Genomic DNA, 72,089 nt, shown 5'->3' with positions numbered 1-72,089 from the left:
ATGGTGCTTTGGTAACTGTTTTTATATTGTATTTATGTGTTTTATAAATAAAAGAGAAAAAAAAGTAGTTCAACCGCTTGTACGACTAGGTAGTCATGTCAAGGCTATCCAAGCCATTGTTGTAGATCAAATACCTTTTGATCTAAATATTAAGGGTCTGGGGTACACAGCCCACTTCCTGCAGGAACGTGAAATTAATTTGGCTGACAACAAGTTAACGTCTGACCGCCTTAACAATGTAAATGTACTAGTAGGAGCAGACTACTATTACCAGTTCATAACTGGACATGTTGAACGATTGGGCATGAATATGCTCCAATCTGCAGGTGGCTACTTACTTACCGGTAAAGTTCTGAATGTGAACAAGCCTAGGCCTGCCAACAATAATAAATTAGTCAGCAGTAAATCAATTTTCCAGCAGCAAGCTAAAATGAGAAACACAGCTGAGTAATAAACTCAGATTGAATGTAGTACAATTAGTATTCGCCAAGATGTTTCATAGCTCTCAGTGGAAACCCAGTGGTCCGTACCTAAACAAGTACAAGTCACAGTGACCAAGCCATTGAATCCACTGCAGATCTAGAATTATTCTCGACAAGTAATAATTGACCACAGTCAGTCTCCCTAGGTAATTGATAATGTTAGGCTAGAGAATCTAGCACTCCCTAGGTAATTAATAATATTAGGCTAGAGAATCTAGCACTCAATGCATCTAGCATTTCCTGAATTTAGCAATACTATGAAGTCATCAAGCAACTTCTATAATTATAAATTCACTGGGACCACGGTCCAAATTACTTGCGCTTAAGGTTTGCCAAGAAAACCTTATTAATACAATGTTTTCTGCACTAAGAGTTAGTGAAAAATACTTGCATCAATTTTTGTTTGAGCTGTTTTCTTTCGTTTCTGCTTAATTATTGTAGGAACGCAGCACGAACAAACTTGCAAACTTACCAATACGTAAGTGAGTCTACAGAGAACTAATAACCCGTGAAACGTTTAGGTTGGGAAAATGTTACAAATTATCTTTGAATAGGATTAATCGTGGCAGTAATTAAATTTCCAGCAACCTTAGGTTTCCCTTTGTTTAATGCATTATCATTAAACCATCAGCATTGTTACTTAACATGCTTAATGAGATCAATATAGCTCACTTTTGAGTTAACGTAATATTTAAGCAATTTAATGTTCCCCATGCCAATACGAGCACTGCTCGCCATGATAATTGAATGCGAGGTGGAGCATTGATACAATGCTCCACCTCGTTAATTCGAGTTCAATATAACTCACCCTGATTTAGCGTAACAATTGAGCCCTTTAATGTTCCTCCATGCTAATACGAGCACTGCTCGTAATGATAATTGAACGCTACAATGCTCCCCACGCTAATTCGAGCACTGCTCACCAGAGAATCTGCCTAGATTCCGTGCTTAGCTATTCTTCAACAAGGATCTTACACTAATAACCCGAGTTGATCTTACAGCTCACCTATAAATTAACGTAATAATTGAGTGCCTTATTGTTCCCCATGCGTATTTGAGCTCAATATTGCTTGCCATGATAATTGAACGCTACAATACTCCACCTCGTTAGTTCGAGCTCAATATAGCTCACCCTGTTAACTGTTAACGAGCTCAATATAGCTCACTCTGTTAACGAGCTTAATATAGCTCACCCTGTTAGTTCGAGCTCAATATAGCTCACTCTGTTAGTTCGAGCTCAATATAGCTCACTCTGTTAACTGTTCACGAGCTCAATACAGCTCCCAGTGTTAAATTGAGTACATTACTGCTCACAATTTAGCTAGAGTGACTTCACTAAGAATTAGTGAGTTATCACAATTAGCTTAGTCCTCTACTTAGGTAGGTTAGAAATTTAAACCATTTATTTAGGTAGGTTTAGGGACTTTAGTTAGTGTCAACTGAGTACTAGCCTAGTCTGTACTCACAATTAATTACAGTTGACTATACTTAAAGAGACTGATTTAATAAACTCAATTTTCATTTAAAGGTTGAGGATGTATTAATGAGTTTATAGTGTCAAGCCTATGAGCTGCAATTCAATTAGCTTATGAGTCAGAATGACTAGGCTACTAATCTCCCTGTCGACTCAGAATCTTCCTTGATTTAATGAATAAACCTTTTCAGTTCTTTAATATTACACTATTTTAGCTAGTTAGCAACTTAGTTATACCATCAGTCAGAATGACTACTGCACGGCAGTGCACATTAAATTAAATTTCCTCATTTGATTTTGGGGTGATCATGATGCTCCGTGATGTTATTGTCTAGTAACTCAATAGTTACAAGTCACAGTGACCTTACTGTAGTGTCAGAGTCTCCTTGATCTTGAATGACCCAATAATACTTTACTGTATAATAATGTAGAACACAATTTATACAATGATGTTATCAGTTCATGGGAACTTTTTCTGAGTTTACCTACAATTCAGTAACTACATAATACACCATTACATGTCACTGTGACCCTAGTTGTTGAGTTTATTGTAAGCTTTAGAGAGTTCTTGATTACAGATAACTTCATCATCTAATATTTCAATGTTTATTCCATGTTTCATTCAACAAGAGTTCCTTTACAAGACTTAAAATTCTTGTATGTCCTTGACAATTACGGGACATCTGTTATGTGTGTACTAACGTACTAACATTAATACTAACTTCGGGATAGGTACGTCAGTACTCAACATTGCACTGCAACTCGAGTTTTCTCCCCCCCGGAGTTATGTTGGAAATTTCCAACACTAATAAACTACTATTGTATTATAATACATCATCATTATTATATACTAATTACAGTAGCTACTAATTTCACTAACGGTAGTGTCAACATAAATTAAACCATTTCATCTGCGTATTAGTGCTAGAATTCTCATGAAATTGAGTAGCAACATTGCGTCAGATAATGTCCAGTTAGACACGTTTATTACCAATGTGTTAGAGAATTGAATGTGGTTCTCTAAAATTATCAGTATTCCATGTAATAATTACTTACAGACAATATGACTCCCGATAATCTAAAACCGAGAGTTATTAACTAAAATTGTTATCAAGTAGTAGTTTTATCTGTTACGTGCGAATGCCATGGAGAAAATAAAATCTCTATTTTTCGTTTGACACCATAAAATGAGAATATGATACTATTTAAATCCCTATAATTGCAACCCAGTTCTCATTAACGTATTACATCCATAATTGCACGGAAAAGAATTATTCGTGATTAATAATTTTGGTGGTGAATGCGAGAGACGGGTTGAGGAAGTGCCTTCAACCATTGTGCTTTCTCTCGCACAATGGCGACGCCATTGTGCGAGAGAAGGCATCCCTGGTAAGAAGGGTGGCGAGACACGTGGTAGTGGCTGGGGAATTTATTGGCAAGAATTACGCTGATACTCGGTCAACAGTTAATAATTACTTATCCATGTGTTCTATAGTGCCCAGCCAGTTAATAACGCGTCAACAATTGAAGCTACGACCTGTAATTACACGTACACAGCAGTGGACGCCTGGGACTGGCTGACGCGGTTTCGGCAGACCTCAGTATTCAATACGCTCACGATAAGTATATGTTTCTCGTTTGATGAATCATCCTAGATTATATATTTGTGAGTAGTTTGTCGTCATATAGCGAGGATACCCAATACACAACCACAACATTAGTAAAAGTTCGATGATTTCCTCCATTTTCATGAATATTAAAAATAAAACGTTGCCTATTCAAATGCTACTTAAATTTATCTGATTTCAGCGTGTATGCGAGGAGTCATCAAGTTATTCCTCATCATTCGTGATATTCACCTCGAGTTCTTTCTTTGTGGAGATCCTGTGACCACGAGGACAAATGACGAAATGATGTTACAGAAATCGTCTTAAAGCTAAGACATATTTCGTACAAATTTATTTAATATGAATTTTGATTCTTATAATTCCTGTAGAATCTTTGCATTGAATAGATTATTACCAGAAATGATGATTGGTAATTAATGTGTTTGCTCTGACTGTTGCTCAGTAATTCATGATCTTTAATATTCACAATTTGAGTTCTCATATTTGAATCTATAGTAGTTTAGATTTATTATATCTTTACTCAACAATGAACTTGTGACGAACCACACTGGTTCCTAGATATATATGAATTTCTAGAAATACCCCCCAATGTAGGTCTCTGAGGTTCTGACTTTAATTAATTAATAATACAGTCCATTAATTATTTCAAGTGATTATCCTTTTAATAATTATCCATAGACACTGGTTCTTTAGTGTTATTCTAATGATCACTTTTATTAGTTTCCCTCTTTTCTCAAAAGTGGGTGGTCCTTCGATTTATTAAATCAAATAAGTAAATAATTGAATATATGAGTCAAGCCCCAGATATCCCACAAGTGGTGCTTGCAGGAGTTGAGCTCTGCTCTTTTGGCCCACCTCTCAACTGTCAATCAATCAACTGTTACTAACTATTCACAATTTTTTTCCTTATGCACACACACACCCCCCATGAAGAAGCCCGTTACAGCTGTCTAACTCCCCGGTACCTATTTACTGCTAGGTAACAGGGGCATCACGGTGAAAGAAACTTTGCCCATTTTGTTTCTTGCCGGAGCCGGGAATTGAACTCTGGTCCACAGGATTACATGTCCAGCGAGTTATTCACACAGCCACCAGGGCCTGTGTGTTTGTTTACTCACCTATTTGTGTCTGTAGGATCGATCATTGACTCTTGGATCCCGCCTTTCGAGTCATTGGTTGTGCACAGCAATGACCCCGGTCCTATTTCCCTATCATACCTAGTTTTAAAATTATTATTAGAATTTGCTTCCACAACCTGCTCCTTAAGTGCATTCCATTTTCCCACTACTCTCACGCTAAAAGAAAACTTCCTAACATCTCTGTGACTCATCTGTGTTTCCAGCTTCCACCCATTTCCCTTCGTTGTTATTATTCCATGTAAACATTTCGTCTATGTCCACTTTGTAGTCCCCCTGAGTATTTTATGCGATCCTCTCATATCCCCCCCCCCCCTCTCCCTTCTTTCTAGTGTCGTAAGCCATAGTTCCTGCAGGCGCTCTTCATATCCCATCCCTCGTAACTTTGGGATGAGTCTCGTTGCAAACTTCTGAACTTTTTCCAGTTTCCTTAAGTGCTTCTTCAGATGGGGACTTCATGATGAGGCGGCATACTCAAAGACTGGCCTCACGTCGGCAGTGTAAAGTGCCCTAAATGCCTCCATACTTAGGTTTCTGAATGATGTTCTAACTTTTGCCAGTGTAGAGTACGCTGCTGTTGTTATCCTATTTATATGTGCCTCAGGAGATAGATTAGGTGTTACGTCCACGACCAGGTCTCTTTCTCGTGTCGTCACAGGTAGGCAGTTCGTCTTCATTGTGTACTGTCCTTTTCGTCTCCTATCACCTAGTCCCATTTCTATAACTTTACATTTGAACTCTGGTAGCCATTTCTCTGACCATCTCTGCAACCTGTTCAAGTCCTCCAGGAGGATCCTACAATCCTCATCCAGAGGACTGATGATTGTGGGGATTTATGAGGAGTCATCATAAATCAACTCTTCTCACCAATTTTGTGTTATCTGCGAACATCGACATGTATGACTCTACTCCAGTAAACATGTCATTAACATGTATTACAAATAGGATTGGTCCCAGCATCGATCCTTGAGGTACTCCACTCGTCACTGTTCGCCAGTCCGACTTCTCGCCCCTTACCGTAACTCTTTGGCTCTTTCCTGTTAGGTAGTTCCTTATCCATGTTAGGGCCTTTCCTCCTACCCCCGCCTGCCTCTCGAATTTGAACCAGTTTCATGTGCAGTACTTCTGGCTTTTTGGTAGTCCAGAAATATGCAGTCTGCTCAACCTTCTCTGTCCTGCCTTATCCTCGTTATTTTACCATAGAATACCAAAAGTTTTTTAGGCACGATTTCCCTTTCCAGATCCAATGTTGATGTTTGTTCACAAACCTAATGTTCTCCAGGTGTGCAACCAGTCGTAGCCTAATTATTCTTTCCAGTATTTTACAGGGGATGCTTGTCAGTGATACAGGTCTATAGGTAAGTGCCTCCTCCCTATCACCTTTCTTGAAGATCGGCACGACATTTGCCTTCTTCCAGCAACTGGGCAATTCTCCCGACATAAGTGACTCATTAAAGATCATTGCCAGAGGCACGCTGAGGGCCTGTGCTGCTTCTTATAGTATCCACGGTGATACTTTGTCTGGTCCAATTGCTTTAGTTGCATCTAGAGTTGTCAACTGTTTCATTACCTCCTCTGCTGCCACTTCTATATCTGATAGTCTTTCATCTAGGGTAACCCCTTCCAACAATGGGAGCTGCTCAGGCTCGGTAGTGAACACTCCATGGAAACTGGCATTCAGTGCCTTGCAGATTTCCTTGTCACTTTCAGTATATGCCCCCTCTGTCTTCCTTAGTCTTGTCACTTGGTCGTTCACCGACATTTTTCTTCTTATATGACTGTGTAGTAAGTTAGGTTGTTTTTTCGCTTTGATTGCAATATCGTTCTCATAGTCCCTTTCCGATGTTGGTCTTATGTTAATGTAATCGTTCCTAGCTCTGTTGTATCTGATCCTGTTGTCCTCTGTCCTTTGTCTTCTGTACTTCCTCCACACCCGCCTGCTGGCCATTTTTGCTTCCTGACACTGTCTATTAAACCATGGGTTATTATATTCCTTCTTATTTTTTCCCTTTACTGTTGGTATAAATCTCTCTTCGGCCTCCTGGCATTTCTGTATGACTTGGTCCATCATGTCTTGGACTGTTTTTCCTCTAATTTCTTCCTCCCACTGCACTTCACCCAGATAGTCCCTTATCCTCTTATAGTCCCCTTTCATGTAGTCAACTCTCCTTTCCCAGATCAATTGTCCCATGGTCATAAGTTTGAATTCCATCATGTAGTCAAAGACTAGATCACAATGGTCGCTGGCCCCTAGAGGTATTTCATGCTCTAAATTCTCGATATCTTCTACGTTCCGGGTGAAAATTAGGTCTAACAGGCTTGTGTGTGTGTGTGTGTGTGTGTACTCACCTATTTGTACTCACCTATTTGTGCTTGCGGGGGTTGAGCTTTGGCTCTTTGGTCCCGCCTCTCAACTGTCAATCAACTGGTGTACAGATTCCTGAGCCTACTGGGCTCTATCATATCTACATTTAAAACTGTGTATGAAGTCAGCCTCCACCACATCACTGCCTAATGCATTCCATCCGTTAACTACTCTGACACTGAAAAAGTTCCTTCTAACGTCTCTGTGGCTCATGTGAGTACTCAGTTTCCACCTGTGTCCCCTTGTTCGCGTCCCACCAGTGTTGAATAGTTTATCCTTGTTTACCCGGTCGATTCCTCTGAGGATTTTGTAGGTTGTGATCATGTCTCCCCTTACTCTTCTGTCTTCCAGTGTCGTAAGGTGCATTTCCCGCAGCCTTTCCTCGTAACTCATGCCTCTTAGTTCTGGGACTAGTCTAGTGGCATACCTTTGGACTTTTTCCAGCTTCGTCTTGTGCTTGACAAGGTACGGGCTCCATGCTGGGGCCGCATACTCCAGGATTGGTCTTACATATGTGGTGTACAAGATTCTGAATGATTCCTTACACAGGTTCCTGAACGCTGTTCTGATGTTAGCCAACCTCGCATATGCCGCAGACGTTATTCTTTTTATGTGGGCTTCAGGAGACAGGTTTGGTGTGATATCAACTCCTAGATCTTTCTCTCTGTTCGTTTCATTAAGTACTTCATCTCCTATTCTGTATCCTGTGTTTGGCCTCCTATTTCCACCACCTAGTTTCATTACTTTGCATTTACTCGGGTTGAACTTCAACAGCCATTTGTTGGACCATTCACTCAGTCTGTCTAGGTCATCTTGTAGCCTCCTACTATCTATCCTCTGTTTCAATCCTCCTCATAATTTTTGCATCATCGGCAAACATTGAGAGAAACGATTCTATACCCTCTGGAAGATCATTTACATATATCAGAAACAGTATAGGTCCAAGGACTGACCCCTGCGGTACTCCACTCGTAACGTCTCGCCAATCTGAGACCTCACCCCTCACACTGACTCGTTGTCTCCTGTTACTTAGGTACTCCTGTATCCAACGGAGTACCTTCCCTTTCACTCCAGCCTGCATCTCCAGTTTTTTCACTAGCCTCTTGTGTGGCACTGTGTCAAAGGCTTTCTGACAATCCAAAAATATGCAGTCTGCCCACCCTTCTCTTTCTTGCCTTATTTTTGTTGCCTGGTCGTAGAATTCAAGTAACCCTGTGAGGCAGGACCTGCCATCCCTGAATCCATGTTGATGCTGTGTTACAAAGTTCTTTCGCTCCAGATGTTCCACTGGCTTTCTTCGCACAATCTTCTCCATCAACTTGCATGGTATGCAGGTTAGGGACACTGGTCTGTAATTCAGTGCCTCCTGTCTATCCCCTTTCTTGTATATCGGGACTACGTTAGCTGCTTTCCAAATTTCTGGCAGTTCCCCTGTTGCCAGTGATTTGTTATACACCATGGAGAGCGGGAGGCACAGTTCTTCTGCTCCTTCCTTTAGTATCCAAGGGGAGATTCCATCTGGACCTATAGCCTTTGTCACATCCAATTCTAGTAAACACCTCCTTACTTCCCCGCTGGTAATCTCAAACTCTTCCAGTGGTTCCTGGTTAGCTATTCCCTCTCTTATCTCTGGGATTTCTCCTTGCTCTAAGGTGAAGACCTCCTGGAATTTCTTATTCAGTTCCTCACACACTTCCTTGTCGTTTGTAGTGAATCCTTCTGCCCCTAACCTTAATTTCATAACCTGTTCCTTTACTGTTGTTTTTCTCCTGATGTGGCTATGCAGCAATTTAGGCTTTGCCTTGCTTGCGATGTCATTTTCGTATTGTCTTTCTGCCTCTCTTCTCATCCTAACATATTCATTCCTGGCATTCTGGTATCTTTCTCTGCTCTCCAGTGTCCTGTTATTCCTATAGTTTCTCCATGCCCTTTTACTTTGCTGCTTAGCTAGCCTACATCTCTGATTAAACCATGGGTTTCTCATCTTCATTTCACTGTTTTCCTTTTGGACTGGGACAAACTTGTTTGCTGCGTCCTTGCATTTTTGCGTGATGTATTCCATCATATCTTGGGCCGTCTTTTCCCTGAGCTCTGTTTCCCATGCTATATCTGCTAGGCATTTTCTTATCTCCTCATAGTTTCCCTTTCGGTATGCTAACCTTTTGGTTTCGGTATCCCTTCTCGAGTTCAATAACCCTTCTTCAATCAGGTACTCAAACACCAATACACTGTGGTCGCTCATTCCTACTGGGTCCTCAAAACTGATTTCTCTTATGTCAGAGTCGTTCAGGGTGAAAACCAGGTCGAGTCTCGCTGGTTCGTCGTTTCCTCTCATCCTTGTGGGTTCACTGACATGCTGCGTTAAGAAGTTTCTAGTCGCCACCTCCAGTAGTTTGGCTCTCCACGTATCCTCGCCTCCATGCGGTTCCTTGTTCTCCCAATCAATCCTGTCGTGATTGAAGTCCCCCATGATGAGCAGTTGGGATCTATTTCAACAGGCAGAAGAGGCTGCCCTCTCCATTATAGTGTTAACTGCCATGTTGTTGCTTTCGTACTCTTGACTGGGTCTTCTGTCATTTGGTGGAGGATTATATATTACTGTGTATGTGTGTGTGTGTGTGTGTGTGTGCGTGCGTGCGTGCGTGCGTGCGTGTGTGTGTGTGTGTGTGTGTGTGTGTGTACTCACCTAGTTGTGTTTGCAGGGGTTGAGCTCTAGCTCTTTGGTCCCGCCTCTCAACCGTCAATCAACAGGTGTACAGATTCATGAGCCTATCAGGCTCTAACATATCTATACTTGAAACTGTGTATGAAGTCAGCCTCCACCACATCGCTTCCTAATGCATTCCATTTGTCAACCACTCTAACACTAAAAAAGTTCTTTCTAATATCTCTGTAACTCATTTGGCCACTCAGTTTCCACCTGTGTCCCCTTATGCGTGTGCCACTTGTGTTAAATAGCCTGTCTTTATCTACCCTATCAATTCCCTTCAGAATCTTGAATGTGGTGATCATGTCCCACCCTAACTCTACTGTCTTCCAGCGAAGTGAGGTTTAATTCCGGTAGTCTCTCCTCGTAGCTCACACCTTTCAGCTCGGGTACTAGTCTGGTGGCAAACCTTTGAACCTTTTCCAGTTTAGTCTTATCCTTGACTAGATATGGACTCCATGCTGGGGCTGCATACTCCAGGATTGGCCTGACATATGTGGTACACAAAGTTCTGAATGATTCTTTACACAAATTTCTGAATGCCGTTCGTATGTTGGCCAACCTGGCATATGCCGCTAATGTTATCCGCTTGATATGTGCTGCAGGAGACAGGTCTGGAATGATATCAACCCCCAAGTCTTTTTCTTTCTCTGACTCCTGAAGAATTTCCTCTCCCAGTTGATATCTAGTATCTGGCCCAGTTGAGGCCCAGTATCTGGCCTCCTGCTCCCTACACCTATCTTCATTACATTACATTTAGTTGGGTTAAACTCTAACAACCATTTGTTCGACCATTCCTTCAGCTTGTCTAGGTCTTCTTGAAGCCTCAAACAGTCCTCTTCTGTCTTAATCCTTCTCATAGTTTTGGCATCGTCAGCAAACATTGATAGAAGTGAATCTATACCCTCCGGGAGATCATTTACATATATCAGAAACAAGATAGGGCCGAGTACAGAGCCCTGTGGGACTCCACTGGTGACTTCACGCCAATCGGAGGTCTCACCACTCACCGTAACTCTCTGCTTCCTATTGCTTAGGTCTTCCTATTGCTGGTTCGGTCTTGGCTTTGTTTGCTATATCATTTTCATAACTTTTCTCTGCTTCTCTTCTCACCCTGACATACTCATTCCTGGTTCTCTGGTATCTCTCTCTCGGCTTTCTGGTGTTCTGTTATTCTGAAAGTTCCTCCACGCCCTTTTGTTCAGTTTCTTCGCTTCCATACATGCCCTATTATACCATGGATTCTTCTTTTGCTTCTCGGTTTTTTTTCTTTTGGGCCGGGATGTATCTGCTTACTGCCTCCTGACACTTTTCTGTAACATAGTCCATCATATCTTGTACAGACTTAGCTCTGAGGTCTGTGTCCCAAGGTATTTCCCTTAGGAAGCTTCTCATCTCCTCATAATTTGCCTTCTGGTATACCAGCCTTTTGTTTCCTAGTTCTTTTTTCGGGGAGATAATTCCTAGCTCTACCAGGTACTCAAAATTCAATACACTGTGATCACTCATTCCCAAGGGGGCTTCAATCTTGACTTCCCTTATATCCCTCTCATTTAGGGTAAATATCAAATCAAGCATTGCTGGTTCATCTTCTCCTCTCATTCTTGTTGGTTCCTTGATGTGATGGCTTAGAAAGTTTCTTGTTGCCACGTCCAGCAGCTTAGTTCTGCATGTTTCTGGTCCTCCATGCGGGTCTCTGTTCTCCCAATCTATCTTCCCATGGTTGAAGTCTCTCATAATTAGTAGTCCTGATCCAATCCTGCTAGCAACAGAAGCTGATCTCTATATTATGTTAATGGTGGCCATGTTGTTTCTATCATATTCCTGTTTGGGTCTTCTGACATTTGGTGGTGGATTATATATGACTACGACTATAATTTTTTGCCCTCCAGTTGTTATTGTACCTGTTATGTAGTCACTAAGACCTTCACATTCCTGAATAACCATCTCCTCAAAATCCCAGCCTTTTCTTACCAGCAGGGCTACACCACCACCACCCTTTCCTTCTCTCTCTTTCCTCATTACATAATAGTCCTGTGGGAACACTGCATTTGTTATGGTTTTCGTTAGCTTTGTTTTTGTGAGAGCTATTATGTCTGGGTTTTCCTCTAGTACCCATTCTTCAAGTTCATTTGCTTTATTTGTAATTCCATCTATGTTAGTGTACATTGCCTTGAGTTTGCCATTGCCATTGTACTTTCTTCTGTCCCTTCTCAAATCTCCTCCTTGGTGAGTGTTCTGCTGGTGGGGGAAGCTGTTCCATGGGTGTGAGGATTTGTGAGGTGGATAACTGGGTTGCAGAGGATACTGGGATGAGGGGGGGGGGTCAAGTGAAGGGGGAGGGTATGGGGTGAAAGGGGAGGAAGGACAGGAAGGGAAGGGGGGGAGGGGGAACTCGGCAGGAGGAGGGGAGGGGTACAAGGGTGGGGATTGGGTGTGGGGGAGGGAGATTTGGCTGAGTATTTGAGTGGGGGCAGGGAGGGTTTGCGGTAGGGGGTTTTCTATGCAGAGGAGGGTGGTGGGGTTGCCCTCCCCTCTGGTGTTACTGGGCAGCTGGTTGTGGGTTCCCCACAACCAGTCACACACACACACACACAAACACACACACACATACCAACACACACACACACACACAAGCAGTGGTTGTGTGTGTGTGTGTGTTTGTGTGTGTGTGTGTGTGTGTGTACTCACCTAGTTGTACTCACCTAATTGTGCTTGCGGGGGTTGAGCTCTGGCTCTTTGGTCCCGCCTCTCAACTGTCAATCAACAGGTGTCCAGGTTCCTGATCCTATTGGGCTCTATCATATCTACACTTGAAACTGTGTATGGAGTCAGCCTCCACCACATCACTTCCTAATGCATTCCATTTGTCAACCACTCTGACACTAAAAAAGTTCTTTCTAATATCTCTGTGGCTCATTTGGGCACTCAGTTTCCACCTGTGTCCCCTAGTGCGTGTGCCCCTTGTGTTAAACAACCTGTCTTTATCAACCCTGTCGATTCCCTTGAGGATCTTGAATGTGGTGATCATGTCCCCCCTAACTCTTCTGTCTTCCAACGAAGTGAGGTTTACTTCCCGTAGTCTCTCCTCGTAGCTCATACCTCTCAGCTCGGGTACTAGTCTGGTGGCAAACCTTTGAACCTTTTCCATTTTAGTCTTATGCTTGACTAGATATGGACTCCATGCTGGTGCCGCATACTCCAGGATTGGTCTGACATATGTGGTATATAACGTTCTGAAAGATTCCTTACACAAGTTTCTAAAGGCCATTCCTATGTTAGCCAACCTGGCATATGCTGCTGCTGTTATCCTCTTAATATGAGCTTCAGGGGACAGGTCTGGCGTGATATCAACCCCCCAGGTCTTTCTCTCTCTCTGACTCTTGAAGTATTTCATCTCCCAAGTGATACCTTGTATCTGGTCTCCTGCTTCCTACCCCTATCTTCATTACATTACATTTGCTTGTATTAAACTCTAACAGCCATTTGTTCGACCATTCCTGCAGCTTGTCCAGGTCTTCTTGAAGCCTCAAGCTGTCCTCCTCTGTCTTAATCCTTCTCATAATTTTGGCGTCGTCAGCAAACATTGAGAGGAATGAGTCTATACCCTCTGGGAGATCATTTACGTATATCAGAAACAGAATAGGTCCAAGTACAGAGCCCTGTGGGACTCCACTGGTGACTTCACGCCAGTCTGAGGTCTCACCCCTCACTGTAACTCTCTGCTTCCTGTTGTTTAGGTACTCCCTTATCCACTGGAGCGCCCTACCAGTTACTCCTGCCTGTTTCTCCAGCTTATGCATCAACCTTTTATGGGGTACTGTGTCAAAGGCTTTCCGACAGTCCAAAAAATGCAGTCCGCCCACCCTTCTCTTTCTTGTTTAATCTTTGTCACCTGATCGTAGAATTCTATCAATCCTGTAAGGCAAGATTTACCCTCCCTGAACCCATGTTGATGGGTTGTCATGAAGTCTCTTTTCTCCAGATGTGTTACTAGGTTTTTTCTCACAATCTTCTCCATCACCTTGCATGGTATACAAGTTAAGGACACTGGCCTGTAGTTCAGTGCCTCTTGTCTGTCACCCTTTTTGTATATTGGTACTACATTAGCAGTCTTCCATATTTCTGGTAGGTCCCCCGTTTCCAGTGACCTACTATACACTATGGAGAGTGGTAGGCAAAGTGCTCCTGCACACTCTTTCAATACCCATGGCGAGATTCCATCCTGCCCAACAGCTTTTCTCACATCCAGCTCCAATAGGTGCTTCTTGACTTCATCTCTTGTAATTTCGAGCCTATCCAAGGTCACCTGGTTTGCTGCCACCTCTTCTAGCGCCGCGACATCTCCCTGTTCTATTGTAAAGACCTCCTGGAACCTTTTGTTGAGTTCTTCACACACCTCTTTGTCATTCTCTGTGTACCTGTCCTCGCCCACCATAAGTTTCATCACGTGTTCCTTCACTGTTGTCTCCCTCCTGATGTGACTGTGTAGTAGCTTTGGTTCGGTCTTGGCTTTATTAGCTATATAATTTTCATACCTTTTCTCAGTTGCTCTTCTCACACTGACGTACTCGTTCCTGGTTCTCTGGTATCTCACTCTACTTTCTGGTGTTCTGTTATTACGGAAGTTCCTCCATGCCCTTTTGTTCAGCTCCTTTGCTTTCATACATTCCTTATTAAACCACGGATTCCTCCTTTGCTTCTCTGTTTTCTCCTGTCGGGCTGGGACAAACCTGCTTTAAGCCTCCTGACATTTTTGGGTGACATAGTCTATCATATCTTGTACGGACTTGGTTCCGAGTTCTGTGTCCCAATGTATATCTCATAGGAATTTATTCATTTCCTCATAGTTTCCCTTTCGGTACGCCAGCCCTTTGGTTCCCAGTTCTTTTTTGGGGGTGATAATTCCCAGCTCAACCAGGTACTCAAAGCTCAATACACTATGATCACTCATTCCCAAGGGGGCTTCCAACTTAACTTCCCTTATATCCGACTCATTTAGGGTAAATATCAGATCAAGCAAGGCTGGTTCATCCCCTCCTCTCATTCTTGTCGGTCCCTTGACGTGTTGACTTAGAAAGTTTCTTGTTGCCACATCCAGCAGCTTAGCTCTCCATGTGTCTGGGCCTCCATGTGGGTCTCTGTTCCCCCAATCTATCTTCCCATGGTTGAAGTCTCCCATGATTAGAAGTCTGGATCCGTTCCTGCTAGCCACAGAAGCTGCTCTCTCTATTATATTGATTGTGGCCAAGTTGTTTCTATCATATTCCTGTCTGGGTCTTCTGTCATTCGGTGGGGGGTTATATATGACTACTTTTATAATTTTCTGTCCTCCAGTTGCTATGGTGCCTGAAATGTAGTCACTGAAACCTTCACAGTTCTGAATTACCATCTCTTCGAAACTCCAACCTTCTCTTAGTAGCAGAGCTACACCACCTCCTCCTCTCCCTTCTCTCTCTTTCCTCACTACATAGTAGCCTGTGGAAACACTGCGTTTGTTATGATTTTCGTTAACTTTGTTTCTGTGAGTGCTATTATGTCTGGGTTTTCTTCTAGTGCCCATTCTCCAAGTTCACTTGTTTTATTTGAAATCCCATCTATGTTAGTGTACATCGCCTTGAAGCTCACTTTCTTCTGTTCATTTGCATGTCCCTTTCTTGGCAAGCATTCTGCTGGTGTGGGAAGCTGTTCTGTGGGTGAGAGGATCTGTGAGGTGGCTTGCAGGGTCTCAGAGGATTTTGGGGTGGGGGGTGGGGGTTTAAGGGAAGGGGTTGACAGGTAGGGTGTGGGTTAAGGAGGTAGGGGGGACATGGAGGATACGGGGTGAGGGGGGAGGAGGGATAGGGAGGGTATGGGATGAATGGGGAGGGGGGATAGGGGGAAAAAGGTGGGAGGGGGAACATGATGGGAATGGGGAAGGGGTGTCAGGGTCAGAATGGGGGGGGGGAGGGAGGGTTGGGTGGGGGCAGGTAGGGTGAGGGGAAAGGAGGGTTTCTATGCAGAGGAGGGTGGTGGTGTTGCCCCCCCCCCCCTCTCTGGTGTTGCTGGGATGCTGGTTTTGGGTTCTCCTCTTGTCTCTGGGACTGTTGTGTTGAGGGCTGTGATTTCCTGGTTTGCTCCTCTTTCCCTGCGCTTCCTCCTTGCCTCTGCTGCCCTGGCTCTCCCCTCCTTCGTCCTGTCCCTCTGCAGGAATACTTTTTTGTATCCCTCCATATGCTGCGGACGACTCTTCTTTTCGAGAATATCCTCCTTCGTGGTTTCGTTTGTAAACACCACCTTTACAAGTCGGTTTCTGTCCTTGTTGTACCAGCCCAACCTGAAAACCTTCTCTATGTTATGTACAGCCCCTTCCATCTGTAACCCCTTCAGTAGCCCATGTACTGCCTCTCTATCCTTGCAATTCCATTCTTGCCTGTTGGATCCTTCCTGTTCTTTGATGCCTACAACTACCACTGATCTTTTTCTCTCCAGCAGTTGAGTGGTGCACCTTGCTGCTTCCTGTGACGTAGCTGCTTGCATCGCTACCTCCCTCACTGTGTGTGCGTGTGTGTGTGTGTGTGTGTGTGTTTTTGTGTGTGTGTGTGTGTGCGTGTGTGTGTGTGTGTGTGTGTGTGTGTGTGTGTGTGTGTGTGTGTGTGTGTGTGTGTGTGTGTGTGTGTTTGTAGGCATTCTGCTGCACTCGGGTCTCTTAATTCCCCCCCCCCCCCCCTCTTTCCATCATTTCCCTCTCTTCTCTACTCTTCACCCCTATCTCCCCATTGACCCCTCATCACATCCCATTAATCCCTTCCCCCCGTTGTCCATTCACTCGTCCTCCCTTCTTTCCCCCCAATTTACCCCCATTCCTTTCCTTCCTCCCTCCCTTCCCCCTGCTGCTTTACCCCCACTTCCTTTTCTCTCAGAAAATTAATGATTGACAACTCTAGGGGAATGACCAAATATTTCAGACTAGATTTAATGAAATTGCACAGGTTTCTGTAATTGGTTAGATTTCCTAAATCAATTAACTTCCATCGACCCCGACCAGCCTTTGTCCGACGCGTACCCAGACCATTGCCCACGCAAAGTTGGGTGAGATTTGAACCTTCAATTTTGGTTAAACAGACAGACATTCCCTCTCATATTATAAATATTATAAATTGCCTCTGGCTACCACGTGAATAAATAGGTGTTCCCACAACATGTACACTAAGTACAGTTACTGTGACTGCGAGAGACCGAATCTTTCATGCTATCAGTCTGTTAAACTCTGTGTTCATTCTCCTTCCATGTTATGTTGCAATATTCCAGTAGACAAGGAAGATGAGTTATCACACAATAATATCATCATCCCGTGCCTTAAATCTTCTCATTGATCCAAGAGTGTTGAAAGACGCCGTTCAGAAGGTACACTAATGTTATATTCACAAGTTAGAGACGCGTTGCTAGAGACGTCAACACACCATCATCGACACCCCTCTTCACAAGAGGAAATGTGTCTGTATCTTTTCACTGAGATTTTTATGTGGTCTGGCTCACAATATTTTGAACACTTATAACTTGATAGAGACGGACAACACTTGTCAGCTTGGTGGTGACGTACTCTATTGTGCGTTGTGCACCCTCAGTGAGTCAGCATTGGTGAGTTACTTCTCAGTGGATTAGAATGGATTAGATTCTAATCTAATCTTAGATGGTAATTACCATCTTAGAATGGTAACTTACCATTCTTAGATAGTAATCTCAGTGGATTAGATTACCCTTCAAAAAGTTAGAGTGGTTGAGTTTCCTTTTGTGAACCTGTGTGTGTGTTTCACCTCACTGTGAAAGATTCACTCTTTACTGAGTTAATGTGAGTGAGTTAACCCTTAGTGAGACAGTGTGGGTGAATTACCCACCAGTGAGTCAGTGTGAGTGAGTTACATCTCACTGAGTAAGTTTGGGTGAATTACCACACAATGAGAAAGTGTTGGGGAGTTACACTTGAGTGGATAACTGCATGAATTTGATGTGAGATAATCATCAGTGGGTAAGTGTGAGTGAGTTGAATGCCTTTGTGGTCTGACACTGTCACACTGCTCATCACGTGTTAATTCCCGTGATTTACACACGAGAATTAAACGGCGAATATTGAACGGCGTGTGTGTGTGCGTGTGTGTGTGTGTGTGTGTGTGTGTGTGTGTGTGTGTGTGTGTGTGTGTGTGTGTGTGTGTGTGTGTGTGTGTGTGTGTGTGTGTGTACTCACCTAGTTGTACTCACCTAGTTGTGTTTGCGGGGGTTGAGCTCTGGCTCTTTGGTCCCGCCTCTCAACCGTCAATCAACAGGTGTACAGATTCCTGAGCCTATTGGGCTCTATCATATCTACACTTGAAACTGTGTATGGTGTCAGCCTCCACCACATCACTTCCTAATGCTTTCCATTTGTCAACCACTCTGACACTAAAAAAGTTCTTTCTAATATCTCTGTGGCTCATTTGGGCACTCGTTTCCACCTGTGTCCCCTTGTGCGTGTTCCCCTTGTATTAAATAGTGTAACACCACTCTATTGTAACACCACCCTAAAATGTACCACTATAATGGAACACCACTATAATGGAACACTAAACTATCCTGAGTAACTCCTCCCCATTGGTTGCACTTGGTAACACTGTTATGGGCTGACATATGATGGTTACACCGGGACTACAAAGTACACTGCCAACAAGGAGATGCTAACACAGGATGAAATACGCTGCCACCATCTGCCTTTGACCATTGAAACTATATCAAGCAACGAGGCAAGAAACATTGCTTGACTTGGAGAGTACTTTCTATGACTGTCATTAATTATGGGACGGTTGTCAGCCACTATATCCAAAAGGCTAAGAGGATTCAACAATTGACACAGACGGGAAATTTAACGAGTTTATTGAGACCAAAATTATGTCAATCACTACTTATAAATGCTACACTAACACTGGCAAAAAGTTAAGAAATTTGGACATGGAACAAAAACTCAGAGATCACACACATTACCTTAAGCTATCTCTCTCCCGGGCTGAGATGTTCTTCACAGCCCCGCTTTCGATCCCGGTGTACCGCCCTCTGCCCTTCCTATGTTCCTACAGGCCCTCTATATACAATCCCCCACAGGGGGGAGGGGGAGATCTGCTGTTGCTACCCACCAAAAGTGTACAAACACTCAAGAAATATTTCAAAAAGCTTGTTTGACATTCACCCTACACTCTTCAAGAGAGGAGTTATTAATTACATGTGACTGACCTCTGACCTGGCCAAAAGGGGGAGATCCAGGGATGTTTACACATAAGAATCTGGAGTCTAATTTCCTTGCATGAAATATTACATACTTGAAACTATGCTGACTAAGACTAACCTAGGAATTTTTAATCAATATACAAGATAAACCGGAGGTCATCTGGGCTGACCTCTTGGAGAAGGCTTCCCTGGGTGTGAACTCTAAGGGGGGGAGGTCCTGGGTGTTACAATAGACCATCTTTATCTACCCTATCAATTCCCTTCAGAATCTTGAATGTGGTGATCATGTCCCCTCTTACTCTTCTGTCTTCCAGCGAAGTGAGGTTTAATTCCCGTAGTCTCTCCTCGTAGCTCATACCTCTCAGCTCGGGTACTAGTCTGGTGGCACACCTTTGAACCTTTTCCAGTTTAGTCTTATCCTTGACTAGATATGGACTCCATGCTGGGGCTGCATACTCCAGGATTGGCCTGACATATGTGGTATACAAAGTTCTGAATGATTCTTTACACAAGTTTCTGAATGCCGTTCGTATGTTGGCCAACCTGGCATATGCCGCTGATGTTATCCGCTTGATATGTGCTGCAGGAGACAGGTCTGGCGTGATATCAACCCCCAAGTCTTTTTCCTTCTCTGACTCCTGAAGAATTTCCTCTCCCAGATGATACCTTGTATCTGGCCTCCTGCTCCCTACACCTATCTTCATTACATTACATTTGGTTGGGTTAAACTCTAACAACCATTTGTTCGACCATTCCTTCAGCTGGTCTAGGTCTTCTTGAAGCCTCAAACAGTCCTCTTCTGTTTTAATCCATCTCATAATTTTAGCATCGTCCGCAAACATTGAGAGAAATGAATCGATACCCTCCGGGAGATCATTTACATATATCAGAAACAAGATAGGACCGAGTACAGAGCCCTGTGGGACTCCACTGGTGACTTCACGCCAATCGGAGGTCTCACCCCTCACCGTAACTCTCTGCTTCCTATTGCTTAGATACTCCTTTATCCACTGGAGCACCTTACCACCTACATCTGCCTGTCTCTCCAGCTTATGTACCAGCCTCTTATGCGGTACTGTGGCAAAGGCTTTCCGACAATCCAAGAAAATGGAGTCCGCCCAGCCCTCTCTTTCTTGCTTAATCTTTGTCACCTGATCGTAGAATTCTATCAAGCCTGTAAGGCAAGATTTACCCTCCCTGAACCCATGTTGGTGATTTGTCACGAAGTCCCTTCTCTCCAGGTGTGTTACCAGGTTTTTTCTCACGATCTTCTCCATCACCTTTCATGGTATACAAGTCAAGGATACTGGCCTGTAGTTCAGTGCCTCTTGCCTGTCGCCCTTTTTGTATATTGGGACCACATTCGCCGTCTTCCATATTTCTGGTAGGTCTCCCGTCTCCAGTGACTTACTATACACTATGGAGAGTGGCAAGCAAAGTGCCTCTGCACACTCTTTCAGTATCCATGGTGAGATCCCATCTGGACCAACAGCCTTTCTAACATCCAGATCCAGCAGGTGTCTCTTGACCTCCTCTCTCGTAATTTTGAACTCTTCCAAGGCCGCCTGGTTTACCTCCCTTTCTCCTAGCACAGTGACCTCACCTTTTTCTATTGTGAAGACCTCCTGGAACCTCTTGTTGAGTTCTTCACACACCTCTCTGTCATTCTCTGTATAACTGTCCTCGCCTATTCGAAGTTTCAATACCTGTTCTTTCACTGTTGTTTTCCTTCTAATGTGACTGTGGAGTAGCTTTGGTTCGGTCTTGGCTTTGTTTGCTATATCATTTTCAAAACTTTTCTCTGCTTCTCTTCTCACCCTGACGTACTCATTCCTGGTTCTCTGGTATCTCTTTCTGCTTTCTGGTATTCTGTTATTCCGGAAGCTCCTCCACGCCCTTTTGTTCAGTTTCTTCGCTTCCATACATGCTCTATTATACCATGGATTCTTCTGTTGCTTCTCGGATGTTTCCCTTTGGGCCGGGATGAACCTGTTTACTGCCTCCTGACACTTTTGGGTAACATAGTCCATCATACGCTGTACAGACTTATCTCTGAGGTCTGTGTCCCAAGGTATTTCACTTAGGAAATTTCTCATCTGTTCATAATTCCCCTTTCGGTATGCCAGCCTTTTGATTCCTAGTTCTTTTTTGGGGGAGATAAGTCCTAGCTCTACCAGGTACTCAAAGTTCAATACACTGTGGTCACTCATTCCCAAGGGCGCTTCCATCTTAACTTCCCTTATATCCCACTCATTTAGGGTAAATATCAAATCAAGCATTGCTGGTTCATCTTTTCCTCTCATTCTTGTTGGTTCTTTGATGTGCTGGCTTAGAAAGTTTCTTGTTGCCACGTCCAGCAGCTTAGCTCTCCATGTTTCTGGTCCTCCATGCGGGTCTCCGTTCTTTCAATCTATCTTCCCATGGTTGAAGTCTTCCATAATTAGTAATCCAGATCCATTCCTGCTAGCAACAGAAGCTGCTCTTTCTATTATGTTAATGGTGGCCATGTTGTTTCTATCATATCCCTGTCTAGGTCTTCTGTCTTTTGGTGGTGGATTATATATGACTACGACTATAATTTGTTTCCCTCCATTTGTTACGGTACCTGCTATGTAGTCACTGAAACCTTCACAGCCCTAAATATCCATCTCCTCAAAATCCCAGCCTTTTCTTACAAGCAGAGCTACACCACCCCCACCTCTTCCTTCCCTCTCTTTCCTCATAACATAATAGTCCTGTGGGAACACTGCGTTTGTTATCGTTTTCGTGAGCTTTGTTTCTGTGAGGGCTATTATGTCTGGGTTTTCCTCTAGTACCCGTTCTTCAAGCTCATTTGCTTTATTTGTAATTCCATCTATATTAGTGTACATCGCTTTGAGGCTCACTTTCTTCTGTCCCTTCCCAAATCGCCTCATTGGTGAGTGATCTGCTGGTGGGGGAGGCTGTTCCATGGGTGTGAGGACCTGTGAGGTGGATAACAGGGTCTCAAAGGATACTGGGATGAGGGGCAGGGAATCCAGTAAAGGGGGAGGGACAGGGAGGGTATGGGGTGAAAGGGGAGGGAGGACGGGAAGGAAAGGGGGGAGAGGGAGGACTCGGGAGGAGGGGAGGGGTAGAAGGGTGGGGATTGGGTGTAGGGGGAGGGAGATTTGGCTGAACATTTGAGTGGGGGCAGGGAGGGTTTGGGGTAGGGGGGTTTTCTATGCAGAGGAGGGTGGCGGGGTTGTGTGTGTGTGTGTGTGTGTTTGTGTGTGTGTTTGTGTGTGTGTGTGTGTGTGTGTGTGTGTGTGTGTGTGTGTACTCACCTAGTTGTGCTTACGGGGGTTGAGCTCTGGCTCTTTGGTCCCGCCTCTCAACCGTCAATCAACAGGTGTACAGATTCCTGAGCCTATTGGGCTCTATCATATCTACACTTGAAAGTGTGTATGGAGTCAGCCTCCACCACATCACTTCCTAATGCATTCCATTTGTCAACCACTCTGACACTAAAAAAGTTCTTTCTAATCTCTGTGTGGCTCATTTGGGCGCTCAGTTTCCACCTGTGTCCCCTTGTGCATGTGCCCCTTGTGTTAAATAGCCTGTCTTTATCTACCCCTATCAATCCCCTTGAGAATCTTGAAAGTAGTGATCATGTCCCCCCTAACTCTTCTGTCTTCCAGCGAAGTGAGGTTTAATTCCCGTAGTCTTTTCTAATTGGGTGTGGTGGGAGGGAGATTTGGCTGAACATTTGAGTGGGGGCAGGGAGGGTTTGGGGTAGGGGGGTTTTCTATGCAGAGGAGGGTGGCGGGGTTGTGTGTGTGCGTGTGTGTGTGTGTGTGTGTGTGTGTGTACTCACCTAGTTGTGCTTACTGGGGTTGAGCTCTGGCTCTTTGGTCCCGCCTCTCAACCATCAATCAACAGGTGTACAGATTCCTAAGCCTATTGGGCTCTATCATATCTACACTTGAAACTGTGTATGGAGTCAGCCTCCACCACATCACTTGCTAATGCATTCCATTTGTCAACCACTCTGACACTAAAAAAGTTCTTTCTAATCTCTGTGTGGCTCATTTGGGCGCTCAGTTTCCACCTGTGTCCCTTTGTGCATGTGCCCCTTGTGTTAAATAGCCTGTCTTTATCTACCCTATCAATTCCCTTGAGAATCTTGAATGTGGTGATCATGTCCCCCCTAACTCTTCTGTCTTCCAGCGAAGTGAGGTTTAATTCCCGTAGTCTCTCCTCGTAGCTCATACCTCTCAGCTCGGGTACTAGTCTGGTGGCAAATCTTTGAACCTTTTCAAGTTTAGTCTTATCCCTGACTAGATATGGACTCCATGCTGGGGCTGCATACTCCAGGATTGGCCTGATATATGTGGTATACAAAGTTCTGAATGAATCTTTACACAAATTTCTGAATGCCGTTCGTATGTTGGCCAGCCTGGCATATGCCGCTGATGTTATCCTCTTGATATGTGCTGCAGGAGACAGGTCTGGCGTGATATCAACTCCCAAGTCTTTTTCTTTCTCTGACTCCTGAAGAATTTCCTCACCTAGATGATACCTAGTATTTGGCCTCCTGCTCCCTACACCTATCTTCATTATATTACATTTGGTTGGGTTAAACTCTAACAAACACTTGTTCGACCATTCCTGCAGTTTGTCTAGGTCTTCTTGAAGCCTCAAACAGTCCTCTTCTGTCTTAATCCTTCTCATAATTTTGGCATCGTCCGCAAACATTGAGAGAAATGAATCTATACCCTCCGGGAGATCATTTACATATAGCAGAAACAAGATAGGACCGAGTACAGAGCCCTGTGGGACTCCACTGGTGACTTCACGCCAATCGGAGGTCTCATCCCTCACCGTAACTCTCTGCTTCCTATTGCTTAGGTACTCCCTTATCCACTGGAGCAGCTTACCAGCTGCACCTGCCTGTCTCTCCAGCTTATGTTCCAGCCTCTTATGCGGTACTGTGTCAAAGGCTTTCCGACAATCCAAGAAAATGCAGTCCGCCCAGCCCTCTCTTTCTTGCTTAATCTGTGTTACCTGATCATAGAATTCTATTAAGCCAGTCAGGCAAGATTTACCCTGCCTGAACCCATGTTGTCGATTTGTCACGAAGTCCCTTCTCTCCAGATGTGCTACCAGGTTTTTTCTCACGATCTTCTCCATCACCTTGCATGGTATACAAGTCAAGGATACTGGCCTGTAGTTCAGTGCCTCTTGCCTGTCGCCCTTTTTGTATATTGGGACTACATTCGCCGTCTTCCATATTTCTGGTAGGTGTGTGTGTGTACTTACCTAATTGTGCTTGCGGGGGTTGAGCTCTGGCTCTTTGGTCCCGCCTCTCAACCGTCAATCAACTGGTGTACAGATTCCTGAGCCTATTGGGCTCTATCATATCTACATTTGAAACTGTGAATGGAGTCAGCCTCCACCACATCACTTCCTAATGCATTCCATTTGCTAACTACTCTGACACTGAAAAAGTTCTTTCTAACGTCTCTGTGGCTCATTTGGGTACTCAGCTTCCACCTGTGTCCCCTTGTTCGCGTCCCACCAGTGTTGAAAAGTTCGTCCTTGTTTACCCGGTCGATTCCCCTGAGGATTTTGTAGGTTGTGATCATGTCCCCCCTTACTCTTCTGTCTTCCAGTGTCGTGAGGTGCATTTCCCGCAGCCTTTCCTCATAACTCATGCCTCTTAGTTCTGGGACTAGTCTAGTAGCATACCTTTGGACTTTTTCCAGCTTCGTCTTGTGCTTGACAAGGTACGGGCTCCATGCTGGGGCCGCATACTCCAGGATTGGTCTTACATATGTGGTGTACAAGATTCTGAATGATTCCTTACACAGGTTCCTGAACGCCGTTCTGATGTTAGCCAGCCTCGCATATGCCGCAGACGTTATTCTCTTTATGTGGGCTTCAGGAGACAGGTTTGGTGTGATATCAACTCCTAGATCTTTCTCTCTGTCTGTTTCATTAAGTACTTCATCTCCTATTCTGTATCCTGTGCCTGGCCTCCTGTTTCCACTGCCTAGTTTCATTACTTTGCATTTACTCGGGTTGAACTTCAACAGCCATTTGTTGGACCATTCACTCATGTGGACCATGTGTGTGTGTGTTGGACCATGTGTGTGTGTGTGTGTGTGTGTGTGTGTGTGTGTGTGTGTGTGTGTGTGTGTGTGTGTGTGTGTGTGTGTGTTTGTGTGTGTGTGTGTGTGTACTCACCTAGTTGTGCTTGCGGGGGTTGAGCTCTGGCTCTTTGGTCCCGCCTCTCAACCGTCAATCAACAGGTGTGCAGATTCCTGAGCCTATTGGGCTTTATCATATCTACACTTGAAACTGTGTATGGAGTCAGCCTCCACCACATTACTTCCTAATGCATTCCATTTGTCAACCACTCTGACACTAAAAAAGGTCTTTCTAATATCTCTATGGCTCATTTGGGCGCTCAGTTTCCACCTGTGTCCCCTTGTGCGCGTGCCCCTTGTGTTAAATAGCCTGTCTTTATCTACCCTATCAATTCCCTTGAGAATCTTGAAAGTGGTGATCATATCCCCCCCTAACTCTTCTGTCTTCCAGCGAAGTGAGGTTTAATTCCCATATTCTCTCCTCGTAGCTCATACCTCTCAGCTCGGGTACTAGTCTGGTGGCTAATCTTTGAACCTTTTCCAGTATAGTCTTATCCTTGACTAGATATGGACTCCATACTGGGGCTGCATACTCCAGGATTGGCCTGACATATGTGGTATACAAAGTTCTGAATGATTCTTTACACAAATTTCTGAATGCCGTTCGTATGTTGGCCAGCCTGGCATATGCCGCTGATGTTATCCTCTTGATATGTGCTGCAGGAGACAGGTCTGGCGTGATATCAACCCCCAAGTCTTTTTCCTTCTCTGACTCCTGAAGAATTTCCTCTCCCAGATGATACCTTGTATCTGGCCTCCTGCTCCCTACACCTATCTTCATTACATTACATTTGGTTGGGTTAAACTCTAACAACCATTTGTTCGACCATTCCTTCAGCTGGTCTAGGTCTTCTTGAAGCCTCAAACAGTCCTCTTCTGTTTTAATCCGTCTCATAATTTTAGCATCGTCCGCAAACATTGAGAGAAATGAATCGATACCCTCCGGGAGATCATTTACATATATCAGAAACAAGATAGGACCGAGTACAGAGCCCTGTGGGACTCCACTGGTGACTTCACGCCAATCGGAGGTCTCACCCCTCACCGTAACTCTCTGCTTCCTATTGCTTAGATACTCCTTTATCCACTGGAGCACCTTACCACCTACATCTGCCTGTCTCTCCAGCTTATGTACCAGCCTCTTATGCGGTACTGTGGCAAAGGCTTTCCGACAATCCAAGAAAATGGAGTCCGCCCAGCCCTCTCTTTCTTGCTTAATCTTTGTCACCTGATCGTAGAATTCTATCAAGCCTGTAAGGCAAGATTTACCCTCCCTGAACCCATGTTGGTGATTTGTCACGAAGTCCCTTCTCTCCAGGTGTGTTACCAGGTTTTTTCTCACGATCTTCTCCATCACCTTTCATGGTATACAAGTCAAGGATACTGGCCTGTAGTTCAGTGCCTCTTGCCTGTCGCCCTTTTTGTATATTGGGACCACATTCGCCGTCTTCCATATTTCTGGTAGGTCTCCCGTCTCCAGTGACTTACTATACACTATGGAGAGTGGCAAGCAAAGTGCCTCTGCACACTCTTTCAGTATCCATGGTGAGATCCCATCTGGACCAACAGCCTTTCAAACATCCAGATCCAGCAGGTGTCTCTTGACCTCCTCTCTCGTAATTTTGAACTCTTCCAAGGCCGCCTGGTTTACCTCCCTTTCTCCTAGCACAGTGACCTCACCTTTTTCTATTGTGAAGACCTCCTGGAACCTCTTGTTGAGTTCTTCACACACCTCTCTGTCATTCTCTGTATAACTGTCCTCGCCTATTCGAAGTTTCAATACCTGTTCTTTCACTGTTGTTTTCCTTCTAATGTGACTGTGGAGTAGCTTTGGTTCGGTCTTGGCTTTGTTTGCTATATCATTTTCAAAACTTTTCTCTGCTTCTCTTCTCACCCTGACGTACTCATTCCTGGTTCTCTGGTATCTCTTTCTGCTTTCTGGTGTTCTGTTATTCCGGAAGCTCCTCCACGCCCTTTTGTTCAGTTTCTTCGCTTCCATACATGCTCTATTATACCATGGATTCTTCTGTTGCTTCTCGGATGTTTCCCTTTGGGCCGGGATGAACCTGTTTACTGCCTCCTGACACTTTTGGGTAACATAGTCCATCATACGCTGTACAGACTTATCTCTGAGGTCTGTGTCCCAAGGTATTTCACTTAGGAAATTTCTCATCTGTTCATAATTCCCCTTTCGGTATGCCAGCCTTTTGATTCCTAGTTCTTTTTTGGGGGAGATAAGTCCTAGCTCTACCAGGTACTCAAAGTTCAATACACTGTGGTCACTCATTCCCAAGGGCGCTTCCATCTTAACTTCCCTTATATCCCACTCATTTAGGGTAAATATCAAATCAAGCATTGCTGGTTCATCTTTTCCTCTCATTCTTGTTGGTTCTTTGATGTGCTGGCTTAGAAAGTTTCTTGTTGCCACGTCCAGCAGCTTAGCTCTCCATGTTTCTGGTCCTCCATGCGGGTCTCCGTTCTTTCAATCTATCTTCCCATGGTTGAAGTCTTCCATAATTAGTAATCCAGATCCATTCCTGCTAGCAACAGAAGCTGCTCTTTCTATTATGTTAATGGTGGCCATGTTGTTTCTATCATATCCCTGTCTAGGTCTTCTGTCTTTTGGTGGTGGATTATATATGACTACGACTATAATTTGTTTCCCTCCATTTGTTACGGTACCTGCTATGTAGTCACTGAAACCTTCACAGCCCTAAATATCCATCTCCTCAAAATCCCAGCCTTTTCTTACAAGCAGAGCTACACCACCCCCACCTCTTCCTTCCCTCTCTTTCCTCATAACATAATAGTCCTGTGGGAACACTGCGTTTGTTATCGTTTTCGTGAGCTTTGTTTCTGTGAGGGCTATTATGTCTGGGTTTTCCTCTAGTACCCGTTCTTCAAGCTCATTTGCTTTATTTGTAATTCCATCTATATTAGTGTACATCGCTTTGAGGCTCACTTTCTTCTGTCCCTTCCCAAATCGCCTCATTGGTGAGTGTTCTGCTGGTGGGGGAGGCTGTTCCATGGGTGTGAGGACCTGTGAGGTGGATAACAGGGTCTCAAAGGATACTGGGATGAGGGGCAGGGAATCCAGTAAAGGGGAAGGGACAGGGAGGGTATGGGGTGAAAGGGGAGGGAGGACGGGAAGGAAAGGGGGGAGAGGGAGGACTCGGGAGGAGGGGAGGGGTAGAAGGGTGGGGATTGGGTGTAGGGGGAGGGAGATTTGGCTGAACATTTGAGTGGGGGCAGGGAGGGTTTGGGGTAGGGGGGTTTTCTATGCAGAGGAGGGTGGCGGGGTTGTGTGTGTGTGTGTGTGTGTTTGTGTGTGTGTTTGTGTGTGTGTGTGTGTGTGTGTGTGTGTGTGTGTGTGTGTGTGTGTGTGTGTGTGTGTGTACTCACCTAGTTGTGCTTACGGGGGTTGAGCTCTGGCTCTTTGGTCCCGCCTCTCAACCGTCAATCAACAGGTGTACAGATTCCTGAGCCTATTGGGCTCTATCATATCTACACTTGAAACTGTGTATGGAGTCAGCCTCCACCACATCACTTCCTAATGCATTCCATTTGTCAACCACTCTGACACTAAAAAAGTTCTTTCTAATCTCTGTGTGGCTCATTTGGGCGCTCAGTTTCCACCTGTGTCCCCTTGTGCATGTGCCCCTTGTGTTAAATAGCCTGTCTTTATCTACCCCTATCAATCCCCTTGAGAATCTTGAAAGTAGTGATCATGTCCCCCCTAACTCTTCTGTCTTCCAGCGAAGTGAGGTTTAATTCCCGTAGTCTTTTCTAATTGGGTGTGGTGGGAGGGAGATTTGGCTGAACATTTGAGTGGGGGCAGGGAGGGTTTGGGGTAGGGGGGTTTTCTATGCAGAGGAGGGTGGCGGGGTTGTGTGTGTGCGTGTGTGTGTGTGTGTGTGTGTGTGTGTGTGTGTGTGTACTCACCTAGTTGTGCTTACTGGGGTTGAGCTCTGGCTCTTTGGTCCCGCCTCTCAACCATCAATCAACAGGTGTACAGATTCCTAAGCCTATTGGGCTCTATCATATCTACACTTGAAACTGTGTATGGAGTCAGCCTCCACCACATCACTTCCTAATGCATTCCATTTGTCAACCACTCTGACACTAAAAAAGTTCTTTCTAATCTCTGTGTGGCTCATTTGGGCGCTCAGTTTCCACCTGTGTCCCTTTGTGCATGTGCCCCTTGTGTTAAATAGCCTGTCTTTATCTACCCTATCAATTCCCTTGAGAATCTTGAATGTGGTGATCATGTCCCCCCTAACTCTTCTGTCTTCCAGCGAAGTGAGGTTTAATTCCCGTAGTCTCTCCTCGTAGCTCATACCTCTCAGCTCGGGTACTAGTCTGGTGGCAAATCTTTGAACCTTTTCAAGTTTAGTCTTATCCCTGACTAGATATGGACTCCATGCTGGGGCTGCATACTCCAGGATTGGCCTGATATATGTGGTATACAAAGTTCTGAATGATTCTTTACACAAATTTCTGAATGCCGTTCGTATGTTTGCCAGCCTGGCATATGCCGCTGATGTTATCCTCTTGATATGTGCTGCAGGAGACAGGTCTGGCGTGATATCAACTCCCAAGTCTTTTTCTTTCTCTGACTCCTGAAGAATTTCCTCACCTAGATGATACCTAGTATTTGGCCTCCTGCTCCCTACACCTATCTTCATTATATTACATTTGGTTGGGTTAAACTCTAACAAACACTTGTTCGACCATTCCTGCAGTTTGTCTAGGTCTTCTTGAAGCCTCAAACAGTCCTCTTCTGTCTTAATCCTTCTCATAATTTTGGCATCGTCCGCAAACATTGAGAGAAATGAATCTATACCCTCCGGGAGATCATTTACATATAGCAGAAACAAGATAGGACCGAGTACAGAGCCCTGTGGGACTCCACTGGTGACTTCACGCCAATCGGAGGTCTCATCCCTCACCGTAACTCTCTGCTTCCTATTGCTTAGGTACTCCCTTATCCACTGGAGCAGCTTACCAGCTGCACCTGCCTGTCTCTCCAGCTTATGTTCCAGCCTCTTATGCGGTACTGTGTCAAAGGCTTTCCGACAATCCAAGAAAATGCAGTCCGCCCAGCCCTCTCTTTCTTGCTTAATCTGTGTTACCTGATCATAGAATTCTATTAAGCCAGTCAGGCAAGATTTACCCTGCCTGAACCCATGTTGTCGATTTGTCACGAAGTCCCTTCTCTCCAGATGTGCTACCAGGTTTTTTCTCACGATCTTCTCCATCACCTTGCATGGTATACAAGTCAAGGATACTGGCCTGTAGTTCAGTGCCTCTTGCCTGTCGCCCTTTTTGTATATTGGGACTACATTCGCCGTCTTCCATATTTCTGGTAGGTGTGTGTGTGTGTGTGTGTGTGTGTGTGTGTGTGTGTGTGTGTGTGTGTGTGTGTGTGTGTGTGTGTGTGTGTGTGTGTGTGTGTGTGTGTGTTTGTGTGTGTGTGTGTGTGTACTCACCTAGTTGTGCTTGCGGGGGTTGAGCTCTGGCTCTTTGGTCCCGCCTCTCAACCGTCAATCAACAGGTGTGCAGATTCCTGAGCCTATTGGGCTTTATCATATCTACACTTGAAACTGTGTATGGAGTCAGCCTCCACCACATTACTTCCTAATGCATTCCATTTGTCAACCACTCTGACACTAAAAAAGGTCTTTCTAATATCTCTATGGCTCATTTGGGCGCTCAGTTTCCACCTGTGTCCCCTTGTGCGCGTGCCCCTTGTGTTAAATAGCCTGTCTTTATCTACCCTATCAATTCCCTTGAGAATCTTGAAAGTGGTGATCATATCCCCCCTAACTCTTCTGTCTTCCAGCGAAGTGAGGTTTAATTCCCATATTCTCTCCTCGTAGCTCATACCTCTCAGCTCGGGTACTAGTCTGGTGGCTAATCTTTGAACCTTTTCCAGTATAGTCTTATCCTTGACTAGATATGGACTCCATACTGGGGCTGCATACTCCAGGATTGGCCTGACATATGTGGTATACAAAGTTCTGAATGATTCTTTACACAAATTTCTGAATGCCGTTCGTATGTTGGCCAGCCTGGCATATGCCGCTGATGTTATCCTCTTGATATGTGCTGCAGGAGACAGGTCTGGCGTGATATCATCTCCCAAGTCTTTTTCTTTCTCTGACTCCTGAAGAATTTCCTCTCCCAGATAATACCTTGTATTTGGCCTCCTGCTCCCTGCACCTATCTTCATTATATTACATTTGGTTGGGTTAAACTCTAACAACCACTTGTTCGACCATTCCTCCAGTTTGTCTAGGTCTTCTTGAAGCCTCAAACAGTCCTCTTCTGTTTTAATCCTTCTTATAATTTTGGCATCGTCCGCAAACATTGAGAGTGTGTGTGTGTGTGTGTGTGTGTGTGTGTGTGTGTGTGTGTGTGTGTGTGTGTGTATGTGTGTGTGTATGTGTGTGTATGTGTGTGTGTGTGTGTGTGTGTGTGTGTGTGTGTGTGTGTGTGTGTGTGTGTGTGTGTGTGTGTGTGTGTGTGTGTGTGTGTGTGTATGTGTGTGTGTGTGTGTGTGTGTGTGTGTGTGTGTGTGTGTGTGTGTGTGTGTGTGTGTGTGTGTGTGTGTGTGTGTGTGTGTGTGTGTCAGAAATGAGCTACGAGGAAAGGCTAAAGGAGCTGAACCTCACATCCCTGGAAAACAGAAGAGTAAGGGGAGACATGATAACCACCTACAAAATTCTCAGGGGAATTGACAGGGTGGACAAAGACAAACTCTTCAGCACGGGTGGGACACGAACAAGGGGACACATATGGAAACTTAGTACCCAGATGAGCCACAGAGACGTTAGAAAGATTTTTTTCAGTGTCAGAGTAGTTAATAAATGGAATGCACTAGGAAGTGACGTGGTGGAGGCTTACTCCATACACAGTTTCAAATCTAGATATGATAGAGCTTGAGAAGCTCAGGAATCTGTATACACGTAGATTAACGGTTGAGAGAAGGGTCTAAAGAGCCAAAACTCAACCTCTTCAGGCACAACTAGGTGAGTACAACTAGGTAAGCACACACACACAAACACACAGCTCGCGGCCAACTATTGGTCCCCTGTCCGAACCAAAAGTGTCAAGGAGCTCTTTTTATATCTGCTGTAGGCCAGAGGCAGAAACTTCCATCTGTCAACACACACATCAAGGGTTCGACTCTTGTATAGCACAAGTGAAAATAATAAAAAATTATCAGAATTTGTTTCTACCATGTCGTAGTTCAGTCGATTAAGGCGCGTCTGGGATCTTCTTGGACGTAGGTTCGAACCCTCGTCACTCAAAGCGTTATATGACAAAGAGTGCTGGGTAGACAGGACACCACGAGCGTAGCTCTCATCTTTTAACTACACTTAGGTAATTACATACACACACACACTCTAGGTCAGTGTGGAGAAAAACAAAGTTAATTACAAGTTAGTAACAGTTGATTGATTGACAGATGAGAGGCGGGCTGAAAGAGCAGAGCTCAACCCCCGCAAGCACTGTGGGGAATTTTCCAGCAGTTCTATATTTAAATTTAAACTTAATATGAGTAAGTGGACTATGTTTTAGTTTTAATGCTGGCCTTCACTTAGTTTCACTCGCTTTAATGCTTTTAATTCACACCAATAATATAGGTTTCCCAATACACATAAAAATTTGGAGCTGGCTTAATAATGCTAAACCAACCTGTTAATAATATTCATTGCTCTATAACCTCATCAATAACTAATCAATAATAGTCATAGGGTTAGTGATCTTACTACGTAAGTTAAATTGAAACAGGAATCTTGGCTGTAAAGCTGATTTAGGTACGGGACATCAGACAAAGCTCTCGTGAATCGGGTATATCATCGCCTCGTGAGAGGTAGCCTCGCGTCCACGTGAAACCCATAAATCTGAGACGGCTGGACCCAGTTGTTGATCACCACTCTGTAGAATTAATACACTGTATCTCATGCAGCACTAACATTTCCCTGGCAAAGTTCCATTAAAGAAATAACTGTAGTTTGACCTACGCTCACTTTGGTATTTTAGATCCCCTACAGCATAACCGGTTGGTTAATCTCTTATTTAGGTTATGTGGCCACCTTTACCTAATATCGAGTTCTATACCGACCAGATACACTCTGTAGTGATGTATGGAGCTAGCATCAAAGTCTGGGATGTCTAATGTGACGGATGTTCCCAATATTCGACAATGATAACGGCTGGCTCTGGTGGGATCAGATGGATAACGTGTGGAAACATGTGTTCTCGTGTGGGGATCTCCTACAACTCTCCTCTTCCTTACTTTGAGCTCCGCGGTGCGTGCCAGTATATAAGTCACTCTGTTTACTTTAAATTATTCAAAGACTGGGTAAAGTTAACGTCATTTTTCACACCAATAATTTACTATAAAATCCCGAGAACAGTTTCCTTTGTTCTTAACACTGGATCACAGAGTTTGTGTGATTTACGAAGCGTGACTTTATCTCTGACTATTATTTCACGGAGGCAGTCATTTACTGGGAGAGGGATGTGAGGGATCTAGATCCCTCATCTAGTTTTCCTAGTTTCTAGATTAGGCTAGTCACTCTAGAAACTGAAGCTTTTAAAATAACATATGCTTGTTGGGTGTTGAATGAAAGCTTATGTTACAAACTATCATTTGTGAGTAGTTAGAAGCCTGTGATTGCTCTGTAGAGAGAAATACAGAAATTTTCCTGTTTCTGTGAAATAGGATGGGAGTTGAGAGTGAAGTGGTGTAGGGAGGTACTTGACTCTCCCAACGGTTTTACAGGGGGGGGGGGAGGGACAGTGGGGTGAACGTTGCCTTCCCCTCCCCCCCTCCCCCACCATGTGAGACAGTACGCCACTGTCTTTTAGGCCTCCCCCTCCTTGTGACGTCACAGGACGCCCGAGGGTGATGGAGAGAGGTGATTGGGTCCGGCATGTGTGCTCCAAGCCTAGTTTTGGCGCGAAGAGCTATGGTTGGATCCGGCACGAGGAGCCGTGGCGGCTTCAAGCTGATTGGTCTAGACAGAGTAGGGGAAGGTATGGGCATTTTGAGTTTCCCTAGCGCGGGAAATCATCAGTCTGAGCAGGGTAGCAGGTGGACTAGGACGTATCTGGGTGGAGGGGGGGAGTTTTCCCCCTCCACCCCCGCTAATCGCGGACGTTACCGTGTTAACTAGCAGGGATGGCACCCCTGCTATCCCTGGTTGTGTCAAGGCCCAATTAGGTGAATTGGGGCCAAGGATTTACGGAAGAAACAGTAAAAAGCTAAGAGACAGTTGACTGTGTGAACCCATGAGGCAGGCTGGCAGAGCCTTATGGTGTAACAGGTGGGTCGAGTATCCTGTCTAGTGGCAATGGACAATTGATGTTGGGCAGTGTAAGTGAGTGTGATATTACAGGCCCAGGTTGGACTTTGCATTCCGCCAGGCTGCGTCAGTGTGGGGACGCCGCCGGCCATTGTCACCCCAGTGTAGAACAAGGCAGGTTCTAGCTTGATGGGGTTGTGATTCCCCAGGCGCGTGGGTACTCCTGTGGGCGGCAGCCTGCCACCCGTGGCCACCCAGGCCACCCGCCCGGCCAAACCCCACCCCCACCCCGCCCGCCAGCTCAGCCGGTGGGGTGCTATGACGTCATGCGCTACCCGTGGCCACCCCAGGCCACCCAGCCACCTGCCCGCGCGCCAGGCCACCCACCCGCCTGCCCGCGCGCCAGGCCAAACCCCACCCCCCCCTCTCTCAGCTCGGGAGGGGCGCTGTGGCCACTTTCCCGGGACAGCCTAGGGCCACATCTTGTCGACGCATGAGGAGCAAGCAAGCTAAGTGTTGTCAGCTAGTGTGGTAGTAACTTGGGAAATGAGGAAAGATAAGAGAAAGAGGGCAGTAGAAATGAATACTATTACAGTGTGATGGGTAACGGTGGAAATTCCCGGTAAGAGTTATCTCAGAGCCTCGCCAGGCTAGAAAAGCAGCTGAGTGACAGCTGTCAGTGGGATCCAGGTGTTGGATAGGGGCGATACCTGGAGATAGATATTATACACGGGAACACACTCTATGTATAGTAGACTGACTAGAGTATGTAACCAGTCAGTGTAGAGATTTACCATATAAGTGATCCAGCCTGTCGATTCTATATAATCGTTCAGACTGGATTAATGCCATAGCGTACCGTAAAATTATAATCATTAGAGGTAGGCAGGGATGTCAGTGGGGACCCCTGAAGTCTGTGTAGTTAGTTACATATTACTTGGTGATATAATTTTCATTGATTATGTGAATGCCATTTCTATGTGTTCATTTGCATGTTTATATACTGTGTTGTGTGGTAAGTCAGTAGGTGTGATTGCTGACTGATTGCTTAATGATGTCATTAGCATGTGGAGTATGCTGATGGCATCATTATGTTGCAGTGTTGTTATCAGTGTATACGATATTATTGCCCCAGGAACTGTGTTGAGGGTTTAAGGGACCTCTAGGATTATTCAGGGGAATTCACAGTACTTATTGAGAGCAGGCAATTGATGGGTTAATTGCCTTGCTGAGGTAAGTGTGTGTTCAGAGTAGTCCTTTGCAACGGGTGCAAGAAAAAGAGGGGGGCAGTAATATTAGTATACTTTTGTGTGTTGCACAACCGTGTGTCATTATTGTGTGGGCACAGTAATTAGCGAGTTGCAGTAGCCGCAACCATATGTGGGCAGTGCTTTTATGATGTTGCATGCCATTGTAGTGTGACCTATGTAACACTGGGGTTACTTTGTTTCTTTAAGTTGTGTTGAGGACTTAAGGCAATTTCTTTTGGTTGTCGTCTGGTGACGAGAGTAGAGTCATCTAGGGATCTGTGGAGCTGTGTCCCAGAATCCCGCCTTGCCTATCTTTGTTACTGTTTACAACAGGGCAACTTCTTGTTGGGAGTTGCAAAGAGTGTTCACACTGGGTTGTGATAGGGGGGAGTCACTGTTGGACTCCCGCCTAGTTCGTGGGTCTCTCCTGGGGGGCGGGAGGACCCCTAAGTTTGTGATTATAGTAGCTGTCAGGAAAACCGAGACACTATTGATTGTCTGCTTGTGTCTTTGTTTTCGGTGGATATCCTTCATTTGTTCAGTTAGTTCATGTTGTCAGCCCGAAGTGTCAGCAAGATGGAGCCTGCTGTCACTTCTCGCAGGGCTGTTGAATAGCTGTGTTGCAAATGCCACTTGATGTACAATAACGTAACCATTCGCTGTGGTGTAACTTAGTCTGTGATATTTTTCTTTGATTTGCGATATTGTGTCATCAGTGGGCACACCTGTGTTCAGGTTAGTTCAGTATGCAGCCTCACAGCAAGGGTTGCTATTTAGCTGTTTGTCATCGTGCCACTGGATGGACATTAACGTAACGTAAACTCGGTAATGTAGTAGTTAGTCTCTTGTTATTAATAAATTGTTATGTTATAGAAAACGGTCTTTGATGTCAACCCTTCAACCATATTATTCCACCATATTTCTGCATATTATTAAATGTTGATGTGATCTTGATAAGGCCGCTGTTCTTGGGAATTCGAATTCCAATTCATAGCGCCACATCAAATATAAATATTTGATTGTGAGAACCCGTCGGTTACCCTTTATTAGTTTTAACGTCCTGTTTAACTAGGAGGAGCCGGCGGCCTATTGTGGACAGGTTTTCACCCTTGGTGGTAGAGGCCTGGCGGTTTGCTCCCGCTTTTCCTTTTTCTACTGGACTCATGCTTAACTGCCGTGAGCAGACTTTAAACTTGTAGTCCACCTCCTAAGGGAGGTAGGCATATAGAAAAATCGCACAAGGGAAATACGCCCTTATCTTGGTATTTCTAATCTATTCCTAATTGAAATAGCAAATGTTAATAGAATCAACGTGTAGCTTAAGTTAAATGAGGGTTAGATAAGATTCGTCAACACATGTTGCCGGCTGGCTGACGTAACCGTTCGCCATCGACAGTAGGAAACTTCTGGCGTTTCCCTGGATGTGAATATTATCAGTAATTTTAATTTCCTAACACTACGTATTTTCTTGCTGTGCTAGGAATTTGTGAAACAATCTTGGCTTAACGTATTTATCGTATAATGCGAGTATTGAATACTTGGGGGTGTCGGAAATTTCCAAGAAGCACACAAGGTGAATACACACACACACACACACATACACGCTCTTGGGATCCAAGAATCAATGCTCGATCCTGCAGACACAAATAGGTGTGTACACACACACACACAGGTTTGAAGGCGGCAAATGTAGTCCCGATATACAACAAGGGGGGATAGACAGGAGGCACTGAACTACAGGCCAGTGTCCCTAACTTGCATACCATGCGAGCTAATGGAGAAAATTGTGCGAAAAAAGCTAGTCGAACATCTGGAGCGAATTAACTTTGTGTCACAACACCAACATGGTTTCAAGGATGGTAAGTCATACCTCACAGGATTAATTGAATTTTACGATCAGGCAACAAGAATCAGACAAGAAAGAGAAAGAGGAGGGTGGGCAGACTGCATATTTTTGGATTGCCAGAAAGCCTTTGACACAGTGTCAAAGGGAAACCAGAGACTAGTGCGAAAGCTGGAGATGCAGGCAAGAGTGAAAGGGAAGGTACTCCATTGGATAAGGGAGTACCTAAGTAACAGAAGGCAGCGAGTCACTGTGCGGGGTGAGATCTCAGATTGGCAAGACGTCACCAGTGGGGTTATCTGGTCCCGCAGGGTTCAGTCCTTGACCTATTCTGTTTCTTAAATATGTAAATGATCTTCCAGATGGTATACAATCATTCCTCTCATTATTTGTTTATGGTGCAAAAATTATGAGGAGGATTAAGACGGAGGAAGACAGTATGAGACTACAAGATGACTTAGACAGACTGCATGAAAAATCCAACAAATGGCACATAAAGTTCAATCCAAGTAAATGTAAGGTAATGAGCCCGTACCTTTTCAAGCACAAGGCGAAGCTTGAAAAAGTTCAGAGATATGCCACTAGGCTAGTCGCAGAACTAAGAGGCATGAGTTACGAAGAAAGGCTGCGGGAAATGCATCTTACGACACTAGAAGACAGAAAAGTAAGCGGAGACATGATCACTACCTACAAAATTCTCGGAGGAATTGACAGGGTAGATAAAGATAAACTCTTTAACATGGGTGGTACGCGGACAAGGGGACACAGGTGGAAACTGAGTACCCATATGAGCCACAGGAACATTAGAAAGAACTTTTTCAGTGTCCGAGTAGTTTAACAGATGGAATGCATTAGGCAGTGATGTGGTGGAGGCAAACTCCATACACAGTTTCAAATGTAGATATGATAGAGCCCAGTAGGCTCAGGAATCTGTACATCAGTTGATTGACAGTTCAGAGGCAGGACCAAAGAGCCAGAGCTCAACCCCCGCAAGCACAATTAAGTGAGTACAATTAGGTGAGTACACACACATATACAAAGGGGTCTGGTAGCTGAGTGGACACCACGCGGGACTCGTAATCCAGTACTCAAGTTCGATTCTCGGACCAGGCAGAAACCAATGGGCAGAGTTTCTTTCACCCTGATGTTCCTTTTACCTAGCAGTAAATAGGTACCTGGGAGTTAGACAGCTGTAACAGGCTGCTTCCTGGGGTGTGAGTGTGTGAAGAAAAAAAATAGTTACTAGTTAGTAACTATTGTTAGTAACTAGTTAGTAACTAGCTAGATTGATTGACAGTAGAGAGGAAGGCCGAAAGAGCAGAGCTCAACCCCAGCAAGCACAACTAGGTGAATACACACATTTGCCAGAAAGCCTTTGACACAGTACCACACAAGAGGCTAGTGAAAATGCTGGAGATGCAGGAAGGAGTGAAAGGGAAGGTGCTCCATTGGATAAAGGAGTAACTAAGCAACAGAAGACAGCAAGTCACTGTGAGGGGTGAGGTCTCAGATTGGCGAGGAGTCACCAGAGAAGTCCCGCAGGGTTCAGTCCTTGGACCTATGCTGTTTCTGATATATGTAAATGATCTCCCAGAGGATATAGAATCGTTCCTCTCTTTGTTTGCTGATGCAAAAATTATGAGGAGGATTAAAATAGAAGAAGATAGTATGAGGCTACAAGAGGATCTAGAAAGACTGAATGAATAGTCCAAGAAATGGCTACTAAAGTTCAACCCGAGTAAATATATGGTAATGAAACTAGGCGGTGGAAACAGGAGGCCAGACACAGGATACAGAATGGGAGATGAATTACTCCATGAAACGAACAGAGAGATAGATCTAGGAGTTGATATTACACCAAACCTGTCTTCTGAAGCCTACATAAAAAGAATTACATCTACGGCATACGCGAGGCTGGCTAACATCAGAACAGCCTTCAGGAACCTGTGTAAGGAAGTATTCAGAATCTTATATACCACATATGTAAGACCAATCCTGGAGTATGCAGCCCCAGCATGTAGCCCGTACCTAGTACCTCAAGACGAAACTGGAAAAAGTTCAGAGCTACGCCACTAGGCTAGTCCCAGAACTAAGAGGCATGAGATACGAGGAAAAGCTGTGTGAAGTGTACCTCACGACACTGGAAGACAGAAGAGTAAGGGGAGACATGATCTCTTCCAATAAAATTCTCAGAGGAATTGGCAGTGTAGATAAGGATAAATTGTTTAACACGGGTGTGTTATGATCCCAGCTAGCTGAAAAACGAGTCTACCTTGAGAGTTATTCTGCAAGACCTGACCTAAATAAGAGGTCAAAGAATATAGACATGGAGGTACATACGTAAAATAATTGGTTAGATTTGACAGACAGTTTAAGAGTATGGGCAGTGATCAAGAATAGAAGTATATGACTTGACATGAGATGTAGAGAGTTTGCTAGAAGTGTGAGGCTCGCTTCTGGAGGGCCTTGACCCCCACTTGAGCACCAGACATCGTGAGGGGAAGCGGCGCTCTGTGTGAGCTCCTGTTAGAGAAGAACCCTCGAGTTGATATACCTTCAAGAGGAAAGAAGTGTGCAGAAGTTTCAGATGTGGAATCAAGTTGGGAACGTTGTGGTCTCAAGTCCTGGACGGCAGGAAGAGTTGGGAAGCCGTCCTGAAATATTTTCGATGGGCAACTTGTGAGTGCCTGTCGATCATCGGCCAGGAAGCGCCCTCGACTAGACAATCTGTGGTAAGCACGATTTTAAGCCAGTTTACAGTGCCTATAGCCGATTGTTTGCCCAGCGATCGTAGGAAGTGTCTGTTGATATATTAGGCATGTTTTTATAAGGCAGAAGGCCTAAATAAGAGAATAAAGATGGAGGAACGTCCTGAAGGGTAGAGCGATGTCCATCCCCTCCGAGCGCTGGCAGGTGACTGAGGAAGCTTAGCTCCTGACAAGAGGGGCTTCCCTGCAATAGCAGGCAGAGGAACCACCCAGCTGGAGGCAGAAGGTGGATTCGTCCTGGATGGGGGAGTCCGTCCTCACAGTATGTAGAAAGCAGAGTGATGTTGGGTGGAAACATTAATTGTGTGTTTTATTTTGTTTATGTGTTTATAGGGATACATTTTTATTGGCGTGTCGATGGGTTACAGGTTTGTCTGGGGAAGGAGTTGCTGAGAACTTCGAAGCCAGCAGAGAGGGAGTAGTTGATGAGACTCCAAGGTTGTGAAAGGTACTGAACTCTGTGGAACAGCAGGACCTCAAGCTGTGAGAAGAGGAGCAGTGGACTGAAGTTTCACATGCTTCTGTGATACCAGTGGTGAAGCACCATTGTTGCTCAAGGAAGACTTAATGGTGTAGCAGCTGGGAGAGCTGTGGAGGACCCTGGTAGACGATTTTAGGAAAACCTGAAGATGTCAGGGTAGTGAACTTCCAGATGTGGAAAGGAAGTTCTTATTGACTACTTGTAGGGAGTTGGTTGAGTGTTTGGCTGTCATTAGCGTGCAAGACGCAGTTAAAAGTGGGTGATTGATTACCATTTTTGTGCCAAGAAGTACTTATACTGAAGTATAGAGTTATAACCGTAGGCTGGATTACCTGCAGAGACATACATATGTGCTCTAGGACTGATAGGGTGATTGATTGATCATTGCTGATTATCAAGAAATATTTATGCTGAAATGTTATTGCAGTCATAGGCTGGTTTTCCTTGTTTGTATTTATATATGTATATTCTCTTGCTGATAGTGCAATATTGTCTCATGAGACTTGACCTACTTGGTGAGGTTGGTGGCATAGGTGGTGAGACAGCAGTTAGGCTACCACCTGATAGGCAGATGACAGAGTCCTGATGGTATTGGAGTGCAACCTGACTACAATATTATAAAGCGTTGGGCACATATTATTATGCTTGTGTATGTATTGTCCATGTGCCTTGTCCATTAAATGTATTCAAATTTGCTGGTGTTTGCCCTTGTCCCAGTAAGGCTTCCCAGAAAGTAGAAAAGAGAGAGAGAGAGAACCACAGCTGTGAACAGGGTAGAACAGAATAATATTAAGAGAAAGGGGATTTAAAAGGCCATACCAAATAAGGAGAGAGTAGGGAGTCACGGCGGCTCGAGTGAGTGTGTGCACGTGACAACGAGGTCAGTATTGGAGCCGCATCACTTAAAGGAGTGTCTTTGAACCCCTCTCCCTGTGCCAGAAGCACCCAGGGTGATCTCCGGGTCAATATAAGCACTCTACGGAATTTTGGGTTGGTTGTCCGAAAGGAAGGACGGATAACAGACCGATATTATTAACATCAACAACATCAAAATAGGTGGTATGTGAACAAGGAGACACAGGTGGAGATTGAGTACCCAAATGAGCCACAGGGACGATAGAAAGAACTTTTTCAGTGTCAGCGTAGTTAACGGATGGAATGCATTAGGCACTGATGTGGTGGAGGCAGACTCCATACACAGTTTCAAATGTAGATATGATAAAGCCCAGTAGCTCATGAATCTGTAAATCAGTTGAATGACGGTTAAGAGACAGGACCAAAGAGCCAGAGCTGAACGTCAGAGATATCTTACCTGCAACCCTGAGAGATTCAGCAGGAATACACGATCCTGCTTTCACTAAATGTTCAAACCAATGGGATGCTCTTGCAGCCCCAGCAACCATTATAGAGCCAACAAAAAAACACAAACAGTCCGGCTGGGACCACCCACTAGTGGAAAAAGTAGCTGATGTCATGCTCAGCGCCGCAACATCAGACAAGGAGAAAGCCCGCCTCAGAGCAGTGCTTGTCCCCCATGCAGGAGACTTCCTCCTGGCAGTACCCATGTCAGCAATGGGTGAGAACATGCTGGACCTCATTTTCACTAATAATGATGAATTGATCAGGAACATAATGATTACAAATACCTATTACTCAGAACACAACTTAATTGAAGTTATGACAGCCATGGGGAGTAGACCTTCAAAACCAGTCCAGATTCCCGGTGGAGGAGATTTCAGCAAATTCAACTTCAATAATAAACAGATAAACTGGGAGCAAATAAACCAGGACTTCACAGAAATAAACTGGGAAGAACAGCTAGAAAATGCAAACCTGAACCAGTGCCTGGAAAAAATAAGCTCAGTAGCACTAGAAATATGTTCAAACCGCATACCCCTAAGAAAAAAGAGGAAGAGATGCAGATTGGAACGGGAACGTCGTTCCCTATATAGGCGAAGAAAACGAATCGCGGAACAACTTGAGAGTCGCACCCTATCTCAAGAACGGCGAAGAAGTTTAGGTAAAGAAATAGAAACAATTGAACGCAAGCTACAAGAATCATACAAAACCCAGGAGAGGCAAAGAGAGGAAAAAGCCATCAGTGAAATAGAGAGAAATCCGAAATATTTTTTCTCCTATGCAAAATCAAGATCAAAAACCACATCTAGTATCGGGCCCCTGCGAAAGGGAGATGGAACTTTCACCGATGACAACAAAGAAATGAGCGAGCTACTGAGGAAGCAGTACGACTCTGTTTTCAGTGAGCCATTAAACGCACTAAAGATTGATAACCCAAATGAATTTTTCATGGATATGATACCAACATCAAATCATATATCAGACGTCACCCTATCCTCACTGGATTTTGAAGAAGCCATAAACAGTATGCCTATGCACTCTGCACCAGGCCCGGATTCTTGGAACTCCATATTCATCAAGAACTGCAAAAAACCATTATCGCAGGCCCTCCACATTCTGTGGAGACAAAGCCTAGATACTGGCGTTATTCTTGATATACTAAAAAAAGCAGAGATAGCACCACTTCATAAAGGAGGAAATAAGGCAGATGCAAAAAATTACAGACCGATAGCACTAACATCGCACATTATAAAATTTTTTGAGAGAGTGCTAAGAAGTGAGATCACAAAATACATGGAATCACAGCATCTCCATAACCCCGGACAGCATGGTTTCAGAACAGGGCGCTCTTGCCTGTCGCAGTTGCTGGACCACTATGATATGGCATTAGATGCTATGGAAGACAAACAAAACGCTGATGTAATTTACACAGATTTCGCAAAAGCTTTTGATAAATGTGATCATGGCGTTATTGCACATAAAATGCGGTCAAAAGGAATTACCGGAAAAATATGCAGATGGATCTACAATTTCCTGACCAACAGAACCCAATGTGTAATAGTCAACAAAATAAAATCCAGCCCATCAACCGTGAAGAGCTCAGTCCCCCAGGGTACTGTGCTTGCTCCAGTACTTTTTCTCATCCTCATATCGGACATAGACAAGAACACAACCTATAGCACTGTATCATCCTTTGCAGATGACACTAGGATCTTCACGAGAGTAGGCAACATAGAGGACAAGGCAAAACCTCCAGTCAGATGTAGATCAGGTCTTTCTATGGGCTACAGAAAATAATATGGTGTTTAACGAAGATAAGTTACAGCTCATGCGCTATGGAAAAAATGAAAATATATAAACGGAAACCACGTACAAAACTCAGGCAAATCATAACAGAACGTAAAGGCAATGTAAAGGATCTGGGTGTACTCATGTCGGAAGACCTTACCTTTAAAGAACACAATAAAGTAGCCGTCACAACTGCAAGAAAAATGACAGATTGGATAACAAGAGCTTTTCACACTAGAGATGCTATACCCCGATGATGACACTTTTCAAAACGCTTGTGCTCTCTAGAGTGGAGTACTGCTGAACAATGACAGCCCCTTTCAAAGCTGGAGAAATTGCTGACCTGGAGAGCGTGCAGAGATCCTTTACTGCTAGAATCCACTCAGTAAAACACCTAAACTATTGGGACCGACTAAAGAGCCTAAATCTGTACTCCGTTGAGCGCAGGCGGGAGAGATACATAATAATTTACACGTGGAAAATATTAGAGGGGCTGGTCCCAAACCTGCACACAGAAATAACATCACATGAGACCAGAAGACATGGCAGGATGTGCAGAATACCCCCGTTGAAAAGCGGAGGTGCAACAGGTACTCTGAGAGAGAACTCTATCAACATCAGAGGCCCGAGACTGTTCAACACGCTTCCGCTACACATAAGGGGCATAACTGGCAATCCCCTCACAGTGTTCAGGCTGTGACTCATACGTCAGGCTGCGAGCAGCCGCGTCCAACAGCCTGGTTGATCAGTCCAGCAACCAGGAGGCCTGGTCGACGACCGGGCCGCGGGGACGCTAAGCCCCGAAAGCACCTCAAGGTAACCTCAAGGTAAGGTAAGGTAGATCCAGAATCCCTTCGTGTAGCAGTGGCCCTCCGCCTTGGTGCCCCAATTCACATTGAATACAAGTGTATTTGCAACAGGGTGGAAGCAGACCAATATGGACTGCATGGGTTGCATTGCAGTAGCACAAAGGGCTGGCATGCATGACACAACGAGGTCAATGACATCATCAAGAGAAACCTCGTCTCAGCTCGGTGCCCAGCGGAGAGGGAACCTCGCATCCTAGGGGTCCAAAACCCGGATATCCCCGCACTTCGCCCTAATGGCATCACCATATACTCCTGGAAGGAGGGTAGACAGTTGGTGTGGGACTACACATGTGTATCCATCCTGGCTGACACCTATGTACACCTCGGAGTTGATCAAGCAGGTGGGGCGGCCAACCACAGGGAAATAGCAAAATCACTCAAGTACAGGCGACTGCTAGGTCAGTACCTCTTTGTTCCCTTAGCGTCTGAGACACATGGCCCCTAGGGCAAGAGTGCCTAGGGATTTCTCAAGGAATTGGGCTCCAAGCTCACTGATGTCACCAGAGACCCAAGGGCTTCATGTTTTTTGTTTCAGCGCCTCAGTATGGCGATCCAGAGGGAAAATGCCTGCTGCGCCCTCAGTTCCTGTCCGGAAGTGGAGGAGCTTCAAGAGATCCATAACCTTTAGGCATGTTTTGTATCAACCAATGTATGTCTTGTAACCTTTAAATACACAATAAAGCAAAAAAAAAAAAAAGGAAGGGGGTGGTAGAAGAAAAGCACACAGAAACTGAGTTGGAGGGGACCTACATTCCCTCTAATGCGTTATGTGTGGTTTCCTGCAAGGCTAAGGGTCCCCCTTCTCCCAGCCAGAAGTGGTACTCCCTTCCTTTTTGTAAATATATATATATATATATATATATATATATATATATATATATATATATATATATATATATATATATATATATATATATATATATAGGGGGGTACCACCACTGGTGTAATTATAGGGACCCACAGCCTCAGAGAAGGGAACACAGAGCACTCAGGGAAAAACTTGACATTTAACTCTGAATACGAAAGAGTGTTCACTTCTCCTACCACCCCCTTTTTTTTTTTATTATGATGTACACTTTATTATGCAAGGTTATACAGTTACATATCTGATTTTATACAAAAAATGAACATTAAGAGGACACAAGAAAAAGTTCGCTTCCTAGAGCCTGTAGATTTCCTCGAACTCCTCCGACGCCGGGCAGGAACCGAGGATGCAGCGGGCATTTCCCCTCTGGATCGCGACACTGAGGCGCTGAAAGAGAAAACTTGCTGCTCTAGGGTCTCTTGTGGTGTCAATGAGCTTGGAACCAAGATCCTTAAGAAACCTTCTTGCACTCTCACCCCATGGGCCTAGGGTCTCAGACCCTATTGGAACGAAATTGTACCTTTGATCTAATTGCCTGTACTTGACTGACTTTTGTTTTTCTCTGTGTGTCGCTGCGGCTCCTGCCGTGCCGGCAGAGAGGGTGATGTATGTCGTTGCCAGGGTGGATACGCAAGTATAGTCCCATGCTAACTGCCTGCCACCCTTCCACGGACGCAGTGTGATTCCGTCTGGTCGGCCGGCAAAGCTAACAGAGTCACGGTTCAGTAGGTTGCGGGGCTCTCTCTCCGCTGGACACTGAGCAGAGGCAAGGCTTCTTTTAATGATGTCGTTGACTTCGTCGTGTCTAGTGTGCCAACCACCCGATTTTCCACAGTGCAGGCCATGCAATCCATATTCGTCAGCATCTGCCTCGCCGCAAATACACCTGTGAACAGTGTGGATAGGGGCAGCAAGGCGGAGAGCGACTGCAATACGGAGCTCCTGCGGATCAAGACGTGTGCCTGTCGCAGACATAGGGACTGCCAGAAGGAAGTCCCCTGCATGGGGAGCCTGCACAGCTGTGAGGCGTGCACGATCACTGGGGGTTGTTGCTGCCTCCAGCAAAGCTGTGGCTTCTTTGTCTGCAATGGGGCTGTCCCAACTGGATTGTTTCTTGGCTTTCGGCATGGCTGGTCTGAGTGCTGGGTCTGTCATGGCACCCCATTTCGTGTCACATTCCGTGTAGTGGGGGTCCTGTATCCCCGCTACATCACTCAGGGTGTCAGGTAGAATTTCCTTAACCAGGTCATCTGATGCTGAGGAGGAAGACAGGAAGGCTGGGACTGCAATTTGGGTGGCGGTGCGGACACCCAAGCCACCGAGCCTGACAGGAAGAGTGGCTTGTTTCCACTGGCATTCGTTGAGAGAGAGGTTAACAACTTTTTCCAGCATGGTCTTCAGTAGGAGGTCATACTCGTCAAGCTTTGGGTTGTTGTAAGATGGGGCGCACCTCAGAAAGTAGGTTAGCCTCGGAAGGGATAGGCATTTGGTGAGGAGATAAAAAGCATCGTGGGCATCGATGTCACCTATTCTGTCTTCCATCCTCCTAAGGTCTGCGATTTTCTTGTCGAGGATCTCCTCAATGGCGTTAGACCCGAGGGGAGCTCCAAGGAGGGTGCTGTTCTCGGCCCTAATGACATGGGCTCCAGGCAAGGCAGACCTTATTCTAGCTACGATGTCTGGGTTGGAGGAGACTACTTCACACTTGGAAGGGTTCAGGACGAGACCCAGGCTTACTTCTTGCTCCCTTATTTTCCTGATATCTGACAAGAGGTGGTCTACGGTGCCAGCTATAGTGCCATCATCCAAAAACCAGATCTTGAACTCGCTGGACAAGCTTTCGGTGATTTCTTTTAAGACTAAGCAGAAAAGAAGGGGAGCAAGAGGATCACCTTGCTGAACACCTTCACATGATCTGATTTCATGTTCACCAAAGAGCAGTTTTGACTCGCCACTGTAGCACGATAGTATGAACGGGTAGAGGGGCCGGAAATGGCGATGTACGGCACAAAGTACTGCATCTCTTCTTACCATGTTGAAGGCATTCTTAAAGTCCAGTTTGAGCAGGGCCTTTTCATCAGAAATGTTTGTGATGTATGCTCGTGCTGCATGGGCAGCCGCTTCACAGCCTTGGGGGATTCCAAATCCTAGCTGGATTGGTTTCAGCAATTCAGCCGCTTGCTGGCTGACAACCCTCGTAGCAGCCTTGGCAATCAGGCGTCGGAGAGTGTTGCCAACAGCGATTGGCCTGATTCCTTCGTCCTTCTTTTTGAGAGCACAGAGGGAGGCACCAAAAAAGAGAGGCCTGATGACCTCAGGTATCTCACCAGCCAGACACATGTTGACGAACCTTGTGAGTTCCATAAGAAGATCTTGTGCAGCATCACCAACCGCAGGATTTAACATTTGCTTGATATGTTGAGGTTTTAACCCTGTAAAGCCGCCTGCTGACCCAGGTGGAAAAGAAAGGGCTGCTTTGTAGACCTCAGATTCACCAACGGTTAATGGGTCTGAAATGGTGTCGGCTGATGGCGGAACGATGTTGTCGCCTTAAGGGGCTCTGGGTGGGTGCTTGCTTTGCAGGGCCCGTGCTGTGGCTGAGTTTCGAGGAGCAATTTTCTCGTCACTGGTGAGGACTCTAATAGCACTTGCGGTATTTCCCTCTTCAATTTTCTTGGTGATTTGTGCTCTGATTTTGTACGTTTCCGGTATGTTGTTGTTACCATTTCTGCGGTGGGTGTGTTTTGCTCGGAGAGGCAGGCGAACTAGGTTGTCCCCCCTTGGGTATTCATTTATCGCCCTCAGGACCGAGGAAGCAAGTGATTTGTCCCTCCTTGGAGGGACGGTGAGGCATACATTGCCAAACAGAAGGACATTATGCCACGCTTGAATGTTTTCTGGTGCATCATTGACCCTTTTCAGAAGATTACAAAGTTTGGCTGCTGCATTTGGGCGGGCTGCTTTTGGGATGTGTGGTAATGTTCTAGCAGACGTCGCTATGATCGCTTGGGTGAGGTTCTCAGATGAGATTAGGTTAATGGGAGTCTCTTCCCTAACTGTTAATGGCAGCTGGCCATTGCTTCCCTTCGGAAGCTGGTGGGAACCACTGCATCTTTCCTCGTTGAAGGTGTGAAAGCGGATAACACCACCGATGGAGTTTATGGCGGTGTTTTTGTTGCAAACTCGGCAAAAACCTCTTTTAGGAGCAGTTGTTGGCACCTCAAGGCTTGTGGAGTCCTGCCCGACCGCTGGGACCCCTTCCATTTCAACTCGGTTGGCCGAGTTAAACTGTGCATTATTCTATAGAGGGGGGCAAACACACTGGGTCATGGCCAAGCAACTGGGTGTGGAGCCAACAACTGGGTGTGGAGCCAGCAACTGGGTGTGGAGGCATCAACTGGGTGTGGAGGCATCAACTGGGTGTGGAGCCAGCAACTGGGTGCGGAGGCATCAACTGGGTGTGGAGCCAGCAACTGGGTGTGGAGCCAGCAACTGGGTGTGGAGGCCGCGGCTGGGTGTGGAGGCATCAACTGGGTGTGGAGGCATCAGCTGGGTGTGGCGGCATCAGCTGGGTTTGGAGGCCGCGGCTGGGTGTGGAGGCCGGTGGGGCGAGGGTCAGCTCAGGTAGTGAGGTGCGGGGCGGGGGGGGGGGGATGGGGTCGGTTTGGGGGGGGGAGGCGTGGTATCGAGTGGGCTATACACATGACACACAATATACATTCACATATATGTACACCAGGGTATGTATGACACTGAGAATATGGGGTTGGCACTTTGTTATATGTATGACACTATAAACTGGGGTTGACACTTTGTGGTGTGTATGGCACTGAGTATCGGAGTTGGCACTTTGAGATGTATATTTCACTATGGCACTATATATACATGGTATTCACTTTGTATGTCGGGGCCGCAAAGTATACACCAAACAGACAGAAATTGTTCACTATCATTCACTGAGCCCACGAGGGAGGTGGTGGGGTGGTGTGGTGGTGAGGGCAGTTTGAAATGCGGCCACTACCAGCCTCCTCCGCCTGACTGGTGAGCGGGTGTTCCTAGTGACGCCTTACTCTAAGGTTCACTTTCCCTCACGCGCCTCCCTCCGCCCCCGCCCTTCCCCATCCCGCCCCGGCCGTTAAGGTGGTAGGCCTCCCTCACTGGCACTGTTGCTGGTGAGTTCAAGCTTGACAAACAGGAGAAAATTGTAAAATACCGTTGACTGGGACGATGGAGGGACTTCAAACGCTGAAGATGTCTTGTAATGATGTTCACATATGTCCTGACCAACGCCCCACCTGCTTGACCTCACTGTTTTGTGATAAAGTATGAAGGTAGCCCGGAGCTCCATATATATATATATATATATATATATATATATATATATATATATATATATATATATATATATATATATATATATGCGAACAAGCCTGAATGGTCCCCAGGACTATATGCGAATGAAAACTCACACCCCAGAAGTGACTCGAACCCATACTCCCAGGAGCAACGCAACTGGTAACTACAGGGCACCTTAATCCGCTTGACCATCACGGCCGTTGCTCCTGGGAGTATGAGTTCGAGTCACTTCTGGGGTGACTAATATATATATATAAATATTATTAAATATGACCGAAAAAGTAAGATTAATAATTCTAACACGAATTTTCTCAATATTTCTTATGTTTCTTTTCACTGTCGATGGTAATTGAAAAATCAATTCTCCAAAATTCACTTTTATTTCAAGTCTGACGCGACACTTGAACGCGTTTCGTAATAATTTTGTGAAACTGTGAACGCCAAGAAATCCAGACTCCACCTGCCGAAGATTATTAGGGAATACAAACCTGGATACGCATATGGAAATGTCAAGACACACAAGCCTGGAAACCCACTTCGGCCAATCATCAGCCAGATACCCACATCCGCGTACAGACTGGTGAAGCGACTCAACGGCTTGCTGACTCCTTATGTCCCTTGCGCCTTCAGCCTGAAGTCTCCAAAGGAATTTGTTGACTTACTGTGGGAACACAGGCCACAGGGATAAGAGCCTCGTTCGACGTAGAATCACTGTTAACCAACGTACCTGTGGATGAAACAATCGGGGTGATAGCGGACAGAGTGTATCGTGATCCGGCCTGTACTCCTCTTGACATACCAGAAAACATTCTAAGGAAACTACTCCAAGCTTGTACTAAAGAGGCACCCTTCTTTAGTCCAGATGGGCACATGTATAAGCAAGTAGATAGGGTTGCCATGGGTTCTCCCCTAGGTGTCCTGTTTGCGAACTTCTACATGGGTACCATTGAACAAAAGGTCTTAGTCGACATGAACTTGAAACTGGCCATATACTGCAGGTATGTTGACGACATTTTTACACAGGTACCTGATATCAGACATCTGCAAGAGCTGAAGGAGACATTTGAGTGGAATTCTGTGTTGCGTTTCACTTACGAGATGGAGAAGGATGGGAAGCTGCCCTTTCTAGATGTAACAGTCATGGAAAGGAGCGGAGGTTTCCACACTGCAGTCTACACTAAGGAAACAAACATAGGAATGTCCCTCAATGCCAACAGTAACTGCCCAGACAGGTACAAGAGGAGTGTCGTTAACGCCTATGTCGACTGTGCTCTCAGCCACAGCTCAGGACGGAAGCAAGTCGATGAAGAACTCTGTAGGGTAAGGCAGGTCCTAGTCAACAACGCCTTCTCCAATGGTTTCGTTGAAGACATCATAAGAAGGAAGGTGAAACGCCATGCAACCTCTGAAGAAACAACTAACACAACACCTGTACCCCCTAATAGACTATTTTACAGGAACTTCTTTTCCACAGCTCATAAAACGGAGGAAAGCGTCCTGAAAGATATTGTTAATAGAAACGTTATCCCTACAGACAAAAATCAGATGATACAATTGACCATCTACTATAATACCAAGAAAACGGCCAACCTACTCATGAGAAACTCTCCAGACACAAAGCAGAACGATTTAAAAGAGACCAATGTCTTCTGTGCCTTCAAATGCCCACTTGGGTACTGTAAGCCTCAAAGAATTCAGTATATAGGCAAGACAACAACATCTCTTTCCAGGCGATTAACGATGCATAAGCAACAGGGCTCCATTAAGGAACATATAATCTCTTCCCACAACCAGAGAAGTCTTAACAAAAAACACGGAAATCATCGATAGATACAGCGATAGCAGGCGGCTTGATATCTGCAAGGCACTACACATTAAGAAGTCGACACCAGCAATAAACAGCCAATTAATGCACAACTATATTCTACCCACTTCAAGACTCCGCACCAATATAGAAACATCAAGAAATATGGGCCAATAAGCCCTTTGCAGTTACTTCCATTCTTCCCTTTAACTTACAAAATATTATACCCATTGTTTCGTGTTCTGTCTTGTGTTGAAAGTTTGTTTTCACCTCATCCAAAACTGTTAAAACATATCACCTCACCCAAATGCAGGCATAAAATCGAAGCTGTTTACACTCTGTTTAGTTATAGTCGTGTAGGTATACTAAAGTCTTTGAAAATGTAATAAGTTATTATGAAACGCATTCAAGTGTCGCGTCAGACTAGAAATAAAAATGAATTTTGGAGAGTTGATTTTTCAGTTACCATCAACAGTGAAAAGAAATATAAGAAATATTGAGAAAATTCGTGTTAGAATTATTAATCTTACTTTTTCGGTCATATTTAATAATATATATCTACAGGAAAGACTGCTACCAAAATATACTAATATATATATATTATATTATATGTCGTACCTAGTAGCCAGAACGCACTTCTCGGCCTACTATGCAAGGCCTGATTTGCCTAATAAGCCAAGTTTTCCTGAATTAATATATTTTCTCTAATTTTTTTCTTATGAAATGATAAAGCTACCCATTTCATTATGTAAGACGTCAATTTTTTTTTATTGGAGTTAAAATTAACGTAGATATATGACCGAACCTAACCGACCCTACCTAACCTAACCTAACCTATCTTTATAGGTTAGGTTAGGTTAGGTAGCCGAAAAAGTTAGGTTAGGTTAGGTAGGTTAGGTAGTCGAAAAACAATTAATTCATAAAAACTTGGCTTATTAGGCAAATCGGGCCTCGCATAGTAGGCAGACAAGTGCGTTCTGGCTACTAGGTACGACATATATATATATATATATATAAATATATTTATATATATGTATATATATAAGTTGTACCTAGTAGCCCAAACGCATTACTTGGCCTACTATGCAAGTCACGATTTGCCTAATAAGACAATTTTTCCAGAATTTCATGTTATTTTTTATTATGAAATGATAAAGCTATTCATTTCATTATGTATGAATTATTTTTTTTTTAATTTGAGTTAAAACTAACGTAGATATATGACCGAACCAATGCAACCTTACCTAACCTAACCTAAACTAGTATAACTAAATCAATAATTTATGTTCTTTATATAATATAATAATAATATTTAAAAATAATCCAATCGGAAACAATTTTTTGAAAATAAAGAAAATCACTCGGCCTATTAGTCAAATCTGGCCTTGCATAGTAGGCCGAGAAGTGCGTTCTGGCTACTTGGTACGACATTATATATTTATATATATATATATATATATATATATATATATATATATATATATATGCAGAATAACCACATATGAAAAATAGAAAATGCTTAACGCGTTTTCGGCTAATTCGCCTTCATCAGAGCAAAGTAGAATGAAGATAAGATTGCTAATCAACTTTGCTTTGCTCTGATGAAGGCGAATTAGCCGAAAACGCGTTAAGCATTTTCTATTTTTCATATGTGGTTATTCTGCATACTTGGATCAGTGTTTTTGTGATTGATCATTGTTGCATATATATATATATATATATATATATATATATATATATATATATATATATATATATATATATATATATTTATATATATATATTTAGTATATTTTGGTAGCAGTCTTTCCTGTAGACATATTTTATTAAATATGACCGAAAAAGTAAGATTAATAATTCTAACACGAATTTTCTCAATCTTTCGTACATTATGCTTCACTGTTGGAGGTAAATCAAAAATCACTTCTCCAAAATTCATTTTTATTTCTAGTCTGACGCGACACGGGCGCGTTTCGTAAAACTTATTACATTTTCAAAGACTTCACAAATACACAACTGATTAGAACTTGCGTTTCCCTGATTTTATATCTACATTTGAGTGAGGTGGGAAGGGTGATGTGGCATTACATTTGAGTGAGGTGGGAAGGATGATGTGGCATTAGAGGATATTAATAGGGTATTAAAAGTATCAACACAAGACAGAACACGAAACAATGGATATTGAATAGAAGTGTTTGTAGAAAGCCTATTGGTCCATATTTCTTGATGCTTCTATATTGGAGCGGAGTCTTGAGGTGGGTAGAATATATTTGTGCAATAATTGGCTGTTGATTGCTGGTGTTGACTTCTTGATGTGTAGTGCCTCGCAAACGTCAAGCCGCCTGCTATCGCTGTATCTATCGATGATTTCTGTGTTGTTTACTAGGATTTCTCTGGCGATGGTTTGGTTATGGGAAGAGATTATATGTTCCTTAATGGAGCCCTGTTGTTTATGCATCGTTAAATACAAGGCAGAGAATGAAATCAAAGACAAAAAAACGCAACTACTTCATGCTACTAACGAGTGGAGAAATAGCAACATCGACCATAGTATCCGTACCCGCATTGAACAACACCTCGACATCCTCACAGACCAACATCACCTCAGCACTGAAACAAGGATTATCAAGAAACTAACAACATTATATGGAGGACCTATGGCAATTCCACGACCAAGAGATGGCTTCCTGAACCTTGCAGGAATTAACCTCACTGAGGACCAAGTCACTCTCCTAAATCTGGGCATAAACTGTCATGTTATGTCCAGACCGAGTGAAATGGCCCGGAAAGTGGAGTTGGAAATTCTGTTGGACGACATATTTGACCTCGAGACACAAAAGAAGGTCACTACCAAAGATACCTTACAAGCAGAACTTATTGCAGAAGGAGGAAAGAATCGAGGCAACTACAGAAGCACCATACTGTCCCCCGAGCTTAGAGCGGCAGCTAAAAGCCTTCGTGAGAACAAGGAGATAGTTGTCAGGAGAGGTGACAAGTCGCCAATATATGTCATTCTTAAAAAAGACGAATATCTGGCGAAAATGAACATCATACTCTCTGACCAAACTAAGTTCCAAAGGGTAACGAAGGACACTACAGCCGAATTAAAAGCAAAGGTCAACAAACTGATCGAAACTGTGAACGCCAAGAAATCCGGACTCCACCTGCCAAAGATCATTGGGGAATATAAACCTGGATATGCGTATGGAAATGTCAAGACGCACAAGCCTGGAAACCCACTTCGGCCAATCATTAGCCAGATACCCACACCCACGTACAGATTGGCAAAGCGACTCAACGGCCTGCTGACTCCTTATGTTCCTTGCGCCTTCAGCCTGAAGTCTCCAAAGGAATTTGTGGACTTACTGCGGGGCGCACGGGCCACAGGGATAAGAGCCTCGTTGGACGTAGAATCGCTGTTTACCAACGTACCTGTGGACGAGACAATCGGAATGATAGCCGACAGAGTGTATCGTGATCCAGCCTGTACTCCTCTTGACATGCCAGAAAGTATTCTGAGGAAACTACTCCAAGCTTGTACTAAAGAGGCACCCTTCTTGAGCCCGGATGGGCATATGTATAAGCAAGTAGATGGGGTCGCTATGGGTTCTCCCCTAGGTGTCCTGTTTGCAAACTTCTACATGGGTACCATCGAGCAAAAAGTTTTAGTCGACATGAACTTGAAACCGGCCATATACTGCAGGTATGTTGACGACATTTTTACACAGGTACCTGATGTCAGACATCTGCAGGAGCTGAAGGAGGCATTTGAGCAGAGTTCCGTGCTGCGTTTCACTTACGAGACGGAAAAGGATGGGAAGCTGCCTTTTCTAGATGTAACAGTCATGGAAAAGGGCGGAGGTTTCCACACTGCAGTCTACACAAAGGAAACAAACATAGGAATGTGCCTAAATGCCAACAGCGACTGCCCTGACAGGTACAAGAGGAGTGTTGTTAACGCATACGTTTACCGTGCTCTCAGCCACAGCTCAGAATGGAAGCAAGTCGACGAAGAACTCTGTAGGGTAAGGCAGGTTCTAGTCAATAACGGCTTCTCCAATGGTTTCATCGAAGACATCATAAGAAGGAAAGTGAAAAGCCATGCAACCTCCGAAGAGACAACTAACACAACACCTATACCCCCTATTAGACTATTTTACAGGAACTTCTTTTCCACAGCTCATAAAACAGAGGAAAGGGTCCTGAAAGATATTGTTAATAGAAACGTTATCCCTACAGACAAAAATCAGAGGATACAACTGACGATTTACTATAAAACCAGAAAAACGGCCAGCCTACTCATGAGAAACTCTCCAGACACGAAACAGAACGCTTTAAAAGAGACTAACGTCGTCTATGCCTTCAAATGCCCACTTGGGGACTGTAAGCTCCAAAAAACCCAGTATATAGGCAAGACAACAACATCTCTTTCTAGGCGTTTAACGATGCATAAACAACAGGGCTCCATTAAGGAACATATAATCTCTTCCCATAACCAAACCATCGCCAGAGAAATCCTAGTAAACAACACAGAAATCATCGATAGATACAGCGATAGCAGGCGGCTTGACGTTTGCGAGGCACTACACATCAAGAAGTCAACACCAGCAATCAACAGCCAATTATTGCACAAATATATTCTACCCACCTCAAGACTCCGCTCCAATATAGAAGCATCAAGAAATATGGACCAATAGGCTTTCTACAAACACTTCTATTCAATATCCATTGTTTCGTGTTCTGTCTTGTGTTGATACTTTTAATACCCTATTAATATCCTCTAATGCCACATCATCCTTCCCACCTCACTCAAATGTAATGCCACATCACCCTTCCCACCTCACTCAAATGTAGATATAAAATCAGGGAAACGCAAGTTCTAATCAGTTGTGTATTTGTGAAGTCTTTGAAAATGTAATAAGTTTTACGAAACGCGCCCGTGTCGCGTCAGACTAGAAATAAAAATGAATTTTGGAGAAGTGATTTTTGATTTACCTCCAACAGTGAAGCATAATGTACGAAAGATTGAGAAAATTCGTGTTAGAATTATTAATCTTACTTTTTCGGTCATATTTAATAAAATATATATATATTTATATATATATATTTATATATATATATTTATATATATATATATAATATATATATATATATATATATATATATATATATATATATATAATTTATATATGTATGTATATATATCGAGGTGTGAGTTTTCAGTTGCATATATGCCTGGAGACCGATCACGCTTGTTCGCATTTGTGTTCCTCATGTGTGCCCCAAAGAATGAGGTGATTTGATAAAATTCCATACCCTAGATTATCATCAGAGTGCCGGTGGGAGGATGGGGAATTAGCCTCGGCTACCATCCTCTTTTGTCCAGTCGTGATGGTCGAATGGTTAAGGGAGTGTCCTGTACGCTAGCAGAGTGCTCCTGGCAGTATGGGTTTGAGTCACTTCTGGGGTGTGAGTTTTCAGTTGCATATAGTCCTGGGGACCATTCAGGCTTGTTTGCATTTGTGTTCCTCACGTGTGCTCCAAAGGATTAGGTGATTTTATAAGATACCATGCCCAAGATTACCAACTGAGTGCCGGCAGGGGGATGGAAATAGTCTAGGCTACCATCCTCTTTTGACCGATCGTGTTGGTCGAGCGGTTAAGGTGTCCTGTACGCCAGCAGAGTGCTCCTGGCGCAACCCGTTCTCGTACTTTCGTACAGTCAATATTGACTTATGAAATAAGTACATATGTGACATACTAATTTATTGTAAATATTTTAGTTTACCTTGAAAAGCTTCACAGAAAACACCGACCTCACCTAACCTTCTTAGTATGTTAAGATAAGCATCTTATTGCTTCTTAATTACAATTATTACTTAACCTATACCTATAATAGGTTAAGTAATAATTGTAATAAATAATTAATAATAAATTGTAATAATAATTCACAATAAATTAGTATGTCACATATTGAACGCGTTTCGTAATAACTTATTACATTTACAAAGACTTTAGTTTACACACACACAACTATAACCTGCAAACACTAAACAGAGTTCTACTATGCTATAATTTAAACGGCTTTCATTTTATATACCTGCATTTGGGTGAGGTGATATGTTACAACAGTTTTGGAAAAGGGGGGAAAACCAACTTTCAACACAAGACAGAACACGAAACAATGGATACAATATTGGGTATGTTAAAGGGAATAAAGGCACTCAAGAAGGGTGCCTCTTTAGTACAAGCTTGGAGTAGTTTCCTGAGAATGTTTTCTGGTATGTCAAGAGGCGTTATTACGAAACGCGTTCAAGTGTCGCGTCAGACTAGAAATAAAAATGAATTTTGGAGAATTGACTTTTCAATTACCGTCGACAGTGAAAAGAAACATGAGAAATATTGGGAAAATTCGTGTTAGAATTATTAATCTTATTTTTTCGGTCATATTAAATAATATATGTTTACAAGAAAGACTGCTACCAAAATATACTAATGTTAAAACGCACGACCCAGCAGCAAGGAATCAAGCCTTCACGATGAAATATCGCCAAGATCTGATTCGAAATCAGATACACAAGGCAGAAAATGAAATCAAAGACAACAAAACGCAATTACTTCATGCTACAAACAAATGGAGAAACAGCAACATCGACGAAAACCTTCGTACTCGCATCGAGCAACAACTCGACATCCTCACAGACCGACATCACCTCAGCGCCGAAACCCGGATAATCAAGAAACTAACCACATTATATGGAAGACCTATGGCAATTCCACGACCAAGAGATGGCTTCCTGAACCTTGCTGGAATCAACCTCACTGAGGACCAAGTCACTCTCCTAAATCTGGGTATAAACTGTTACGTTATGTCCAGACCAAGTGAGATGGCCCGGAAAGTGGAGTTGGAGATCCTGTTGGACGACATATTCGACCTCGAGACGCAAAAAAAGGTCACCACCAAAGACACCTTACAAGCACAACTTATTAGCAGAAGGAGGAAAGAATCGAGGCAACTACAGAAGCACCATACTGTCCCCCGAGCTCAAAGCGGCAGCTAAGAGCTTTCGTGAGAACAAAGTGATAGTCGTCAGGAGAGGGTGACAAGTCGCCAATATATGTCATTCTTAAAAAAGACGAATATCTGGCGAAAATGAACCTCATACTCTCTGACCAAACTAAATTCCAAAGGGTAACGAAGGACACTACAGCCGAATTGAAAGCAAAGGTCAACAAATTGATCGAAACTGTGAACGCCAAGAAATCCGGAATCCACCTGCCAAAGATCATTGGGGAATACAAACCTGGTTATGCGTATGGAAATGTCAAGAAACAATCGGGATGATAGCGGACAGAGTGTATCGTGTTCCGGCCTGTACTCCTCTTGACATACCAGAAAACATTCTAAGGAAACTACTCCAAGCTTGTACTAAAGAGGCACCCTTCTTGAGCCCGGATGGGCACATGTATAAGCAAGTAGATGGGGTCGCCATTGGTTCTCCTCTAGGTGTCCTGTTTGCGAACTTCTACATGGGTACCATCGAACAAAAGGTCTTAGTCGACATGAACTTGAAACCGGCCATATACTGCAGGTTTGTTGACGACATTTTTACACAGGTACCTGATGTTAGACATCTGCAGGAGCTGAAGGAGGCATTTGAGCGGAATTCTGTATTGCGTTTCACTTACGAGATGGAGTAGGATGGGAAGCTTCCCTTTCTAGATGTAACAGTCATGGAAAGGAGTGGAGGTTTCCACACTGCAGTCTACACTAAGGAAACAAACATTGGAATGTGCTTCAATGCCAACAGTGACCGCCCAGACAGGTACAAGAGGAGTGTTGTTAACGCTTATGTCGACCGTGCTCTCAGCCACAGCTCAGGATGGAAGGAAGTCGATGAAGAACTCTGTAGGGTAAGGCAGGTCCTAGTCTACTTCGGTTTCTCAAATGGTTTCGTTGAAGACATCATAAGAAGGAAGGTGAAACGCAATGCAACCTCTGAAGAGACAACTAACACAACACCTGTACCCCCCCTATTAGACTATTTTACAGGAACTTCTTTTCCACAGCTCATAAAACGGAGGAAAGGCTCCTGAAAGATATTGTTATTAGGAACGTTATCCATACAGACAAAAATCAGAAGATACAATTGACGATTTACTATAAAACCAAGAAAACGGCCTACCTACTCATGACAAACTCTCCAGACACAAAGCTGAACGCTTTAAAAGAGACCAATGTCGTCTATGCCTTCAAATGCCCACTTGGGGACTGTAAGCCTCAAAGAACTCAGTATATAGGCAAGACAACATTATCTCTTTCCAGGTGATTAACGATGCATAAGCAACAGGGCTCCAATAAGGAACATATAATCTCTTCCCACAACCAGACCATCACCAGAGAAGTCTTAACAAAAAACACAGAAATCATCGACAGATACAGCGATAGCAGGCGGCTTGATATCTGCGAGGCACTACACATCAAGAAGTCAACACCAGCAATCAACAGCCAATTAATGCACAACTATATTCTACCCACTTCAAGACTCCGTACCAATATAGAAGCATCAAGAAATATGGGCAAATAGGCCTTTTGCAGTTACTTCCATTCTTCCCTTTAAACTTACCCAACATTATACCCATCGTTTCGTGCTCTGTCTTGTGTTTTCACCTCATCCAAAGCTGTTGTAACATATCACCTCACCCAAATGCAGGTATATAAAATGAAAGCCGTTTAAATTATAGCATATACAGTAAGACTGTTTAGTGTGTGCAGGTTATAGTTGTGTGTGTGTAGACTAAAGTCTTTGAAAATATAATCAGTTATTACGAAACGCGTTCAAGTGTCGCGTTAGACTAGAAATGAAAATGAATTTTGGAGAATTGATTTTTCAATTACCATCGACAGTGAAAAGAAACATAAGAAATATTGAGAAAGTTCGTGTTAGAATTATTAATCTTACTTTTTCGGTCATATTTAATAATTTATGTTTATAAATATATATATATATATATATATATATATATATATATATATATATATATATATATATATATATATATATATATATATATATGATCGATGTTCCCTTCGGGAATCTTAATTTTAAGATGAATAGGAAAACCAGGGATATACTGAACATCTTGTTTCAGATTCTTTACTTTAAAATCCACGGACAGTCTCCGTGGTGTAGTGGTAAGACACTCGCCTGGCGTTCCGCGACCGCTATGTCATGGGTTCGTATCCTGGCCGGGGAGGATTTACTGGGCGCAATTCCTTAACTGTAGCCTCTGTTTAACGCAACAGTAAAATGTGTACTTGGATGAAAAAACGATTCTTCGCGGCAGGGGATCGTATTCCAGGGACCATAGGATTAGGGACTTGCCCGAAACGCTACGCGTACTAGTGGCTGTACAAGAATGTAACAACTCTTGTATATATCTCAAAAAAAAAAAAAAAAAATGCATAACGTTTCGAATACTTCTCGTATTCATCATCAGATCTAAAAGAAAAAACAGAAATCACAATCAAATAACTGGTAAACAAAGAACTCATACTGAATATAATTGCCTATCAAAGAAAGGAAAATCATTAAAAAACAAAACACTTAAAGTGATCAATACAAATAAAACTTATTAACTGTCACGTATATTAAAGCTAATTTAAAAATTCATTAAACTACAAGATAAAATTTATAACTACTAAAACAAACCATGCTATTAAACTTAGGTGAAGTGATCAGAAGTGAAACTTGATACCTAACACATAGATACTAAACACTATAACAAATATTTATATAATGACTACAAATCTACAAAAAATGTATGTAAAATACAAACAGAATAAACGACAATTATAAAGTACTAACCAAAATCTTATCAAAAACTCAAATATTATATAAAATTAAATACCAAAATATGTATTATATATCCTAAATAAAAGATTATATTAATGTACAATGTCAAGACTTGAAATAAGTAAGAAAGGGCAAAGACATGGTAAACTAAACAAAATTATAATAAAATTAAACTACCAAAATGAACTATAAATCAAATTACAGGGCCTACTGTGCACTATACAGTGTACAATTGAACAGCTGAAAGGTTGCTATTTAACAGAGGCCGCAGCTCCTTTATATATAAGGATTCCATTACTCTCAAATCTGACTGGCCATTCATACAAGTGTCCAGAATTTTAAAATCAGATTCCAGCAGAGAATGATCAAACTCATAACAATGGTTTCTAATCTCCGAAAATGCTGGTTTAGACAATGGTAATCCAGTCGTAAAAGATAATCCCCGGTGCTCAAGTATCCTAATCTTAAAGTTCCGAATGGAACTAATGATATATCCAGCATTACAGCTGGAACAATTATACATATATACGACATTTGAGCACAAGGGGGTAGGCACTTTATCTTTAAATTTAAAATAAGAGCCTATGGTATTTGTTTTGACAAAAATAAATCTAAAGTCTACTTGAGGATAACACTGCTGCAACAGTCTCCTCAAACGACTCCTTACAGAAAAGCTAATACTGCCATAAAATGGTAATTTAATATATTTAAGATCCCTTTCCACTGTAGTAATCCTACACGATGGGTGAAACTTCTTATTTAAGAAATTCCTTATAAATGTATAAACCATATGCACAGGATAACCATTATTTGAAAAAAATTTCACAAGAAAATTAATTTCCTGATCAAAGTTATTCCAATTAGAACATAAAACAAAGGCCCTATTCAGTAGAGTGTTAATTGCATTTTTCTTAAAAATATCAGGAACAAAAGAATTAAAATTTAAACCTAAACCAGTAAAGGTTGGTTTCCTAAAAACATTAGTGTTGAACCCATTAAGGTTATTCACTTTTACATCAAGAAACGACAATGAATTATCAACTTCACACTCTGCAGTAAAACGTATATTACTATGTTGTGCATTAAGATACTCTCTAAATTTCTCAATATGACATTGGTCCTTAAACAACAAAAAAGTGTCATCTACATATCTCCTGTACAAGACTGGTTTAAAGGCCGAAGGACAATTATCAAGCCAATTTATTTCATGAAAACTCAAAAAAGCACTAGCCAGTGCAGGACCTAAAGGAGACCCCATTGCTACTCCATCAATTTGTTTATAATAAATATTATTAAACATAAAGATGGAGTCTTTAACTGCTATTTCTGAGTTTGATCATTCTCTGCTGGAATCTGATTTTAAAATTGTGGACACTTGTATGAATGGCCAGTCAGATTTGAGAGTAATGGAATCCTTATATATAAAGGAGCTGCGGCCTCTTTTAAATAGCAACCTTTCAGCTGTTCAATTGTACACTGTATAGTGCACAGTAGGCACTGTAATTTGATTTATAGTTCATTTTGGTAGTTTAATTTTATTATAATTTTGTTTAGTTTACCATGTCTTTGCCCTTTCTTACTTATTTCAAGTCTTGACATTGTACATTAATATAATCTTTTATTTAGGATATATAATACATTTTTTGATATTTAATTTTATATAATATTTGAGGTTTTTATAAGATTTTGGTTAGTACTTTATAATTGTCGTTTATTCTGTTTGTATTTTACATACATTTTTTGTAGATTTGTAGTCATTATATAAATATTTGTTATAGTGTTTAGTATCTATGTATTAGGTATCAAGTTTCACTTCTGATCACTTCACGTAAGTTTAATAGAATGGTTTGTTTTAGTAGTTATAAATTTTATCTTGTAGTTTAATGGATTTTTAAAATAGCTTATATATATGTGGCAGTTAATAAGTTTTATTTGTATTGATCACTTTAAGTGCGCTTAAGTGTTTTGTTTTTTAAGCATTTTCCTTTCTTTGATAGGCAATTATATTCAGTATGAGTTCTTTGTTTACCAGTTATTTGATTGTGATTTCTGTTTTTTCTTTTAGATCTGATGATGAATACGAGAAGTATTCGAAACGTTATGCATTTTAAAGTAAAGAATCTGACACAAGATGTTCAGTATATCCCTAGTTTTCCTATTCATCTTAAAATTAAGATTCCCAAAGGGAACATCGATCATAAATATTTTATTAAAACGATATGGAAGACCTATCGTTACGTTATACAGAAGAATAGAAAAAGTGGATTTCGCAGTTAAGAAGGCTCACTTGGATTTGGAATTTCTACAAACCTGTAAGGCGCATCGTTTGGTCCCAAGATTCCTCAGGTTTAAAGTGTATTCCGACAAATTTGCGTTAACTAGTGAATATAATTCTTGGTTATTGAGATTGTTGGACTTTGAAATTTCTGAAAAGCAGAAGTGGGTAAATAAGTTGAAAAGTGAATTGCACGTGAACTTGGAGAAATTCAAGATCTTGGTTTCCTGGGTTGATTTTGCATCCTTAAAATGTAAATATGAAAACTATAATGATAAAAGGGTTGAAAAATGTAGACTTATTCACGGGAAGAAATTGCGTAACTTGGGTATACCTTCATTTAATTCGGTGGACCCTGAAAAGGTGGTTTTCAATTTTTCAAAGAGAGTTCTCTCCCATTGAGAAAGAACTTCTCTCTCTGGGGTTAGACTTCGGGTTGACTTGTAAAAAACCTAAATTTGTTAATCATTTTTTAGGTTTTGAGCGGTTATGCAATACATTGAAAACTTGTACCCTAAGGACTGGTACAAATTATAGTTGGACCAATATCATCAGTACTGTTTCCTCCTTAGCACATGAAGTCTTTAATGACTTTGGTAAATATAAATCTACATTCCCTCCTTTTGACAAAAGGAAATTGGAGTGTATTAATGGCTTAAAGAATGATAGGAGTATTTGCATTACCAGGCCAGATAAAGGTAGGGGTATAGTGGTTTTGGACAAGTTAGAGTATGTGAATAAGGTGGAAAGGTTGTTAGAAGACCCCTCTAAATTTACGTTGGTTGATATAGACCCTTTCTCGTATATTTTGAAATGTGAGGATAAACTGAATAGAGTTTTAAGAAGTCTGAAAGACTCTCTTTTTGATTATACTAAATTACTTGCAACTGGCTCTAAGCCAGGCATCTTATATGGGTTACCTAAAGTTCATAAAACAGGTATACCGATTCGTCCTATTTTATCAGCGATTGGCACTTTTAATTATAAAAGTTTCTGGTTCCATTATTAGAACCATTAACGCATAATGAATTTACTGTGAGAAATTCTCAGGATTTTGTAAAAGAACTTTCCTCTTTAAATTTTTAGTTCCCAACTATAATGGCCAGTTTCGATGTTGAATCACTTTTTACTAATATTCCTTTGTTGGAAACCATTGATATCTGTGTAAGCCAATTATTTGCTGACACTAACTTAGTGTCTGGATTTTGTAGTAAAATATTCAGACGGCTGTTAGAAATAGCAGTTAAAGACTCCATCTTTGTTTAATAATATTTATTATAAACAAATTGATGGAGTAGCAATGGGGTCTCCTTTAGGTCCTGCACTGGCTAATGCTTTTTTGAGTTTTCATGAAATAAATTGGCTTGATAATTGTCCTTCGGCCTTTAAACCAGTCTTGTACAGGAGATATGTAGATGACACTTTTTTGTTGTTTAAGGACCAATGTCATATTGAGAAATTTAGAGAGTATCTTAATGCACAACATAGTAATATACGTTTTACTGCAGAGTGTGAAGTTGATAATTCATTGTCGTTTCTTGATGTAAAAGTGAATAACCTTAATGGGTTCAACACTAATGTTTTTAGGAAACCAACCTTTACTGGTTTAGGTTTAAATTTTAATTCTTTTGTTCCTGATATTTTTAAGAAAAATGCAATTAACACTACTGAATAGGGCCTTTGTTTTATGTTCTAATTGGAATAACTTTGATCAGGAAATTAATTTTCTTGTGAAATTTTTTTCAAATAATGGTTATCCTTTGCATATGGTTTATACCTTTATAAGGAATTTCTTAAATAAGAAGTTTCACCCATCGTGTAGAATTACTACAGTGGAAAGGGATCTTAAATATATTAAATTACCATTTTATGGCAGTATTAGCTTTTCTGTAAGGAGTCGTTTGAGGAGACTGTTGCAGCAGTGTTATCCTCAAGTAGACTTTAGATTTATTTTTGTCAACACAAATACCATAGGCTCTTATTTTAAATTTAAAGATAAAGTGCCTGCCCCATTGTGCTCAAATGTCGTATATATGTATAATTGTTCCAGCTGTAATGCTGGATATATCGGGAGTTCCATTCGGAACTTTGAGATTAGGATACTTGAGCATCGGGGATTATCTTTTAGAACTGGATTACCATTGTCTAAACCAGCATTTTCGGAGATTAGAAACCATTGTTATGAGTTTGATCATTCTCTGCTGGAATCTGATTTTAAAATTCTGGACACTTGTATGAATGGCCAGTCAGATTTGAGAGTAATGGAATCCTTATATATAAAGGAGCTGCGGCCTCTGTTAAGGGGTCTGCTATACGAAAATTTAAAAGTTGTTCTAGGGCATTGAAAATTTTTTATCCTGATACATGTGAAAGGTGCTGCAACTGGGCCGAGTTTCAGCATCGCAGCCTAAATAGAGAGGGAGAAAAAAATTAAAAAAGCTTTTTTAGACAATTTTTTAACAATGTTCAAATCATTTCACAGCCCACAATTGTGAACCGAAATCAGTTCTATGACACTTAGCTATGACCTTACTATATAATGAAGATTTGTCTGGTGGATTTTTATCCCAGATGTATTTAGTGCAATAATACAGATTTTGTAAATTTCCCAAATTTTCTATGCAATAATATGATATTTATAAATATTTATAAAATCAATAAATCTACGTAGAAAGAAAAGCCACCACAATGTATTAGAGGCATAAACTCTACATATAATGTGCAAGTTTCATGTAAATTGAATAATAAATAAAGTCTGTGAAATCAGATAAATTTGTAAAATATTTACCTGCACAAACGGAGGTTAAAGTTCAGCCACCTTTAGCTGAGGTTGATGTTGACCAATATCATTCAAAATTTGCACCCCTGTAGATAGGCTTAGATTCAGTAAGGTGTGCAAGTTCCATGCAGATCGCCTGATAAAAAAAAAAAAAATATATATATATATAATATATATATATATATATATATATATATATATATATATATATATATATATTTGCCACCAGTTTTATATGTACAAATATTTATGAAGTAATATCACAATATAACACTAAAACATACTAACCTAATATAATTGGTCAGAAATATGGGTCCTCAAGGTGGCACTGGAGTGGCACTAGTAGGCACCTGCACCATAGCTGGGGGTCAGCCCCCTCAGGCCCCCTCAGGGGCCTTTCTTGGTTTGGTTGTGCGTCTCGTTGGTCTCTGCATATCTTTGTCCTTTTTGTTCAAGTACCACCCCCTCCCCGCTCAGCTCGTTGTCGCCGTGTGGGGGCTTCGTGGGCGGCTGCTGGAGTGTGATGCTCCTTAGGACAGTCCTCTGTCCTTTTCTAGCCTTGTGCTCCTGCTGCCGTCCTCTCCAATTCTGCTGGGCACCTTTTCCTTTTCCTTCTGTTTCGTTTTTCTCCTCCCTCTTCTCCTATCTGCTGGCCGTTTCCTGCCGACCTTTTGCTCGTTCTGGTTCTTCCATGGACTTCTTCTGTTTTGACGCCCGGGTGCTTGAGGAGGCATACTCATGCACCCGTAGAACTGCAGTACCCGACGTCGAGAGCGAGGGGAACCTTTTATTGTCAATCCCCACTTCGTCACTGAACCCGATCTCGACGGACTGTCGGTTTCTTAAGGTGGCGTTTGTGGGGCGTATACTCACGACGCACCCCTAGGAGGCCCCGACAAGATCGGCGATAGCTTCTTGTTGGGTGTCCTGCCTCTAATTGTGGCTCCATGGTGGGTGTGGGGGCACATTCGTGAGTGAATTCGTAATTTCGTCAAGATGATAACCCCTGTTTCGGCTGCTTCTGGCTTACCTTTTCAGGCTCGTGGGGTGGGCGACCAAGCCCCCGAGTCGGTCCGTATTGGAAGACCGGGCTCTGTAGCCTCCGCTGCATTGGGCCCCGACCTTGCTCCTCCTTTGGCCTCTCTGACTCCTTCCCCTGGCTCCCCTCCCTCCTCTGTGGTTGGGTCGAGCCCCAAGCCCCCAGTGGTGACTACCTCGTCCCCTGGCGCGGCTCCTTCTCTAGTTGTAACTACTGCGCCTTTTAACCCCTCTCTCTCTGGGGGTTCTCACCGCCGTTCTCGTCACGGCCGCCCTCGCTCGATTCCTTCCAGTTCTGCTACCTATCAAGCCTTGTTTGGTCCCGCTTCGTGGGCCAAATATTTTGATCTCCTCCCTCTTGATTCTGCGCCTCCTGACGATTTCTCCCTTCATCGACATCTCATTGATTCCGTGGATGCCTCCATTACTTTTAACCCCACTCGTCTCGGTACGCGTGTCGTTGCTGCTCCTTCTCAGGATGCTGCTTCCCGCTTGGCTGCCTTATCCTGCCTTGGCGAGACCCCCGTTCGGGTCTCGAAGAACGCTCAATTGAATGCCAGTGTTGGCACTATTTTGCTCCCGCCCCATGTTACAACCGGTGTTCGGGACCTGCGCGACTGCCACGACGATATTCGCCATATCCTCGCTGCCCAGGGCCATTCTATTCTCCAGGTGGACACGTTTACTCGTCCCCCTCGTGGTGGTCGCCGTCAACCCCTCCGGGTTGTGAAGATTACCTTTGATGGTAGGACCCTTCCACCCTCTGTCATTCTTGCTGGTGCCAGGTGCTCTGTCCAGGAGTACATTCCTTCTCCTCGGCTCTGCAACAAGTGCTGGAGGTTTGGGCATGGTGCCCTCCGCTGCTCCGGGACTGTATCTCTCTGTCCTTTGTGTGGTGGCGAAGGTCACTCTAAGTCGGAGTGCACTTCTCCCCAGGCTCGTTGCCTCAACTGCGGTGAGGCCCATCCTACCTTCTCCCGTGCGTGTGTCCATTACAAGCTTGAGGCGGCCGTCCTCAACCTGAAGCACCGGGAGCGTTTATCTTTTCCTGAGGCGAGGCGCCAGGTTCGCCGGCTCCCGCCTTATGCTAATATCTCTTATGCTCGCGTGTTGCGCTCTTCCTCTCCACGTCCTTCCCGCCTTCCTCAGACTCACAACCGTTTCCGGGCCTTGGACCCTGATGCGCCCACTGCCCCCTCCTCCGTTCCTTTGGGTTCTCTCCCGAAGGATCCTCCTCCTGGTCCTCTGTCTGGGGTTCCCCTTCCTTCTACCCGGTCTGTCGTGTCTTCTGTGTCTTCTTCCTCGCCCCCCTCCGATCCTCCTTCCCATCCTCTTCCTCCATCTCTTGGCTCTCACCACCGCCTGTCGGTGCGGGCGGATGTCCATCGCTCTCCTAACGGTCGTCGTGTGTGCTCTCGTTCGGCTTCTCCTGTTGAGACACTGGAATCCGTTGCCCGGTACGTAGTTGCTGGGACACCGGTCTCTTTAAGTCAGAAGCGTAAACCTGGCTCCTCTCCTTCCTCTTCCCCGGCGGGTAAGAAGGCTTCGCTTTCTTCCTCAGCTCCTCCTTCTGGCTCTGTTGCTCCTTCCCCTCCCGTTTCAGTGCTTGCGCCCCCTGTTCCTGCTATGGAGGTTTCTTTGGCCCCTGCTTCCCTTTCGGTTGCTGCTCTTGCTGGGGTGCGCTCCCCTCTTTCTACTCCCCCTCCTCCTGCTGCTGTCCTTGACGGCTCCTCTCCGTTGTCTCCTCTTCCTCCTCCTCCTCCAGACCCTGCCCGCCCACCTCTGCTCTGTTCTCCCGTTTCCTTCCCTCCGTCTTTGCTCAGTTTACCCATGCCCCCTAACCCTGACTTTGCTGACCCTGATCCCGACCCTGATATTCTTTAACGTGCTCTGTTGCTCTTTCGCCTTTGTTTCTTCCTTGTTCTCTGTTTTTGTCCTTTCTCTTCTCGTCGTTGTCCTTTCTTCAATGGAACGTTCGAGGTTATTACGCCAATTTCCTCGAACTCCAACTTCTGATTTCGCGGTTTTCGCCCCTTTGTGTCTGTCTCCAGGAGCCAATGCTTGGTGCTCGTCCTGGTCGTTTTCGTGGCTATACCTTTCTCTCCCCCCCCCCCAGCCATTGCTGGGGCTTCTAATTCTTCTGCTCTTTTGATTCGGGCTGATGTTCCCTTTGTTCCTTTACTTTTTCCTTCGCCTCTCCATTGTTCTGCTGCTCGTATCTTTGTGGGGAAATGGTACACAGTTTGTTCCATTTATCTCCCCCCGAGTGTCCCGCTCTCTCTTCCTGATTTGAAACACCTCCTGGACTCCTTGCCGGAGCCTGTGCTCCTGCTGGGTGACTTCAATTGTCGTCATTCTCTTTGGGGTGACGTTCTGACGAATACCCGGGGTCGCCTCCTTGAGCCGTTTCTCCTCTCTTCTTCCCTGTCTCTTCTGAATTCTGGTGAGCCCACTCATTTGGACTCTCGGACTCGCACCCTTTCTTGTCTTGATCTTTCTCTCTGCTCTTCTTCTCTTTACTTAGATTTCACGTGGCAGGTTCTTGATGACCTCCATGGAAGTGATCATTTCCCCATCCTTGTTTCCTTTTTCTCTTTTCGCCCTTCCCTCTCTTTCCCTAGGTGGCGGTTTGCTAAGGCAGACTGGACCCTATTTACCCTCAGTGCTGCTCTCCCTGACCTCTCCCTTCTGCCTCTCTCTCGCGCTCTCCTCCTTTTTCATGACACTGTCTTCAACGCTGCCCTCCGCTCTATTCCTCGCTCTTCCTCTCGGGGTCCACGGAAGTGTGTTCCCTGGTGGAATGCGGACTGTGCTCGGGCTGTCTGCTGTAAGCGTGCAGCCTGGAAGAAGCACCGCCGTAGGCAGACGTCCGATTCTTTTCTTTTCTTTCGGAAAGCGAGTGCGGTGGCCCGTAGGGCCATCCGTACGGCTAAACGTGAATGTTGGGCATCTTATGTCTCGACAATTACGTCCGAGACCCCTCTGGCCCAGATCTGGAAGCGTATCCGCAAGATAGCGGGTAAGTTCGTTCCCGATGTTTCACCGGTCCTTCACCTCCATGATACTCTTGTGGCGGACCCGTTGCAGGTCGCTTCTGACCTGGGTTCCCATTTTTCTTCTGTTAGCTCTGGTCTTCATCTTCCCCAATCTTTCCTTCTTCGTAAACCTGTCCTTGAGTCTCGTCCTTTAGATTTCTGCACTCATCTTCAGCTTCCCTATAATGATCCCTTCTCTCTCTCTGAACTTCGTTCTGCCCTGGCCCTCTGCGGTTCTACGGCGGCGGGCTCCGATGGTATTCATTATGAGATGCTTCGCCATCTCCCTCCGAGCACGTCTCAGTATTTACTGAGTCTGTATAATCGGATCTGGGAGTCGTCGTCAGTCCCTGCGGACTGGCTCGATGCCGTTGTCCTCCCTGTTCGCAAACCGGGGTCTCTGGGTACTTCCCCTAAGGACTTTCGCCCTATTGCTCTCACAAGTTGTGTCTGCAAACTCTTTGAACGTATGGTTAACGTTCGTCTGATGTGGTTCCTGGAACACCATCACCTCCTCTCCCCTTCTCAATTTGGTTTCCGCAAGTGCCGCAGCACGACAGATGTCCTGGTGAACTTCGAGGTCTATATTCGTACTGCTTTTGCTGCGAAGACCTCCGTTGTTGCCGTCCTTTTTGACCTAGAAAAGGCTTACGACACCACTTGGCGTTATCATATCCTATCTCAACTTCATTCTTTTGGCCTTCGTGGTCGTCTCCCTCTCTTTCTCCGCAGCTTCCTCTCTCGTCGTTCCTTTCGGGTGCGCCTTGGTACCGCTCTCTCTCCCTCTTTTCAGCAATACGAAGGTGTGCCCCAGGGTAGTGTTCTGAGCACTACTCTTTTTCTTGTTGCCCTCAATGGTCTTCTTTCCTCTCTTCCTTCTGGTGTCTTCTCCGCTCTCTATGTCGATGATCTTACCCTTTGTTGTCAGGGTGATGATTCGCCTCTCCTTCAACGCCGGCTTCAACTTGCAATTGATGCCGTGTCGTCTTGGGCCACAGGTCATGGCTTCAAGTTCTCTACTTCTAAGACTTGTGCCATGACTTTTACGCGGAAACGGGTTGTTCTTCGTCCCTCTTTGTCGCTTTATGGTCATCCCCTTGAATACAAAGATTCCGCGAAGCTTTTGGGGTTATTCCTTGACACTCGTTTGTCTTGGTCTCCCCATATCTCTTACCTCCGTGTTGAGTGCTCTAAGGCCCTTACCCTCCT

This window comes from Procambarus clarkii, chromosome 62 (assembly GCF_040958095.1).
Source record: "Procambarus clarkii isolate CNS0578487 chromosome 62, FALCON_Pclarkii_2.0, whole genome shotgun sequence".
Lineage (NCBI taxonomy): Eukaryota > Metazoa > Arthropoda > Malacostraca > Decapoda > Cambaridae > Procambarus > Procambarus clarkii.
This window is presented reverse-complemented; position numbering follows the sequence as displayed.